General features: G+C 40.4%; 1 protein-coding gene and 1 long non-coding RNA gene across 12 annotated transcripts; one reads left to right on the top strand and one right to left on the bottom strand.

Moving 5' to 3' along the window:
* Window positions 1-12,418: 12,418 nt before the first annotated feature.
* LOC146753912 (uncharacterized) lies at window positions 12,419-64,396 on the bottom strand. 11 transcript variants are annotated; one of them, XR_014939644.1, is made up of 6 exons: window positions 64,068-64,391; window positions 50,978-51,060; window positions 50,811-50,887; window positions 48,418-48,544; window positions 18,549-18,908; window positions 12,429-13,370 (listed from the first exon to the last, which is right to left on the bottom strand). XR_014939644.1 is itself a non-coding variant. In XM_085529585.1 (5 exons), exons 2-5 carry the CDS (start codon window positions 51,004-51,006, stop codon window positions 18,854-18,856), a joined length of 288 nt encoding a protein of 95 aa, XP_085385711.1. In that variant the 5' UTR covers window positions 51,007-51,060; window positions 64,068-64,391; the 3' UTR covers window positions 17,642-18,853. The 11 variants fall into 11 exon arrangements, 4 of the variants coding, with proteins under 4 accessions (XP_085385711.1, XP_085385710.1, XP_085385708.1 ...); XM_085529585.1 differs by lacking the exon at window positions 12,429-13,370 and having other exon boundaries at window positions 17,642-18,908; XM_085529584.1 differs by lacking the exons at window positions 12,429-13,370; window positions 18,549-18,908 and adding an exon at window positions 35,417-40,620 and having other exon boundaries at window positions 64,068-64,392.
* LOC146753913 (uncharacterized) lies at window positions 20,651-24,161 on the top strand. The gene is made up of 3 exons (XR_014939651.1): window positions 20,651-20,709; window positions 20,788-20,873; window positions 21,735-24,161. It is a non-coding gene; the product is annotated as an uncharacterized LOC146753913 (long non-coding RNA).
* Window positions 64,397-72,089: the final 7,693 nt, after the last annotated feature.

Genomic DNA, 72,089 nt, shown 5'->3' with positions numbered 1-72,089 from the left:
TAAGGGAATGGGTGAGAAGCATCTTGAGGAAGAGCTGATTTCAGAAACTTCTGAAAACTCACATGATGGAAAAATTTCCCATAGTCTAACATCTATGCTGACAGGGTTCCAACTCCTCTGTCCAGCATGGGGAAGACACTATCTTTGCTCCTAAATGTAAGCTTTCGTGCTCACAGGAGCATCTTCCTGAAGGATTCAGAATGAATCATTCAAGCTAGGACTTAAAGCTCTTTTTTTAAGAAATTCAGCATTCAGTATCAGAAAAGAATTTTACTTGCTGCAGAGTTAAAATCCATTGAAATCTTCCAAATATGACTTTACAGTCAAAATGGTCAAAGACCCTGTAGTTCTCATAGTGCACAATGCAAAATCACTGTAAAACAAAATGTCAGTTAATTTCTCACATAGATCCTTCCAAAAATGGAAAAGAAGTATAGCATTAAGTCAGATATTGAAGTAGGCTTTTTTGAATAAACCATTAGAAAGTTATCAACCACATTTATATGCTCAAAAATGAAAGATATTGAGAGACAAATGGTAAATACTGGATAGCAAGGGAGGATATTTCTTTGAACCAGTGCTATGTTAGCATACAATAACTCAAAGAGTGTGAAAAAAAAGTTTTTGCAGCTCATAGGTAAGCCAGTCTGCTACCCCCGTGTTGTACTAATTCTGGCAGTTAGCCAGGGAACAGAGCTCAATTAAACACACTAGGCCAAAGAAAGCATAAATGCAGAATTCAGGCAAATTACCAGAAATTGCCTTCATTTAAATGTACCTCTCATTTGAAGTCTATAAATTGCACTGGAATGCCAAAAGTACACTTGAAAGACACGGCCAAGCATGCATGGGATTTAGTACATGTTAAGGGATAGCAAAATATGAAGCCACTTCACTCAGACACGGGCTGGATGTGTTTGAAATTCACCATATCGAAGCTAGCACTTGCTTTGCAGGGCTCATTAGAATAATCAAATAATACAATGGTTTCTTTCTAAATAAACAATTGGGGCTCATATGCTGCTATGACTTTTTTCAAATACTCAGGCTCAGATCTGATCAGCCCAGACAGACTGCCCTCTATGCTTGCTAGCGGGAAGGAGATTTTATCTCTTGTGTGCTTAGGCTCCCATAATTGCATCTCACTCCTGACTCCTTCAAAATAACAAATGTATCCTACCCACGGCTTGCAGCACACATGCAGAGGAAATAGCAGGGCGCAAGCTGACTGGCACAAAAATTCTAACCAGATGATGGAAAAATTGTTTGTCAAACAGACACTTGGGAGATTTTCTTCTTCTGAGAGAACTGTATATAATTCAGTAAATAGCCTCCCCTGGAATCAATTGACTCTATCTTAAGAAAGCTGTTACTTGTTATTCCAGTACAATTTTGCCAAGCACTGCTTTAACATACACAGGAAGATTCCAGGGTATAACATTCCCGCCTTTCTGGCAGGCAAATGAAGTATGTTTGAAAATAAAAAAGCAGACAAAGCTCCCAAAGCAATAAATGACATCTGTGGGTGGGGGGGAGCGAGAGGGGAGGCTCGTAAAACAGCATAATGTTTCCAACTTTGTAAATAAAAAAGGTGATTAAAATATTTCCAGAAACCTGATTCTTGTTCTTCCAAGATTTTCCCTGAACATGTGATGGTCTTTACTCATCTCTCCTTTTAAGTCTAGAACACTTAATTTAGCTCCCTGCATCCCTCAGAAGTGGAAGAAAATATCTTTATGCTAGATTTTCACATCAGTGAGTTGTTAGAGACTGTTGTTGTCCCCAAAGTGTTGAGAGTTGTTAGGGGATGGCTTGTGGTGGTGGTGTTTCCCTGTTTCCAGAGGCTTTCCTGACTCATTAATCCACTCTCTTGCAAAAATAACACTTAGGAACAGTAATTCACCAAATACTTCTGAACAGGGGGAAAAAAAAAGAAAAAGAAAAAAAAAAAAATCTCAAGATTAGAGAAGAGTCCTGTGAAGCAGAGTGAAGTCATTTGGAGAATAGAGATAACAAAGTGGGGAAAATATTGCTCCTCCTTTAAAATAATTCAGAGAAGGGATTTCTGTGAAGAGGTCCTGAGAGGCTACCTAGTCTAAGTGCTGCATGAAGCCAGGGTGGCAATGATGCCCATCAATGCAGCTTGTTCAGCCTGCTTTTAGAAACCTGCAATAATGGTATTTTCACATCACTTGGTACACTCCACTGCAGTGCTTCATGTGCTTAGAATTAGAATGCTTTTCCTCCACATCACTTAATATCATTTAATACACACTTCACGTATCTTAGCTACAGCACATATGAAAAAAAAAAAAAAAAAAAAAAAAGTATTAAAGTATTTTCTTCCTGGTTGTAACTTTGTTTTGCATATTTTAAGATTCTATTAACTAATGCAGTTTCTTCTCAGAGTAAATGCTCCCACTTGCTTCAGTTTTCCTTTTCAGTTTTTCAGTTCATATTTTGTTGACTTATGATCAATGTTCCTCAAATTCTCTCTTAGTGTTCCTTACTCTGCATGGATTGCAAAGCCCTCTCTTCACAGATTCATGGCATTGCTGTTTTACAATGACTTCAGCCCACATCTTCTTTTTTACTCCTTCACTGTTTGGCTAGTCCTTTCCAATCCTGCCTTTACACAGCTGCTTCATCATATCTCAGAAGGTATGCATTTGTCCTTACTAAAATATGTCTTCATATTTCCTGTTCTTCATTCCAGTGATTGAGACAAACTGGAAGTTTGCTGGCTTTAAACTGAGATTATACCATAGAGTATCATATGTAACATTCCCTGTGCACTGCTTCCTTGCCCTCCTTGTGGGTGGCTTCAGAATTTGTGTTTTGCCCAAATGGACAGAAGTGCCGTCAGATACAGTTGTACACAATCTGAACCAGAACCTTCTTTGGGAGACAAAATGCAAGATTGAAACTCAGAATAAAGAACGATATAAGTATTTATTTCATTGTTCATGTTTAGGTAGATGTTGTCAGAGCTTCTGTTTCTCAGAAAACATAAATGGGTACAAGTTGGACTGTAAAATTCATACAAGATAATTTCAGGAAGGTAGAGCTCTCCAGTTCTTGGTAACGTAATAAGCTGACAATTAAACTTCACCTGCTCAAACATTTTCACTTCTACAGCCTGGACCGAAGGAGAAGTGAGGGCACCTGTGTTAGAGGAGAATTCAGTGGTATATGTTGCTACAGTGCCTAATTCTTTGAACTTTTGTTACTGGTAGGCTGGTTTTGCCAACCTTATTTCAATTCTTCAAACAGTTCACAGCCAGAAAGACTTTTTCCCACTGTTTTTAAGGTTTTCTTCACTCTTCTTCGCCATGAAAGCACACTGCTTTGTGCTTGACAAATCTTAGTTAAAGCCTCAGTTTTATGTTGTATTAACTAGCCAACCGCTTCTAGGAAAGAAAAGATAACTGTGAAAATTTCAGGATGTTAGGTATGTTCTGACTTGCAGTGCACAAGCCAAATGGTTATCCGGCTTTTTGCCTTTGGACTGATTCCATTCTAGCCTTCTGCCAACTTTCATATTTACCAGTGAGAATCACAGGCTAGTTTGAATAGGTGCAATAGCTGGACATAAGAAACTTCCATTACAAGTATGATTACAGCACACGCCTGCACTTGTGAGGAAGGAAACCTTACTCTTATTCTGTAGGTACTTAAATCCAGGACAAACAAATTTCCTGGTATCACACAGAAATTTGCAGAATTAGAAAAATATAACCCCCTATCTCTCTAGCGTTCAAGCAATCCCAAGGATACAGCATAATTTTCCTTGCAGATGAGTGCAGTATGAATTATTGTATCTACTTTCACTACTTGTGCCTGACGTAAAGGATTTGTCTGATGAGACTAATTCCATGAGGAAAGAAGAAAAACAGACTTTGATGAAGGGGTTGTGTAACAGAGATTTAAAAAATCACAAGTGACAAGGAGGAAGAATCACAGGATTGTAGAACTGCAAAATCACAGAATCACAGAACTGCAGAATTGCAGGAGCTGGAAGGAACCTCAAGAGAGCAAGTAAGTCCAACTCCCCTGCTATGGCAGGTTCCCTTCAATAGGTCACACAGATAGGTGTCCAGAGACACCTTGAACAGAAAATAGCAAAGTGTTACTCATTAGTTCTCACCTTAAAAAAAAAACAACAAACAAAACAACAACAACATTTTAGACACAAACTTCAAAAGTAACAGGAGGAAATCTCCCCTCAGACAACCTGTATTTAAACTGTAGAAATCCTTGCCACAGGGTGATGTGGAAACCAAAATATTTATGTGGCTTGAGAAAGTAATCTGACAATGTAATGATGCTTCTGACAAGTGTAACAAAAACTTCCAGCTTAGGGACCATAGTATGCTTTCACTTACTTATTTTTCTATCACTGCCATTTTTTATTTTTTTATTTTATTTTTTTATTTTTTCATTTTTGATGAGCAAACCTCTTTTAAGGGATTAATGCCACCATTGTCTCAATCACTTCCCAAAAGACTTTGTTCCACAGCCTACAATACAACAACAACAACAAAATCACACAAGATGGATAAAAAATTCCACCCTAGTTTTGCCACCATATTTTTACTTTTATTTTTTTTCTCTTTCTCTTTTTTTCTCTTTTTCTTTTTTTCCTTTCAGAGACACGTCCTGAGACTCATTTTCATTTACAGTAGTCATGTGGTTTACATGGTTCTTCACTCTGAAGGCTGATCATCACAAGGGCCAAACTGTGCTTTCAGCTCCACTAACAGAAATCTGGGGGAATTTTACTGGCTTTTGTACCACTGCTCCACATTACAGAAGGGTGGATAATTCATCTACAAATATGCTCGTATTCTGGATCTAGACCCTTGCCTAATAACAGAAAGGGCTTAGGAAGAGCCTGGTGGTTTATCAGCAGAAGTAAAAAAAACTACTGTTCTTCCTCTTTATTGTAAGCAAGTCCTGTGAAGGAAAGCGAAAAAGAAAAATAAATTTATTCCTTGATGTAGTTTTGCAATCAAGTGTGAGAAGAATGTTATAGAAAGCTAATATTTATTTGAGGTTTGCTTTCTCTTTTGGTCAAAAGAGAAATTCTTCTAGATATTTATAAGATTTCTGATGTGTTCACATGCTTCTTACTGAGAAAAGCAGCCACAAGTTAACTGTTATTCATTATTTGCGCTATGAGTGTATCTGAAGTATAACTACATTGGAGTACCTGTTACAAGTGCTGTGTACTAAGCATTGTGCAAAGAGGAGCAAGAAGTATTTCCTTTGCTAAAAGGAACAAGAATATATTACCTTATGCACTGTAAGTATCCTCAGTGTAATACTTCATTCAAGCCGCTTTATGTCAGCTTTCTAGCATCATCTGTAAGATTTTCTGGCTTGTTCTATGTTACTTTATCTAAAGATACACTAAGACATGAGTGTCCAACCTCTTAGCTTGCTAGGGCCACACTGAGTGAAGACAAATTGTCTTAAGCAAAAGTAATGCCTATTTCCATGGAAGCCACAAAAGAGAGAATGAGCACAATAACACTGATTGCACATATTCTTAGTTACAAAAGGCTATTTTTCAGCATAGTCATCACCATTAGCTCTGCATTTTTGTCAACCGTTGACAAGAGCCTGCATGAGGTGACCCATTGTCACTATCACTGTCACTGTCACCACTGCTGAAATACACCATGCACTGCTACACTGTGCTCACATTTACTGTTTGGTTTGCAAACATTCAGTAAGCACTGATGAATTTCAACAGGTGCCATTTTTTCCACAAAGAGATTTTCAGCATGTATACCTTTGCTTCATATGCACTTCTGTGTCGGACACCATTCCATCAGACTGCCCCTCTGCTGCCGTCCATTGCATGGCAACAACATGTAAGGGAATATTGGTGGGAAGGTTCAACCTCTAATGCTGTACCACTAGCATCAGCTTCTGATACCATGTGCCTACAGCATAAATAGCAAGAATTACTTTTGCAGCAGACCTCATTAAATATATAATATAGTTAATATATGCAAGTGTCAAACAAAACTATAAAACTGGTAACCTTGTTTTTGTGAAACTAACAAATCAGACTGGTTTGATGGCTGTGGCTGCTGTTCTCAGTGAGCTAACTTGAGTTAACACTGCCCTCTTCCCTTTCCTTATGCTGGTTTCAGCCCAGATAGGGTTAATAGCACATCATTGTTTGTTTTTTGCTGAGTGATAGGTGCACACTGGCAGGTGCCATTATGGTGTGGGCAGGGGGTGGGACACATTGTGAGCTGTGCTATGTCACATGCAGCCTGCCTGTTAGGTATGTCCAACCCACAGCCCATGGGCCCCGTGTGGCCCAGTACAGCTTGCAGTTTGGCTCACCCCCTGCTACCAGGCCATCGTGATTGTGGACATCCACGCTATATATTGATAGTATTATGTTCAGCATGCACAGTGTTCCAGTGAAGTCACTGTTTTTCCTGAGAAGTTATTATTCAGAAACAATGACCAAGATAGGACAGAAGCTGCGGTAAACTTAGGGAACAGTAATTTTCTTTTTTCTTACTTCAGTATGATCTCTCAGTAACAGATTTCTTCCACTAGGTTCATTGACCAAGATAATACTTATCTCTGATGAATAAGGTAGTTTATTCCCTCCCATGCAGACACTGTTATGGTATTTTCGTTGTCAAAGTCAATTAAGTTATGGTTTCATACCACATTCAGACACTGTGAAAATGACCATGACTGGGAGCCTGGCAAGGGCAAGTGCTCTCCTAGGTCTTGGTAGCTCCAGTGTCACTGGTGCTGTCCTGTCTCTGTCCCTGAGTACTAATAACTTAGGAAGTTATTAGAACAACATTCCGTTTTTGAAAATATTCAACAGCCTTTAGAGCAATATTTTTTTTTTGTTTAGAGTAGAATATGTGAGAAAATCTGCCCATGTCCTCCAGTCAGCTGCTGTAGACTTCATGTTTGCACAAAGAACAACAAATATCTTCCAGAATTACACAAATCATTAATGCTGATAATGGTTGTCTTTGAGTTACAAGTTCTGCTCAGAACATCCCCACTGTTGCATCCTTTGGCTTGTTGCAAGTTCTTTGCTGCCGTCTCTTTGCATGTCTGTCTTTCATCTGATTGTCAGCCAAAATACTGACAGATTTAACAGATTTATTGCAACAGCTGCTACATTTGATATGGTTTTGCTAAAAAAAATCTCATCTGCCAGACTCCAGTGATTCCATATAATTTCTGCTTGCACTTGTTTGGAAAAGAGTACTGGACTCCCTCATGTTTGCAGACAAACACAAAGCAAATGAACCTGAAAAGACCACAAACAAAAAAACTACGAATGAACAAAAAAGACCACAAGGAGAATAAATAAGGTCTATCAACAACAACAAACAGAGCCAGACAACAAACAACAACAACAAAAGCTCTCTGCCTTACGACTTACAAAACATCAAGACTTTATCCCAGTGGTCTTTGCATGAAATATACACTTCAAGCTTTGAGCACAACTCTCTGCAATCAGGCTAATAAAATAAAATTTAAGAGGAAAATCTGATTAGAATAAAAATCCCTCTCTTTTTTAGTGCAATGTGTATTTTTTTAATCTAAGGCTGTAAGAGTGAGTAACATTGCAGACAGTACTACCTAAGCATAAATCATCCAGTTTCCAACTGACTTTACTTTTCAGAGGCATGGAAGTAGATGGCTGCATTGATTGCTCTTAGGAACTGCTGAATAACGAGTCAAATGAAAAATGAATTGTATAGGACCAGACAAAAATATCTGAGGATTGGAGAGTACATGTCAAAGGCCTACGTTCTGGTAAACCTTGCAATCAATATTAAATACTTTTAAATTAATTTTTCACATTCTACTTTCACTTTAAATACTGCTGACATTAAAAGCACAAAGATAGCCTAATTTTTCAAGATGGGCTAACTTCAAAAGACTTGCTAGGAGATGATGAAGGGATGGAGCAAACTTATGAGGAGCTGGCCATTGAATTCATCATTCAAATAAAATAACAGTTGGCTCAGCAGATCTTTTTTGAGAATGAATCTTTGTGCCCAAGTGCCTCAGATTTATCCCAGCAAGAGATGAAGAGCTACATGGGGCCCCTTCACAGCACTGCAGGTCATGCACGAGGTAATGAAAGGGCTCCCAGCAGCATCTGGTATCAGTTTCTCCTTTGCTGTGGCAAACTGCTGGTGTTATAATCAACTCTCCATGCCATTTGTTTTTTTCTTCCTTTGTAGTCCTTGCAAGAGGTTTCTCTCTCAGATTTTTGATTAACTGTTGGGTTATTTCTTTGTAGTTTTGCAGTAATTTCTGACAAATGGTCAAGCGCTTTGAAGTTCATTCTTCAAAAATCATTTATTGGGCAGGGGGAAACAAAGACAAAATTTATCTTGATTCTAGGACATATCATTCTGTCATAGAATGATAGAATGAAATCTTGCATACCCTGTATTTAATGCCATTTCATCGTTTTGACCTAATCCAGAATAAAGAGAACTCGTTCCATCTCACTGGAACCTGATAACTTATGTCTCTGCTGTCTGGTCAGTGAAAAATCACAGTGTCAGTTCCAACTGTCATCGTTTTGTCAATCAGGTCAGTGGCTTCATCTGGCTCCATCACTTAAACAAAGTGGATTCATCTTATAACAGTGCAACTTCTAGATTTTCAGAGGTCTCATAGGTTCTCTTTTCTTTTGTATGTAAACTTCTGAGCTCACTAGTAAATACAACTATCATAACACTTAGTAGAAGTTGTTTCTTCTAGTTGGCCCATGATCAGTACTGTGCTTTTTCACATATAAATGCTTCCAAGACAATGTAGGAATGCTGTGTCATATTCATTACATTGCCCTTCATTTGAGCAGCAAAGAACCATCCTGTACATGTACTTGTAACACATTTTAGATAGTGTCAATAACAGCCTTAATAATCTCTGAAGACCACTTATAGTAGCTTTTATTTAGAAGAGGTACTTGCCCTTGAACAGAGACTTGGCAAGCTTGAAATATCCCATCTTCTGCTTAAGGAATGTCAGCCAGCCCTTTTATACTAAGATCATCATCACATTTCCAGTGATAAAAAAGGAAGGGAAAAAAAAAAAAAATAAAAAGAAGTGACTATAGTGTCCTTTTCCCAGTAATAGAGCTGCTGAGCACCTGGAAGAATTACCACACAGCAGACTTCAATCAAATAGGAAGTTATTTTTCAGAAAATGCAGAGTCAAATGGCAGAGAATTAGAAGTTATAAACATAGAAAGTGTAAGAGTTGGTGGCCACTCAACAGCCCCCATTTCAGGAAGCTGCCCTCTGAATGTGTCTTGGAGACTTGGAAGCTACAAAAGAGTCACCCTGTTTCAATAACGTATGCTTTTTAGAAAATTGCTGGCTGGGCGAAGAGCAAGACGGTGCTCATCCTGACAGCAGCTGCTGTTAGTACCAGTGGATGTCCAAGCTTTTGGCTTGCTTGGGCTGCACTGAGGGAAGAGGAACTGTCTTGGGCCACATATATGTAGACTGCTCCAGAATTAATGCCTCCTATATCATAGAATCACAGAATAATAAAATGTTTAGGGTTGGAAGGGACCTTTCAGATCATGTAGCTCCAAGCCTCCACTATATACTTCCCAGTAGACATTACTGAAGAAAGTGACATCCAGTCTGGTCTTGAGCACCTGCAGGGAGGCGCCATCCACAACCTCACTGGGCAACCTATTCCAGTGTCTCACCACCCTCACAGTAAAGAATATCTTCCTAATATGTGGCATAAATCTACCCTCTTTAGTTTAAGCCATTTCTCCTCATCCTGTTGCTATATGCTCTTATAAAAAGTCCTCTCCCAGCTTTCTTGTAGGTTCCTTTCAGGTACTGGAATGCTGCTATAGTGTCCCTCCAGAGCCTTCTCTCTTCCAGGCTGAAGAAGCCTCAGCTCTCTCCACCTGTCCCAATAGGCTCCAGCCCTCTGAACATCTTCATGGTTCTCCTCTGACAGCACTCTAACAGTACAATGTCCTTCTTGTCTTGAGGGGCTTACAACTGTATGCAGTACTCCAAAAGGGGTATCATGAGAGCAGAGTAGAGGAGTGTAATCACCTCGTTCAATATGTTGGCCACAGTCCTTTTTATGCAACCTAGTATACGGTTAGCCTTCTGGGCTGCAAGTGCACACTACTGGCTCATGTTGAGTCTTTCCTCAACCAGCACTCCAAAATCCTTCTCCTTGGGACTGCTCTCAAGCAGTCTCACCCAGCCTATACTTTTACTTGGGACTTCCCTGAGCCAGGTGCAGGACCTAGCACATGGCCTTGCTGAACCTCATGAGGTTGGCAAAGACCCACCTCTCAAGCCTTTCCAGATACTTCTGAGTGATATCCCTTCCCTCTAGTGTGTCAGATGCACCTCTCAGCTTGGTATTGTCTGCAAACTTGCTGAGGGTGCACTGAATCCCACTGTCCATGTTGCCTACAAAGATGTTAAATGGCACTAGTCCCAGCACCAATTCCTGAAGAACACCACTCATCACCAGTCCCCATTTGGACATTGAGTCATTGACCTCAACTCTCTGAGCACAATCATCCAGCCAATTTCATATCCAGTGAGTGGTCTATCCATCGAATCCATTTTTCCTCCAATTTGGTGATCAGGATGTTGCACAGGGCAGTGACAAATGCTTTGAACAAATCCAGGTGGATGCCATCATTTGATTTTCCTTTATACACTGACGCTGCAGCTCCATCATAAGAGGCCACCAAGTTTGTCAGGCATAACTTACTCTTGGTGAATCCATGATGGTTTCCAAATATCACTTCATCTTTGTTATTCATGTGCCTTAGCAGGGCCTTCAGGAGAATTTGCTCCATGATCTTGCAAGGCACAGAGGTGAAACTGACTGGCCTATAGTTCCCTAGATCTTCTCTTTTTTTCCTTCTTTAAAATGAGGGCCGTATTTTCTCTTTTCCAGTCAGTGAAAACTTAACTACTTTTTTGATGGAATTTTACTCTTCCTGTGTTTCATCCTTGAAAAGCGTTGTTCAAAAATATACATACTTCCAAAAAGTGGTGACATGATTAAGCTGTGACTGTGAAGTGAGGGATATTTTTCTCTAGTAAGACTATAAGACTTATAAAAGTCTGGTGAAAAGACATGATGAAATTTTTAATTGCAATTCTGTATGTTCAGTTTCAAAATTCTCAAGTAACGTATTTATGTAGTCTGAAAATGGAGTTGGAAATAAACATAATTTTTTCAACAGTCTTGAAACCTATTATCAAATTTCTTTATCAAAACAAACAGCACGGCTGCATATATTTTTCTGTTTGCAGGACTGTGTTTAGCCAGTGCTCCAAAATCCGTAAGCATACTTGCCATCACTTGAGTTGGCACTGCACTGTGCTCTGTGCTCTGTTTCAGCACATACAGAATTAATAGTGCAGCAGGGTTCAGTTGGTGCTAACAGGCTGTGCTGGGCCAGGCCACTTCCTGGGGAAGAACAGTGACCATTATGACCTAGCAGCAGGAGTTAGGTTGCATTATGTGCAGTACTGGGCCTCATGCAGCCTGTGGGCAGTGGGTTGGACATGACTGAGTTAAATGTTCCCTCCTCCCAGGAAGGGCACTGGTGAATGAGTTTCTGGGGATGTCACAGCAGACACAGAAATCTTCTCCAAGCAGGAACTTGGATGTCCCCTCACAGCACAGATATCAAGAGGAATTGTTTCACAGAAAGGACCGCTATTTTTGCAGGACCTCTGTCTACAAGACCAATTTTTGAGTGTTCACAGCTACCTGGAATGCTGTAAGCTTTTCATCTCGAAACACCAAGGATTTATAGAATCATTGAAGGTGGAAAAGATCGCTGAGGTTGTAGTCCAGTCATCCACCCATCACTACCATAACCACTAAAACATGTCCTTCTTTTCTAAGAGCTTAATTAATTTATAGTATTGTTGTGAGAGGTTTCAGCAGGAATGCAGGGCCTGGAGAGCCAGAATTAGTTGCCTGCTTCCCCCATGGCTAAACTCACACAGATATCCATTTGTGTAGAAATGACAAGATAAAGCAAATGCATTCATTTGTTCTAATAAATCAAAATCAACATATTTACTTAAAAGTACAGAATAATATTAAGCAGACTTGCAGGTCTCTTTCCTTCCAGTCATGTTTATTTTGGGCTCTGTAGGACCTCGTGAGATTCAATAAATCCAAGTGCAAGGTCTTGCACCTGGGTCAAGGCAACAATAACTAACAATATAAGCTGGAGGATAAATGGATTGAGCACAGCCCTGTTGAGAAAGACCTGGAGGTACTGGTGAACGGTAAGCTGGACACGAGACAGCAATATACCTTTGCAGCCCAGAATGCCAACCATATTCTGGGCTGCATCAAAAGAAGTGTGGCCAGCAGGTCAAGGGAGGTGATCTCATCCCTCTACTCTGTGCTGGTGAGGCCTCACCTGGAGTGCTGTGTTCAGATGCAGAGTCCTCAGTGTAGAAGGGGCATGGACCTGTTGGAGCCTGTACAGACAGTTGCCACAAATATGATCCAAGGGGTGGAGCATGTCTCCTATGAAGACAGACTGAAAGAGCTGGAGCTGTTCAGCCTAGAGAAGGCTGTGTGGTGACCTGACAGTGACCTTTCAGTAACTAAAGTAGAGCTTCAATAAAGAAGGGGACAGACTCTTCAGCAGGGTCTGAGTTGATAGGACAAGGAGAAATTGTTACAAACTTAGAGGGTAGATTTAGGTTGGATATAAGGAAAAAAAGTCTTTTACAGTGAGGGTGGTGAGGCACTGGAACAGGCTCTCATACTACAAGAGAATGAGAGAAAGTAAATGCACAGTTTTGTTCTAACAAAATCAAACATATTTATTATAGAAGTATAGAGCAATATTGAGCATTCTTAGGGGTCTGTTTCCTTCTGGCCTTGTTTTTTTCTGGAGTTGGATAGCTACCAGTTCCTTTCCTGTCCTCGAGCAGTGCCCTCCCTATGCACAGTGATGGTGTTTCTGGCCAGATCCCCTTCAGTTTACAGCTGCTCTGGAGCTACTCAGGAGCTATGTGCATACTGGTATGCAGAGAAAGGGATCCGTTTTCGTCCCCATCTATTTTGCCATCTCAAACCTCCTGGGAACATCCTCGTGCTGGTAACAGTAGGTATGTTTCCATCAAGGCAGGGTTTGCCTTCAGTTAGCAAAGCAGAGTGCAGCGTTTGCAGGAGCAGTTCTGGCAGCGTCTAGCAGCGTTGGGCAGCTGAGAGTATATGGCTCCTCTTCTGGAAATGACAGGTGTCACGGAGTTATCTCTAGATCTTTGTCCCTGACAGGGGGAACAGCCCCATAGAGGAAAAAGACAAAGGACCTGGGAAAAAGAAAAAAAGAAAAGAAAAGAAGAAAAAAAAAGTGTTAACCTTTTACTGCCGGTCCAGCCCCTCCCCGAGACTAATGAGTCAGAGCACTCCCGGGTCGGAGGCGATTGGGGAGAAGTGTAGAGAAATAGTAGGTGGACCTAAAAAACAGAGCAACGGCAGCGATCTGACGAGGAATGTTAATTTACTAAATCCAGTAAAGCCAAGCAAAATGAGAGACAGGGTGTCTCAAGCCAAGGCTGTAGGGTGCAGAGGGAACTACATGCTTTGCCACTGCACAGCCGAGAGGGTCTGCGAGACAGAGAGGCTGGTGTCCTGCCAGGAGTTCCACCTTCCTTCTTCTGGGCACAAAGTCCTCTGGGGAATGCCACTACTTCCCTACCCTCTCAGAACCAAAACGCCCAAAAAAGGCAGCCCACAGAACCAGAACATTAACTCTTTAACTTCTACTGCTTAAGATGAACTTACGATGTGGAATACCAACCACAAAAATCACAAAACCACAACAGGGCAGAGAGCATGATGAAAAGGGCCTTGGGGGCCTGAGATCTCTGCAGATGGACCGGGCCTCTTCCTGAGAAACTCAGGCACCATCTGGATTGCCTGACTTCCATTGCTTGCCTCTCTACAAAACCTCTTGACTCTTCTCCACAAGGAAACTGCTGCTGAGCACTGGGATCCACGGAAGTGCTGTTCTTGTGGAGCACTTCCATGGATCCCAGTGGATCCAAATGCTCAAATGAAGACCAAAGCTGGTCCAGGGGACAGAGTGGTAGTAGTTATGGCTTGCCATGCCAGTGTCTGGCTTCTCCGTGTCCTGGGGATCCATATCCCACAGAAGGGTGGCCCAGGAGGGGCGTCCGGAATGGCCAAAGCTGCCCTCAAACAGGAGGGGCAAGCAGAAGAGGAGAAGTAGGGAAAGCCTCAGGCTGAGCATTGCACCTTCAGCAACTTGCTCTCTGTCACTCTGACCGGAGCTCAGTCAAGCTACCAGCAGCACCAGTGTCTGTGCAGCAGATGAATGGTGGCACCAGCACCACTTGCTGAAAGACCATGGAGCCTTTGCAACATCACAGCAATGGGGAGAATTTTTAGCAGGGAAGCAGGGCCTGGCAAGACAGATTTCATGGCTTGTTTCTCCCATGGCTGTACCCCCACAGGGATGGAGTTACAGCATCATTGGACAAAGGAAAAGAAACTGATGTTATCCACCTGGATTTGTTCAAAGAGTTTGGTACTGTCCTGTGTTACATCTTGGTCACCAAACTGGATTTGATGGATAGATGACTTGTTGGATAAGGAATTGGCTGGATGGTCACACTCAGAGTTGCGGTCAGTGGCTCAGTGTCCAAGTGGAAACTGCTGATGAGTGGTGTTCCTCAGGGATCAGTGCTGGAACTGGTGCCATTTAATGTCTTTGTGAGATGACATGGACAGTGGGATTGAGTGCACCCTCAGCAAGTTACAGGTGACACCAAGCTGAGTGGTGCAGTTGACACACTTAGAAGGAGGAGGTATCGCTCAGGTGGACCTGGACAGGCCTGAGTGGTGAGTGTGTGCCAGCCTCATGAAGTTCAGCAAGGCCAAGGCCAAGGTCCTGCACCTGACTGATGCTCTGTGTGTCCCTGCTCATTGCATGGGTCTTGGAATATGTGACCTTTTAAAGTCCCTTCCAACTCTGAGGATTCTCTAGGGAGAAATTCTTTGCTGCAAGAGTGCTTAGACACTGGAACAGGTTTCCCAGGAAGGCTGTGGTTGCCCCTTCTCTGGAGACATTCAAGGCCAGGCTGGATGGGGCCTTAAACAACCTGGTTTAGTGGGAGGTGCTCCTGCCTATAGCTGGAGGGTTGGAACTAGGTGATCATAAACGTCCCATCCAGCCCAAACCATTCTGTGATCTGCCCATCCACTGGGGCCCAGGCCAGAGCCCTGGATGCTGTGAACCAAAGTGCTCAGTAAGGAGTATCTGCCAGCACAGGGGTGTTGCTTCAGTGCCCTCTGACCTACGCTTGCTTTCAGTGCTGCGTCCATGGGCTATGGCACGATGGTATTATTTTTAATTTTTTTTTTTTTCTTTTACAGTAGGTGACAATCTGCAAGACCATTCATACTTTCTGAGAGGCATTCCTTTTATTTATTTTCAGTCTTTATCTTCTTCAGTTTCAGTAGAACAAAACTGTGTTGTTTCCCTTTGTTGAATAATCAATTGACCAATGTATAATCATGAAATGCCTTCCTTGAGAACAAAAGGTAGCATGTTTCCCACTGATATAATAGCTATTTTAGCACCTGTAAATCTGTTTTCCATTTAATAGAAAATTTTATTCCATGCTGATAACAGGATCTGAAAATGGGCTATGACAGCATGTTGTGATTTTACAGTATCCAGAGGTAAAACTTGAGCTAATTACGAGCACATGGCTTTCAAGAGTCATACTTTAATATTCAACTCTATAAATCTAAGTGAAATACAAACCTGTGTCTACAGCATTTGCTAATCATTAGGTTATTATTTGCTTTTGCTTCTTTATTTATACAGGATGGGAATGTTTGAAGCTGTTTTTTGTTGTTGTTTTGTATTTTTAAATAAATGTCTGCAAAAAATAGGAAGTGCTTTCTTTCCCTGCTGTAACTTCACAGGAGGTGTTTCTGCTCAACTGCTGGAGCTAAAAAACTTGTTGGCCTCCTAAACAAAGGCCTCTGTAGAAAAGTTTTTCAGCACTGCAGTTTAAATGGTGTCTAGTTTCAGCCCAGAATACCAAGGTCATAATTTTAGGCCATAGATGGCTCTCCCAGATGTCTTTGGTCAAGTTAATCACAGTTTGCCTGAAGGTTGTGCTTTCAGGTAATCCATCAAGGCATAATTGTAAATCAAAACCTTCTTCCAGCTCAATAAGGAGCATATTTTTAGCTTGTGTTAAGACTGACATTGGACAGGAACTTAAACTGGGATAGAATATTAAGCAATATTTCTGGTTACTCTCATTTCTCATAAATACTTTTAGAACAGTGTGTTTTGATAATTGCTATCAAAAAGTTTCTCACAGAATTTTTTAAAAATCCTCTTTTACACTTGAGTAGGAATTACTGTATGGTCTTTTTAAGCTTGTAGCCAGATCTAATATGCATTGCTTAAGCCACCCCCTGCTTTACTCCACTCCAGACAGAAATGTCATTTCTTGGCCTGATTCTTCCCTCATAATGGCTCTCAGACATGTGGTGTTTTGATTAACGGAGCATGCGAGATTTGTGGCTGTATATAGGAGACAAAATCCTGAAGAGGGATGGAGCGTGTCTCTGAATGACATGGGGGAGTCGTCAGCTTCTCCATCCCCCACCCCAGCTTCTGTTCAGGGCAGTTTACAAAGCAAAGGGCAGAGGGAGTGTAGGGGACATGTTAAAACATGTAAATCACGGTGCTAGAAGAGAAACCTTCCCCGAGTTTTTCCAGTGAGAAAAGCATAGTATTTTGTCCTATAAGAAAACACATTATAGTTCTCAACTGATACTTCCTATATCTGGAACCTGTCCTGTTGATGTCTTTTGGCCTGAAAAGAGAAAATTGCTTTGCCTACACACAAACACGGACAGTATGAAAATTAATAATAGCAGGCATTCAGTAAGGACAATCAGAGCAACACCCCTCAGTGGTTTAGGTCTGAGGTGAGAAATAGTGTGTCTGTTTAAAGCTATGGAGGGCATGTTTTGAGTCAGTGGATAGCAATTACACAGACTGAAGTTTGACCGGGACGCTGAGATAGGCAGGTTTGTGACAAGTGCCGTGACCGCCTCATTGCCTTGATGTGGTGTGAACCTGGAGTTGGGCCTTGCTTCCGAAGGCAGTAGGGCTCTGTGGTTCAACCTGTTCCACTTACAGTTGAATAGCAAGTGAGTTCATGGAATTGATGGTATAACTCTATAGATACATGTGTATTTACACTGAGCACCTTTAACATATTATTATTATGACTACAACAGGGAGAACTGCAGCTCCAGGACTTCAAGTTCACTTTGAACTATATTCACAGCACACACTGTAAACAGTTTTCCGGCCAAAGCCGTAAACTGTGTCAGAGGGATAGACTTAATACACCTCTATGCAAAAGACATGCATCTGTCCTTTGGATTTTTCAGCTCTAACATGGAGGGATAGAGGCTTAGCTGGTGTAACAGCAGCTAAGGAAGCACCTCATTCCTATCAGCTGGCCCCAGGAGAAGGACCAGAGCTGAGAATAGAAGATGAAAGGTAAACTCTGTAAAAATATTTTCTGAAACCTCTTGCAAATTAGATTTAATAACACTACAACATCGAGAAGGATCCACACTTCCATCAAATGCCAGAATCTTACTGCTAGGGATTAGAGTGACAGTTCTTTAGAAAGAGAGAGATACAGAAATGCAAACTTCAGCTAAATGAAGTTATTTCTTGTAAGACTAATTAATGCTGATATTTGTTTAATCTCCGAATTCCATCACGTGCCACATGAGTGCTGTGCTTTTATAGACTGGGGCAGTGCAAAAAACATTCCGTATCCAAGAAGATCTTGCCAAAATCCCTGGCAATGCATCTTTTCTTTTTCCCCGACTTGTAATCCTTGTTTTGCTCTTGGTGCTCATGGTAACGGTAACAGCTGTCGAACATGGCTTCAGGCTGTCGGACTCCCTTGGGAGAATTTATGTGTTTTTCTACTTCCTTTCCTTATTAGGAGGCAGGAATCTGTGACACCTATTAGAACAAGCATGCATAAAGGGTAATGACTATGCAATTTATTAGTGGTCTGTTCTTCTTCAAGCAAACCATCGACCTCAAGCACACAGTGTGTGCCAGGGACTGGGGCTAAGTACAGTCCTGCTGTGCAGCAGGTGGGCAGTGGCAGGGCTATGCTACAGGGAGAATTTTGGCAGGGGAGGTTAAATGCTGATTTGTTTAAACAAACTTCTTAATTAAATATGAGTGAAGATATTTGGGTTGATGAGTTTCTAAGTGTTTCTCTTCCTAAGTGTTTAGTTTGAAACCCCAAGTGATGAAGACAAGTCCTGTGATTTTTGTGCCTGTTTAATTGTCACACTTAGCCATGGTGTCCTTGGTATTACTGAGCCCCATAAGCACTCCCCACAAGTTGTTGTGCCTTTAGAAGTCTGTGTCATAAAGGTAAGTGAAATGATGATACCTCAGCATGGTTCTGTACGCAGTAGAGTCATTGCAAGGTAGATAGGCTAGTATGTTAATCTCATTTTCTCATCTACTAAACCTTTTTTGATAAACAAAAGGTAGGATTCCTGATTTGGAAACTAGTCACAAGGACTCTGACCAGTCTTTTAAGAGCGGAGAAGCTGGAAGACTTGACCTCATTTTTGAAAATAAGCATCCTTGATTTATATTCTATGTGCTGGAAGACTTGAATGCGAAGTGTTGGCTTTGTTTAAGTTTGGGAATATTCATTTGTGAGTCCACCTCCCTTCTTGCAGGTCACATTCAGTCCTCACTTAAAGGCACTTCCCAGTCCTGTGGTGCCTGGAGGTAGTTCAGCCTGAAAAATATGAGAATCTTGATTTTACTTAAATGTGGCTTGAGTATTTGTAAATATACTGCAATGTTTGCACAAATGCTCAAACATCTTGACTCCACCAGGTAATACACAAACGTTAGGACACTGGGACATTGCTCAGGTTTTATGTGGTTAGAATGATATCCCAGCAAAATATACTACTTATTAAAATATTTTATATCCCTTGAATATTTAATCAGTGCATAATTAGTCAGCAGCTAGAATAATTAGCATGTAGGTGACAGAATCTCAAGCTAAGCAAAAGGCCTTCTTGCTCACTGTGTCATCCGTCTGATTTGCTGCCATGACGTCCAGATACAGGCAAAATGGGAACAGTGATGAGAAAAGCACCAGTGAATTTAGATTCTTTAATTTATTGATTGATTAGCAGTCCTTTAGATAATATTATAATGAAAATATACTGATGCAACACAGAAGATCTAGATTAAAACCAAGCAAAATCTATCAACTTTTGCATTAAAATGAACACAAAGAATTGGGAAGGACAGAAGGTTGTGGGAAAAAGTGCTGATGAAACTCTAGCACATGTAGTACAGAGCTTTGCCATTTTTAGCAAATTGTTGGCACCGCTGTGACATTCATCAGGAGCTACAAGATAGCTCTTTGTTCAGGCCTCCCACCAGTTAAATCTTGGTCTTTGAGCTATGAGCTAAATCTGCAGGCAGCAGGGGAAATGTAGTTGTTTGATGTATCTAATTAAAAGTTTGGATGTCTTAACGTATGTAAAGCAGCCAGATGCCATAGAGATGAATAAAAATGCATGCAGTGCAATAACAAGAATAACAGTTCTTCCTGGTAACTGGATGGAGAGAAATGATGTAGTCCAACTGTGGTTTAACCCGTAGGAATGTTGCATGCTCATGGTCGTTATCATATTATCTCTGACTGCTGCTGCCAAGCACTGCCCATTGTTTTTTCAGGAGCAGTAAGGCTCTGGGTGTGTCTATGTCCAATGCTTTCAGGCAGGGTGTGTGCGTTGGGATACTTGAGTTCAGACACTACATCCCTCACATCAGGGAAAACCTATATTGTCCTGTCCTTCTATTCCACCCTTCCACATTGTGCTATAATGCAAAACATATCATGCTGTGGTATTCAGGCTGCTTGCTAGGTGTTGCCAGATGAGACTGTTTTATTCTCTGATGTAGCACATTGGAAGTTACGCTGTATGTATTTTCTTTTCACTATGGCTATTAAATCTCAGTTTGAAAATTACTGTAACACCTGTGCACACTTGAGAGGTAAGTGATGGTAGAAGGAAAGGAAGACAGTGACCAACCATCAGTTTTCACCAGAACAAATGAGGGCAAGGTAGAAAGTCCTCGTTCCCTGCCAGAGAGTGTTTTTCTTTGGATGGCTTTCCTCCTGCATGGAGCTGGGTGTTGCTTTAGCCACCAAGATGTTGTCACCTCTATCCTCTTTGCAAGCATCCCTCACCAATCCACCCAGCACTGTAAATCAGGTTCCTCAAATAAGCACTTTTCACCAGATTACCAGATTTACCAGATCACTGTTGGATCCACACATGGCTGGCAGGTAAACAGTGACAACAAAACCCTTCTGTGTGAAATGCGTCTTTTTTGTAGCCCGGAAAGACTGTTTTCATCCCTCTTTCAATCAGAAGCACACAATCTGTGATAGCACCTGCCTGAATGATTAGAGGAGGCTTATGTATTTATTGTGGTGCTTACCTTGATTTATAGGTTCTAACCAAGGCAAAAGGAAGACAGTCCACAAGATCGCCCTCCTTTCAGCCTGAAAGGTACAGTAGTGTCATATCCTTGGTCACCAAACTGTCAGTACAGTAATAAGTTTTGACTGTTTCTTGTTTTATCTGAAGTGCAGGTATGGAGGTGTGAAGGTTTGTATTCCAGTTCCAGATCCCTAAAGTCATTCAGTGTCTCAAGTGAGCTCTCATCTTAAAGAGTAAGATCATCTTTAAAAATGCATTTGGTATCTGTCTCCTAACAAATTCTGTATACACACTATATATACAATAGTAAAATATGTGTTTATATAAAATATTACATTTTGCATTGATATTTATATTCAAGCAAGCACAATTTTAAATATAAAGACTATGCATGTAATGTATGTGTACAGTACGTTGACAAGATTTATGTAAACATTATACTAGCAGGATAAATGTACAGATGTTCTCAGTATACGTAAGACATTCTAAGATTAGCAGTTAACAGTGTCATTGCTATTGTACTTAGCTGGTAAAAGGTAAGAGCAAGAGAGCTAACAGCCCTCCGCAGTCTCAGCCTGTGACAAAGGGAAATAAAAAAGGACTGGATGTCAACTTCCCTCTCTTCCTATGAGAAATCCAGGCTTTGATATGGGGGCCACATCAGTCTTTACTGACTTCAAATATCATTTCAACTCAGTTTTGCCCCCAAATGAATCTGCATCTCTTGCACTTAGTTTTTCTTTTGTAGTTAGATATTTTCAAAGGTGCATCCAAGGCAGTTTGTTTCTCACCCTGCCCAGCCTACTCTGCATGGATGCACAAGCCAAGTAATTATGAGGGACACAAGCTGAAAATCTGGTCACCTATCTGGAGAGCTGTCTCAGAAAAAAAAACAAACCCAAATGCAAAGTATCAGAATCAACTGACTTTTTGCAAAAATCTGTAGTGTAAGTAGTGTCAATTTCTAAATACTAAAATAACAACTAGCTCAGCTAATCTCTCATTAGTCTGTTTTCCAAGCTGCAGCCCAGCTCCTGTCCAAACTGTTCAAAATATCTCTTCAACGAGTTTTCTGGAATTCTGGTCCACTCTAGATTTGAATGCTCCCATGGACTGCAGCCCCTATGAAGAATTACTCCGAAGAATGATGCAGCTCCCCTAAAAAGGAAGCTGTGGGAAACAGAGAGAGGGGGGCATCATTCCTGTTTGAGTACAAAGACTCACCTTCCACTGGGCAAAAATATCTCAAAACAAAGAATATTTTTGACCCCTAATGAACACAAGAAATGCTGTTTGCTTTTGGCTGATGATCCCTCTTTTCCCTATGTAACTAAATGCAATCAAGGTATTTACATCCTCTTATATTTTTTACTGTTGTTGTCCTTTTGTTTCTTTTTCATTTGTTTGTTTGTTTGTTTGTTTTCAGAACAATTACTTCTTCACCTAATGAAAGTTCTTGTAGTCATTTAGCAGTTCTTACATTAGCCAGAAATATGTTTATGCACTGCCTATGGTGGTAACAAGGCAGATCTGCTAGCCAAAGGCCTCTGTGAATCAAGAGGGTACTGAATTTTTGTGTTCAGTTGTTTTACCAGTTATTTTAGTTACTCTAAAAATGCCATATTAGTGGGAAATTTAATTCCTTGTTGTCAGCCTTTTGCACAACATGTTTAATATTTACTTTGATAATTGTCAAGTGATGATTAAAAAAGGTAGCTTCACAAGCAACCCTGGCTCCATCTACTGCCTTTCAGTGGCAGCACGTGTGGGATGGAGAGGATCATAAGGCAGAGAAAACAATTGGATAAACAGTTCAGGTGCTAAGTGGCTTCATTAAGCAGCAGGATATTTTAAGACCATTGATAATATTTAATCAAGTAGACCTGACCTTGTTTCATCAGGTAGACATGACTAAAACTTAAGTCATTTATAGCTTTCATTTAATTTAGACATCTTCCCCTGGTGACTGAAATGATGTAGGGTCTGGTTCTCATTTATGTGTAGTCTCTATGTGATTACTAACTTTCTAGCCATAAACAGCCATTGGGCTTATTGCAGTCATCAGAGGACATGTGACCTTTTTGGAGGGATATGAATTCTATAAACAGAAGACCGTTAGAGAGTCTGTATGTCTGCTCCACAACAAAGGATGAGGAAACTGAAAAATGCTGGCTCTTTCTTATTACTGCCTTTTGAGAAGTAGCACCAAAATGTGAAACACAGTGCAGAGCAGAAGGCATCTTTAGCAAAACACATTCAATATTCAGAACTATTGAAGGAATATTTTCTCTTCAAAACTACAAATCTTTTCTTGAATTTTTCAGGATTTTTTTTTTTTTAATTAAAAAAATAAAAAGAAGAAAAAAGTGTTTCAGTTTTCCAGAAGAAAATAGCTTGTTCCTTTTTAACAACAACAACAACAACAACAAAAAGTAAACGCTTGTTATAAATATTTCAGTTTAGCAAAATTTTCTGACCAGCAGATACTGCAATGGCTACTGTTACATTGTCCATTCCCATACTGAAAAGAAAGAAAGAAACAAAAAAATTAATCACACATGGACTCTTTTATGGAAGTATATGTTTCAAAACAGCCCTCATTTGAAAAACTAAAACTTCTTACATTGTTAGCAGTGCAATAACTTCTTGCAAACATTTGAAGGCTGGTCATGAAAAGTCATTTTTTCCAAATGATTTCTCCTGAATACTTTAATACACATAGGACACGGCTTAATTACTTTCAGCATTTACACATTATAATGGAATGACTGAAAAAGCTGTGTACTGCCTTGCGTAAAGAATATACTTTAAAACTCTTAAGGAGTCCCTACCACATTTAACCTTTCGACAATCTTTAAGTGCTGTTTTTAAGGTTTCAAATGTGTGTGAAGCAGTGCCTGAACAAATCCAAAGTACTTACTGAGGCTACAGCTGTATGATTTGAAAACTTGTAATTTTATCATGGTAAATTGAGGGGGAAAAAAAAAAGAAATCTTTTAGTTGAATCATTTTTATTTATTCCCAGTCTGCACTGATGTCATCTCCCTGTATTTCCCACTATGTTGTCCAGTCCCTGTAATGGGGTATAGAAGAGGAGCTGGGGAAATGCAGGGGGAAAAGGAACTGACAAGCATAGTGAGAAAAGCAAATTAGAATCCTCTTTGTGCTCTTCTAAAGAAAAGTCTTTCCAACTTTTCTGCAGTTAACCTTAAAAACATTAGAAAACTTTTGCATCTGTTTTTACTGAATAGCAGTAAGTCTTAAAGACGGCCTGAACTCTAGTGAGAACTGATAAGCCTCTGAAATATTTTCCTGCTTCTTCTCCTAGAGGCTAGGGAGGCATTTCTCTAGCATTATTCTTGTGGAGCAGAGATAAGCTGGAATGCCAGAGCTAGTCTGGTGTATTTATCAGTTAGAGAAAACCTTGGCTCAAGTGAAACACTAGTTCAGAAGCTCATCAATCACTTTTTTAGTTTCCAAGAGATAAGCCAGGGAATGTTTGTTAAGAACACTTATTGCCCCAGCAAAATGTAGTTAGAGACATAGTGCCATGTATGAACAGGCAGCTTCTATATAGATGTGCTGAGGTTGTCCTCCACACATATATTGTTTCTGAAGCTGAAGACAGCTCTGAATTAAGGTGAAGGTCTGCATTTATCACTGTTTCTCAACTTAATGATCAGCTGTGGTAGCATCCCAAAGTGCTCATTTCATCAATCTTGGAGGGGCCCGTATCCTCCTTTGTTTCCCTTACCTCTGGGAAGATAGGAGAGACTTAGGATTTATTGTGATTCTATCTGGCAGGTTCACTGCTGGTCAGCACCATGGTTCACACTCATCTGAAAATAACTGAACCACAGGATTTATTTCCTTACAGCAGCTGTTGCTTCCATTTCTGCAGAGTCCTAGGGGTTCTGAACAACTTCAAAACCACTCCACATACCCTGGATCCAAAACTCACTGGGTGCAGCATTGGTGTCTTCCCGATTGTAGAATTAGTAGCTCAAATCTCTCAGTACAATTTAGCTCCTCACACCATGCCACAGAGACCAAATGATCAGCATTTTTTCTTTTCTCTGACTGCAGTAGTTTGGAGATGCTGCATATAATACACTGCAGGAAGTTGTACCCATGCAGTTTCATGGCAACATTTCTGGTGAAGTGGAGAAATGCTGTCGTCACATGCTACAGCAGGCTTATTAATGGCAGAAAATGTCTTGAAGGAACAGCTATGGAAATAGTATGATTTTGTTTGCTCTGCATGTGCCTTTCACCTGTTGATCCATTAGCTCAGTTTTACAGGTGAGTAGTTTGTTTCAGGTTCCAGTGTGTTCTGTGAAACAGCAAATCCAACTGTGAACAGGACTGTTTCCCAGCAGATTACATACATTTTATTTTTCCAGTCTTTCCTTCCTTGCCAGCTGTTCAGGGCTGAATTCCATGGAGAACAGGTTTTCATACACAAATATGATGTGCAGTGAGGGGGTTGTGCAATTCCATTATATTTTCTTCAAATAATAATAGTAAATTTTTAGAAGGATAATGTCCCTCTTGTCTATCTAAGGGCTAAAGAGGCTTCCCCAAATTACCAGGGGAGGAGAGAGCCAAGGTCTCCATTGATAGAGTACAATGGGACTGTTCTTAAAATGCTTCTAAGGGCAGTTAGAAGAATCAGCTCTTAACCAGAGCGATGAAAGGAATGAAGATGGGAAATGGAAAACCTGAAGGGTCATGAATGAAAACTGACCATTTTAGGGAACCAGCCTCATCAGGTTCTAACCGGTGAGTAACCAGCTGGGCTGTCATGACTTGAAATATTTAAATCTTGGTGACAGACAAGATGTAGTGCTCTGTGTGTGTTTGTATTTCATGGTGCTGTCAAGGAGAAACTGTTTGGTTTCATGAGAGGAATGAGCAGAAAAAGTGGAAATGGAGGGAAAGCAGAAATTGAATTAATTGTACCTTTCTTATAAAGTTGTATTTTAGGTGTGAGTGAGAGGATCCTGCTGGCTTCATTTAATCCAGCCATTCTCCTCAAAGATGCCTGCCAGACTTCATAAACCCTTGCAGTTCTGATGGGGAGGAAAATCCAGCTCTGAGATGAGCTCTGAGATGGGTCCCAGCTTAATCACTAGAGTAAGGTGACTGAAAATACAAAGACAGGACCAAATTACTTAACCCTGATTAGATGCTTGAATCTGTACATGTTCAGTTCCACCCTGAAGTACACACCAAAGCCACTCTGACTCCTTTTTCCTCTTCCTCTTTTCCTTATCCCCTCTCTTTTTTCCTCTCCATTTTTCCACTCTTTCCCTCTCCTTTTCCTCTTTTTCCATGCCTTGCCTTGCTTTGCCTTCCCAGAGTCAGTCATTATTCTCTTGATGTTCATTTCATGCTTCACAAACAAGTGCTGGTGTTGCATTTTGTAAAATGGAGCTATTTTAGCAAGGAGCACTGCTGTGTTCTTAAAACCAGAATGCACTGTCTTTCACTTTAAAGAATTCAAACTGTGGTAAAGCTATCTGAGGAAGCAGGCAAAAGTTGTTAGCATTTTCCCTTGGGTGTCAAGTAATTATTTCATGCATTTGCAGTATAAAATACCACTCTTTCTCTCTTCTTTCTTTCTTTCTTTCTTTCTTTCTTTCTTTCTTTCTTTCTTTCTTTCTTTCTTTCTTTCTTTCTTTCTTTCTTTCTTTCTTTCTTTCTTTCTTTCTTTCTTTCTTTCTTTCTTTCTTTCTTTCTTTCTTTCTTTCTTTCTTTCTTTCTTTCTTTCTTTCTTTCTTTCTTTCTTTCTTTCCTTTCTTTCTTTCCTTTCTTTTCTTTCTTTTCTTTCTTTTCTTTCTTTTCTTTCTTTTTTTTTTCCAAAAAATGGAAACTGAAATTGTACTAAGAGTTGTAGGTCAGTCACCAATCTTTGTTTGTACAGAAAAATGTTGGACAGATCAGAGCACACTCATGGCCTGATAAGGAATATTTTGTATGTTTTTACTAAGCAATATTAATATCACTTTGCATGTGATAATAATAATTAATCACACAGGGAAAAGATACAGGGAGAATAGCATTCCTTCTTTTTGAACTGTGATGTATTTTTCCTAAATCTATTCCTTTGTAATTCCATATTTGAAATGAAATTGTTGTAAAAGAAAGCAAAATATTGGTCAGGAATATATTTTAACAATCAAAGAAAATACTTTTTGAATTCTGAGAACGATTCTTTTATCTCAAGCACAGCATGAAACCACACCGTGAAACCTCTCTGTAGCTTTTGGGAACGGAAAACCATGCTTGTGCTACTGATGATAATCATGGTAGTACATGTGCCGTGATCCATATCCAGTATTTCCAGATACTGAGTAGGCCATGCTGAAATTCTCTGCAGCTGTAAGTTTAGCATGTCCCCAGAGTGAATCAAAATTATTGCACACTTATATCAGACAGAAAACAGAGTGCCCTTGTCCTAGACATTTCTCTAGACACAGAATAGGAGGAAGCATTTGCCTCTAGGTGATTAAAACCAAAATAAAAAAGAACATTAAGGAGTGAAGGGAGAGTACACGTGGACTATGTACTGAGGGAAGGACACAAAAGAATTACAGGAAACAGCCAAGAAAAATGAAGAAAATGTCCATGTAACATAAATAATTGTTAGCCCTACATAAATTCCTTGCTGCAATGGGTATTCCACACAAAATTTTCAAAATGCTGAGCAGTTACAGAACACAAGTAGCCCTGTGCAATGTAGCAACCCTGAGAGCAGAATGCCTCTTGTTTTCTGGGACCACGGTAAGTTAAAGAGGACTGGAACTAGCCATATACTATTTTCCTTTCTCTTGCCTAAATGCTATTAGGCTTAAGATGGAGCAAGACTGTCAGGTAATGTTTTTTGCAGATGGAGAAGATCAGTGCATATTTGAAGATCTGGCACAGATGTCTGAAAATAGTAGCCAAAGCAGTATGTGCTTGATGTTTTGTTTTATTTTATTTTGTTTTGTTTTCCTTAATACTTTGCCTCCCTTTCTAACTGTGTTATGAAATGTTTGTAGATTTGCAACTCTTAAAATACTCAGTGAGTACATCACAGTGTGCTTCTTGTTTGTGTAAGGGCTCCAGAGCAAAAGGAAACTTGCCAGAGATTTAGTCTTCAGCTCCCAAATGGTGTAGTACAGACAACATTGGTATAGATGGCTTAAAATCATACAGTCTAGAGAGGCCACTGACAAAATGCTTTGTGCTGATCCAGGTGCAATCAGACAAACTCTTGTCTTACACTAGAGCAATATTATGGTAGATTTTTGGCACCTGGGATAAAAGGCAACATGAAAGAGGACAGAAACATCAGCAGCCCACTGAAGATGTAGGGCAGGGGTGTAACAACAGCCAGAAGACCAATGCAGTTGTACAGGGATGAGTCACCATATACCACAACTAACAACATATCATAGATAATATGAAAGAACTGGTACGTAAGAACTGATTCTCAAAGTTTTCATATGGATTCTTAAAATAGATGCCTAACACACTGCTTCTTTGCATTTCAGCAGCTTCCTTGTTTTTCATATCTGAACCTAGGAGATTACTTTCTCCATGTTCTATTAAACATGATACTGAACTGAAATACTGTTGGTCCCTTTACAGAGCTTGTACCCATTAGCAGGGGGTTAAGGAAGGATATAAATTATTTATTCATCCTATATCACCTAGATTTTGACCACAAATTCCTCCTCAGCCAGGAATGAACTGTGCATCTTTAGATTTTTTGCTTACCCCAGGCTTTGAATTCCTGAGTCTAAACCTGATTTGCTGATAGAAAGGTGTGGCCAAACTTCAGTGATTAGCCAATGCCTATAGACGGACTCTGTCATCAACAGCATGGCATTCCTTGGGGAAAGTCTTGGAAAAGAAGAAAGAAGAAACAGCTAGAGACAAAGCTCCTACTGTTTGTGGAGAAACCTGCTGAAACATCATGGTGAAAAACGATTATGAAGCAGATATTCATCCATCTCACAGGTGAATTAAGCATGTAGTCAGTGCCAATGGCATCCAAAACAAGATCTGATGAAGAGTCCCCTGATATGTCAAAAGTTACCAGAAGCCATGTATGAAACTAATATACTTCACTACAGCTAACAGTAACAGTAAAATATTATTTTGTAAGTGACAGAATGAAGGCAAGTGTGCTGTTTGTGTATTATCAGCTTTTGATGAAAATCCTACCAAAAAAAAAAAAAAAAAAGAAAAGAAAAAAAGAAAGAAACAGAGAAGTTAGTCCAAATGTTCCAGGGGTTTAGGTAGGGAAACCAAATCCTACTTTGAGCTTCAGGGGGATTGCACAGGCCAGAAGCAGATGGTTTGGAAATATGCACTTCAGCTGCACTCTCAGTTACATGACTGCAGCTACATCACTGCTGCTGCACAGAAAATCAAGCCCCAGACAGCTTCCACCTACTTCTGTTTTGGGTAGATACTGGTCTTCCTCGTTTAACCATAGGAGAGTGCCATATGATGTGAACTAGTTCAGGTAACAACAAACAACCTTGCTGTAACAAGATTTCTAGGTGAGGTTTTTATGTGTGAAAATATTTTGGCAGTTAGTGGTGCAAATGATAACTCAGAGTCCTTCCTGGAAGGTTTCTCTCAATGTGTGCTGCAAAGACAGATTAAATTTGTGGATCAAGTAGAAATCAGACTAATTAAAAGAAACAACAGGGGAAAAAGATCCTGCGCAACAGAGAGCTGTCAGTGTCCTGTATACTTCAGAGAGCAGCTGTTCCCTTTTTGCTGTAAGAACAATCCCTACAATTATCAGCATAACATGCAAGGTTTATTTCCTCAGGCAAAACAGGACTGCATGTCACGGTTTAGGTTTTAATCTGTTTATAGGTTTAAACATGTAAGCAAATAGGATTATTCTCATGAGTAAATACTACAGGCATGATTTTCAAGATTCCTACTCAGCAAGCCATTCTTCCTTATGATAGTATACATGCAGGGTCATGCAAGTGCCAAGTTGGATGGAAATGTATGCTTTTAGACTTCATTTAATTACAGCCTGACTGAATCAGAACACTAGAAAAACATCTCTTGTCCAGATAACCTAAATGAGTCTCTTATTTAAGAAAATGCCAGTGACAGCATTGGCAGTTCTTCACTATAAGAGTGGTAAGGTGCTGGCACAGGCTGCCTGAAGAGGCTGTGGATGCCCCATCCATGAAGGTGTTCAAGGACAGGTTGGATGGGGCCCTGGGCAGCCTGGTCTGATATTTAATGTGGAGGCCAGCAGCTCTGCCTTTGGTGGGGAGGTTGGAGCTTGATTATCCTTGAAGTCCCTTCCAGCCCAAGCCATTCTACAATTCCATGATTCTATGATTCCATGACAGCAGTATTTTGTTAAATATAGTAATATTCCTCAGGATTCTTCCAGGATTCTTCCATCTGTTACAGAAAAAGTCACCCACTTCTGCCTTTCAGACAGCTTTAATGAACCAATGCAGCTCAGTCATATGCTTAATAAATATATTTTATTTACTAGAACACATAAAACTCAGCTAAACATAAATACCTGTTCATTGTGAACTGAGCCACGATATACACTTGTAGGTATATGTTAATAGACAATTTTTATTTTTTTTATTTTTTTTTTATTTTTTCACAAAGGAACAGAAGAGGAGGGAAAAAGAAGCATAAAAACATGTTAATTCCAATGGAAACAGATATAGGTGTGGACTACTATTGTAAACTCAAAGGTCTGCTTCATTAGACAACACACAAGTAGCAGCCAAAGTGGAGTACCTCAAGTGGCACATGTTGTGTACATTTCTTAAACTTCTTACAAAAGACGGTGGTCTATTTCTGCACTTCTCTCGTCTTATTTCACTTCATAGTATTGCTTACAATTGTTTATTCAGAAGTGAAGCCTTCAAGGAAACAAATCTGCAATAAATTTAGTGTTTCAACAATAAAATCTTCATCTCCAGGAGATGAGGAACAACCAACACTATGTTTTACCTATTTCTCTATAGATAATATTTTCTACTGGAATGCAATCTCTAAGCTCTAAAATAAAAGTTTTACTTTCCTCTCTAGTTATCACAGATTAAGAATTTATTTACTCCACTTGAGCAATGTTAATTTCTAATAAAACATTTGTTTTCTGAGAAAAATGACAAATTTCACAACAAAAGCAAAACCTCCAACAGAACATTAGGCTAGGGAAAGTTAAGCAACTCCTGGCTGGACCAGAAGCTTTTTAGTGAGGGGGCAGAGGCTTCAAGTTTTAGCTGGCAGGTTGGAGAAAAAAAATCATTTTTATGATTTTTCCAGGGAAGAATTGATGAAAGTAATTAGTGAGGCTGTGCTTTCCCCTTAAAAGAAAACCTTTTTGCTTCATGCTGAGGAAATACTCAAACAGTGGCCTGGGATTTTAACAAGAAACAAAAAATCCCAACCCTAAACCTGAAGGCAGAACATACTAGCAGACATCCCCATTTCCTGTCTCAAGCAACATATAAAAACAAAACAGATATTCATCCCTGCCAGCAACTGACCCCAGCAGTTGGATGTCCTCAGCAACAGAGCTGGGAATCAGTCAGGATGTGGAAGCTCTGGATCCAACTTCTGGCTCTTGAGGGGTTATGCTGCTCATGTGCCTTCATTTCTTCTTTTTTGTCCCCTCAGCTTCTGCCTGCCCGGCCTCCATGGGGCCAGAACTGAAGCTGTGCTGCATGTGCAGTTGTGCATTTAGTACTAAGGTACATCCATAGCCTTCTCCTCCCACTCCTTGCTTCTGTTTTGCCATTTCCTAAAGCTCTGCCTGCAGGCCATGGCCTGCTCCTCCTTGCACAAGAAAATAACCTAACCTATAGGCTGGATGATATCACAGGACCCCAAGCAATTATGCCAACCAGCACAGCATAGCAGTCCTTAGCAGCAGTCTTGTGATCATCTTACAGCAGAAAATGCAGTTCATGTTGTGACCTTGCAATCACTACAAAAGTAATTAATGCTACCATTACAGTAACGAAAACTCTTAGTAACAAAGCCCAACAATAATGCAATTTAACTTAAAACTTCAGTGACAGTTCAGACAGAATTTCATAAGAATCTTTACTGGGAATCAGCTTGATCATCTGTTGAAATGGAAAACAAAATGAAACAAAACAAAATAAAAAATACAACAAACAAGCAAACAGTCAAAACCAAGCAGCACTTGCTGTACAAACTTGTCAGCTTGGAAAGGGTGAGAAACAGCCTAAAGTGGATGCACTGTAATGTTAAGCCTGCATCAGGGTAGACCAGAGTAGACCAGGGAACCTACAGCTTCTTGGTTTCTGTCTTCCAAGCTAGCAAGAAATGTTCCTCTGTCCTTCTGTGGCTTTCTTTTGAGGGTTTTGGCTATGCACAGCATGATGAATTCTGAGGCCATTAGGACAAATTCCTGCATTCCGCTTCACTTGAGTGAGGATTGTATTTTCCATACAAGGCTTTATAACAATTAAGTATCATCCGGGATCTTAGTCTTTTCTTTATAGATAGACACTCATTTCCAACAAAAGTAAACACTGTAGTTTAACATTTTCTTGAGCTAACCGTACTCCAGCTGTCCTAAACAGAGGCCTAAAAAATGTTGTTCAAAATTATATTTTTAAAATGGTTTTTGTGAGATTCATATCTGAAAACAAGACTGAAATTCAGGCCTCATGTAACAGACTTAATCTCGGTGTAATACTTCTCTCAGTGTTACAGATTTATCCCAATTCCTTCTGTAATATTAATTACTTGGCCAAGTCAGAAGATGGACATAATTGCTTTGGAATTGGTCTTAAGTCATAATCTTGAAACTGAAGTATCTTTAGTACCAGATAATTGTAGTTTGACCCAATCAAATCCCAGGTTCAGGCTACAATGACAACTCAGTGAAATGTCTGGAGTAACTTATTTTAATGTGGGCAAGCAGCAGATTCCCCCTCCCTTAGCCATCTTGCAATTTCATTCTCATGTGTTTTTCCATTCTAGCAGAAATTTTTCCCAGAAAAATCAACATCATAGCAGACATGAGCATTTCAGCTTGAATTGTTTGGCAAAGTGATAAGCAATAGGAAGCAGTACTTTTTGTTGGGAAAAAGTCTTGCACAGCAGTCTTTGTAGCACTCATTACTTCAATCTGTTTGTCTAGCTATGGAATTGCCAATGAATTTATTACTTGGACATTTAGGGTGCTGACTACATGTCATTATCAAAACTTCTCCAGCCTTTCTTCAAGCATTTAGCAAAATAAAAACAAAACGAAGGTTCCTTTCCCTTGTGCTTGTTATGTACAGGATTGGCACCACAGATAAATAACTTCATTAAAGGAGGGAGTGTCGGAATTCCCTGGAGGTCCTCCTGGTTGATTTGCAAAGTTTTTCCTTCTAAATACAGATGTGTATTCAGTTTTCTTAAGTTTTTACAGTGACTTTTTAACAGAGTTAGAAATCTGTATGCATAATAGAGTTGTAGTTATGCATGCTAAGACTAGAATAGTTGAGACTCTTTGCAACTGTATTCTGGATTCTCTGGCTACATTTCTTCAGCTCATGCACTGGTGAAGGAATGTGTTACTCGCAAACTAATTAGTGTGCCTGAATTTATACATCTTATTAATGTTTTTGTCTCATGCCAAATGCATTCAGTGTTTTACAGCGCATGAAAGTGGGCATTGCCTGCCCTAAATAAAGGTTGACATACACAACAGATGCATTAGCTGGAACAGGGCTGCTTTAATGATCAATGGAAAAAGTTCTTGGAGGAGAAGAAAAGCTTCACCACCTGCCAGACATAATTAGATGAGAAACACAAGAAGGGCAACTGTGGGTCTAGATCTTAGCAGGCAAGAAGCACTCACAGGTAGGTATCCAGTAGAGCTGGCTACACTTACATCCACACTAGATCAACAGTGGTGAATTCAGACAGGACCTAGGGCAGGAGGGAGACAATAAAATGACAGGGTGGTGGCAAATCAGTCCCAAGTGAGAAAACTGAGGATTTGGCCTCAAAGAAGAAATCCAAAGTGTGACAAGTAATACGAAGGCTGAGCAGTGGCTAGGGCCATACAGAACTCCTGGGGAACTTCTGCATGTGGCAGCTGAATAACTGCTTAAGGTACAGAATAATTCCAACAAAAGAATCCAAGGGAGACAGTAGGCAGGAACATATTTATTTCAAAAGTTAGATGCAGATTTCTAGCCTGGATGGCGTCAGGCTTTGGGTCAGCCTTCTTTTGAAAAGAGTAAGGATTAGATGGGTACAAAGCAGTGGGATGAAACCTGGCTGAGTGTGAGGTGATAAACTGTAGGCCTCAGGGAAGAAGGGCCAGCATTACTGGAGTCCTTCCCAGTACCATATTGCTGTTTTCTAACCTGATGCTTCCAGAGATGAGTAGAATCACTAAACTATCAACTCATGTTCCTTTGAAGGACAAGGGATATTGTACACAAGATACACAAGTTTTACTTTATGTACTATCCATGCTATATGGGATATACTATGTCTAAACTCCTCCAGTTTTTGAGCAAGTATGCAAAGGACACAACTCTGTGATGCCTCTCCTCACAGCTAATTTCTAAGCTCATTTTTCCCTTTAACACCTAGCATATTTTCTGAAATCTTGTGCTCTTGTAGCTCAGAAGGTCAGTGGTATCCTGTGCTGCATCAGAAGAGGGGTGGCAAGCAGGGACAGGAAGATGATTGTACCTCTCTGCTCTGCCCCTGAGAGGCTCCATCTGGAGTACTGCGTCCAGGTCTGGGGCCCAGAATACAAGAAGGATGTGGAGCTGCTGGAGAGGGTGCAGAGGAGGGCCACAAAGATGATCAGAGGACTGGAGCACCTCCCCTACAAAGACAGGCTGAGGGATCTGGGCTTGTTCAGCCTGAAGTCGTACTCCAGTCTTCCAGTATTTAAAAGGGAATTATAAACAGGAGGGGAATCCCTTTTTACTCGGATATGTAGTGATAGGACAAGGGGGAATGGTTGAGGTTAAGCTCAAGGAGGGAAGGTTTAAGTTGGATGTCAAAAGGAAGCTCTTTACAGAGAGTAGTGAGGTTCTGGAAATGCTACCCAGACGGATTGTGGATGCCCTGTCTCTGGTGGTGTTCAAGACCAGGTTGGATAAAGCCCTGGGCAATCTGTTCGAGTACCATATCTGGAAATGGCTCTGCCTGTGACAAGGTGGTTGGAACTTGATGTTCCCTGGGGTCCCTTCCAACCCAGGCCATTCTACAACTCTACAATTCTAACTCTGATTGCCATAATCTCTGCATGAACCAAAGAAGGCAAGATGTTGAGGAAAGTGTTGGATACCCTCTCATTTTACCATGCCCGTTCTCCCACCAGCATGAAATGAAACTAAGGAATAAGATAGATACCTTCTTCTTTCCCTTTTACTTCTACCGATGCTAAGCAACTAATTCCTCACAGAGCATATGAATTTGATTTCCCTCTCGGAAGATGTGACACAATTTTGTATGTCTCACCATATTACTCATGGAAAGTCAGTCACAATTTCTCCTTCTGTTAGTGTTTAGAAAATAATCTTCTTTTTCCAGGTATTTTTCTTAATATTTCACTTGCTGTAATTAAACTTTTATTTCAGTGTCTTACTGGTAAAATGATGCTCAGTACGCAGCAGAATGCTCTATGCTGGAAGCACTCTAGGCCCCTGAGAAACCTTCTCACAGTTGTCATAATGTTAATGTAGCATATATCAACAAAGAATGAGGAAAATCAAATCTACAGCAATTCCTGAATAGTGGTTAAACTATTGTTTAATGTACACATGTATTATATATTATTATGTATATATAATGTATATAAATATCTATAATATCATAAGCAACCCTTGCATTTACAAAACCACATCATTTAAAATCAATGGTCAAACAAAATGTAGAAGCTGTTATTTTTATTACTCTTTGCCAGTGAAGTCGGATCTACTTATTTTTGTCAGTAATTGCTAACAATTGGATCACTGTGTTTTAACTAGCAAAGGGTACATTAAGGCATCATTCTTGACTCTCACAATTTCTCTCCCTCGTACGTGTAACATACATGTAAGAGTATATATATAGGTGCATAAAAATGGTTTGTTTTTCAAACTTTTAAATGACTTTTAAAACTACACAGAAAATCATAATCAAGTTTGATTAACTGTATTTTTTAAAAGAGTAGGTGTTGTTACAGGGTTTAGTGACCTGTCCTGCAAAGATGCCAGCCCAGGCAAATCAGCATCATTTCACCTAAGGGAAACCAGAACAGCAGCAGGAGGAGTATTTGAAATAGGTGCAGGCACTCAGTGCCAGGCATTTTATATTTAAGAAAAGTCTGTTTTTTATGATTGTGGCTTGATTAGAAACATAACTAATTTTCTCAGTTGTCAATGAAATAATAAATGGTGTTGATTCGAAAAATGGTGGAAATAAATAGAATAAATGATTTGGGGATCAGGATCTTGGAGTTCTTCAAAGCTTAGTGTTGTTGCTTTTAATATGAGAAGGTCACAATATCACACTTAAAATAGGTGTGATTGGAAAGCAATTCAAATAGACATACAGTGTCTCCCAGAGTTAAACTGAGGGATGCCTTCCTTTGACTTAAGAATAAATAATTGCTGCCTGTTCCTGTAAAACTCATCATTGGCACACATTCACACAGGCATACATTCATTCTCACCTGCACCATAAGGCTGGCAAATGCTCATGAGAGAAGACCTGACAACCCATGTCCCTGGCAACAGGAGGTACTGTGAGAGAGGAGCCAGTTGCTGAATATGACCTTGGACACCAAGCTGTGGAGCATTTCTCAGATGAATCAGTCTTCCTTTTTAAAAAAGCATTGGGCAACACTTTGGGACTCAGAGACCCGCAGGGACACTGTTTGAACTGAGCTGAGGATGTGTGGGAGGGATGAAGGGGCAAGTTTTACAAAGGAAAAGACCACTAAAACAAAACAAAACAAAACAAAAACAAACAAACAACCACCACCAACAACAACAACAACAAAAAGCAAAGCAAAACCAACAACCTATCACCCTGCCACAAACTATGCTGGAGGATTTCAGGTCTTGAATTGCTGATGGCCCTCGCATTCTGTTCCAGTCATAAATATGTGAACAAGTTAAGCTTCTGTGGTTTTGTCTGATCCCAGCCATGTTTAGTCTTAATCTATCTCAATCACTAGCTATGTTGTAAAAATAACATTTTGTGGTTCCAAAACATCTTTAGCTAATCCTTGCTTAGTTTGGAATTGGAATTATATTTGGAAGGATGCACATGTCCATGTGGCTTTGATGGATACTCCCATTACTGTGCTCATCCATCAGGGAATTTTCTTGAACTGCAATGTATAATTCTCCAACATCAAGCCATCAAGCTACTGAAGACTGGATTCTAGACAGCATGTTTTTCTTTTTGTTTGTTTGTTTTGTTTTGTTTTGTTTTTTTCAAGGGAACCTAGATCACACAGTAGACAGGAAAAAAAAAAAAAAAAAGAAAACAAACAAAAAAAAAAGCCAAGTTGATGCATGGATGTTCTCTGATCTTTTCTATAATGCGAGTCAGAGGCATCATTGCGGCTTACCATGCAAGAAGCCAACAAAGGAAAAGTAAAAATTGTATAATATTTCAAAGTTCACACCCACAAAAGTCTCTGGAAAAGGTCTGACATTTCACTTGGAGTTGTAGCTCTCACTGAAGAACAAGAGTTTGGCTTCAATTACTGAATGTAAAGAATACAATTTTGGAGATTACTTTTCATTCCAAGGATAATTGAAATAAAGCCTTTCAAATAGTTCATTTCAGGACATCTTTTACACTCTTTTCTTAAGTGAAATATTCATTTTCATTTCTTATTCCCCTCACAAATTAAAGCAGCCTGAGAGACTGCAAGGATTGAGAAATCTGGTCTCAGATCCTCTTTTTATGCTTCTTAAGCAAATACTTCTTCCTTCCACTTCACCTTCTAGATATCCCACTGAAGCATTATAAACAACCAAGTTATTTCAGAACAATGTACAGAAAGCATTTTTGTTGGAAACAAGAGAGGAAACAAGGCTGTGAGGGGGCTGAAGTACAAGTCTTACAGGAAGTTGCTAAGGGAACTGAGGTTGTTTACTGAGTGCAGGCTCAGGTGAGACTATAATGCCCTCTACGACTCCTGAAACGAGGTTGCAGGCAAGGTAGGGATCAGTGTCTTCTCCCAGTTAACAGTAATAACGCATGAGAGAATGACCTCAGATTGCTCCAAGAGAGTTTCAGGTTGGATATTTAGAAGCATTTCTTCTCTGAAAGAGTGGTCAGGCACTGGAACAGGCTGCTGAGAGAGATGACACTGTCCCTGAAGGTGTTCAAGAAAAGTGGAGATGGCACATGGGCACACGATTAGGGAATGTGGGGCATGGTGATGATGGGTTGATGGTCTGACTAGATGATCCTAGAGGTCTTTTCCAACATTAAAGTTTCTATGACATATGATTCTATATATGTGGGAGCTATTGTAGCTATCACGCATACATCTGTCTGAAGACTGGAGGATAGCCAATGTCACTCCAATTTTCAAAAAGGGCAAGAAGGAAGACCCGGGTAATTACAGGACAGTCAGCCTCACATCTGAACCTGGAAAGGTGATAGAACAGCTTGTGCTAGAAAGGAGAACAGGCCACAGCAGACGTGGGGAAGGTCGAGGTACTCTCGATTCTCGATTCTGTGATTCTGTGAAATATACTGAATCCTGTGAAATATACTGAAACCGATCAACCAGACTACAGCAAATGTGTCTTTCCGTGGTACAGCATCAAAGTAAATGGACAGAACTCAAATGTAGTTTGTGCATGTAGCGTTTGTACTATTTGTACCAAGCGAGCCCCGTGAAAGTCCTTGGGTGGACTCTGACAAGCAAACAGCAGAGCTGTTAACGCCACAACTACCGGGAAGCAAATGTCCATCTAGCTTCATGCCTTGTGATGTCACCTGAGCGTCACAGTCACCCCGTGACCTCACAGTAGGGCAGGCGCCTAGAAGTGCCTGAAGCACCCAGCCCACCTTCAGTCAGTCCTGCTGGGGACTTTCGAGGCGTCAACGTCTTCCTGCTGGAACACGAGACGTCGAGACCTTGCCAGCCTTACGTGAGCCGTCAAGAGTCCTGCGAGCGGATTCCGAGTCACCGAGGATCCAGCTGAAGGAACTCCAGACGTCCTGCCAGAGGCACACGAGGTGTCCATCACTGGTGGGACACACACACCACACGAGAGGTGCCGGGGGCCGGAGGCAGCCTCCAGCGACTCATTCCTCCAAGCACCTCCGTGCCAGGGCAGCCGTGAGCATGAGCCAGGAGGCGGATGCCAGCGGGAGCCGGGAGGCACAGGCGCGGCCGGCTGAGGCCCGGGAGGAGGAGACGTGCCCCCTCTGCCTCGGCCCACCGCAAGCCCCGACCCGCGCCTTCCCCTGCGGGCACAGCTTCTGCGCCGCTTGCGCCGACCACTGGCCCGCCGACGGGGTCGAGTGCCCAGTGTGCCGCCAGCTCGTCGGCGCGCTCGTGAGCATCCCGCCACCGGCCCCACCTCCTCCAGCGGCCGCCACCGCCCGCCGGCCGCGGAGAAGGCTCCGGAGGAGCCGACGGCAGCGGGAAAGATCCCCGCGGGAAAGATCCCCGCACCGCTCCCGCAGCGTCTCGCCCCGCCGCGCGCAGCGCAGCCCCTCCAGACGCCCCTTGTGGCTCGTCCGCGGCCTCTACTGGCACCAACGGGATGCCGACGACGCCGAGGACTGGCCGAGGTTGGTCCGAGAGCGGCAGTGGGGCTCCGGGGACCGCGATCGCCGCGGGGATGCCGAGGACGACGAGGACTGGCTGAGGCTGGTCCGAGAGCGGGGGTGGGGCTCCGGGGACCACGAGCGGGGCCGCGACGGGCCCCGCGGCCGCGACGAGCCCTGCGGCTGAGCGAGCGGCCCGAGCTCACCTGGGGACAGCGCGGGGACGGGGAAGCGCTGGCGGGGGAGAAGGCCGAGGCGCCGCCGAGGCTCTTCCTCGTCAGCTCGACGGACATCACTTCCTTGCACCGTGTCAGGAGAAGGGCTCGGAGCAGCTCCATGTCATCGCTCCGTTCCCCCCCGCTCAGCCCCGGTGAGACCTTCACCCAGGTCTGGGCTCTCCAGTACAGCAGAGACCTGGGCACGCTGTCAAGAGCCCAATGAACAGCAGCCAAGCTCCTGAGAGGACGGCAACATCTCTCCTACGAGGACGGAGCCGGGACTGCTCCTCACACACCATTGACGCAGGATCACTTCCCTAGTCCTGCTCACCACACCATGACCCAATCAAGCCAGAATGCCATCTGCTGGCTCCTATTTGGCCAACGGTCCATCAGTACTCCATTCTCCCTTTCCATCAGGCAGAAATTAACAAAAATAAACAACTGGCCAAATTTTATTACATTCTGAGTGTCTGTTGACTCGTTCTTCTCCTTTTGGATTTTGAAAGAGGGAGGCTGGCGTACAGCCTAAATACCTTTCCCTAGCTTTTTCCCCCTTGCTACCAACCTACTTAGAATCCTACTGAAGCTAAGAACTTGCTGTTCACCGACCAGACCGATGACTTTCCCGGGCCGATTTCTGGCAGGGTCACGGTTGTCAGCCACGGATACTCAACTCAGGCAAGCTGCAAGCAATCCCAGCGACTCCCAGGCATGGTAGGGATAACTTCCTGATGCAGGTATTAGGCAGAAGGACCAGAGGAGGTGTGTTTCTGGACGTGGTGCTCACCAGTGCAGAGGAGCTCATTCAGGAGGTGAAGACTGGAGCTATCCCGGGCTGCAGAGACCACGCGCTGGGGTGCAGTTTGAGATCTTGAGGGCAACCGGCCCAGCAAAAAGCAAAGTCAGGACCCTGAACTTCAGGAGAGCAAACTGAAGGCTTTTTAAGGGATTACTGGGTGAGAGCCTCTAGGAAGCCATTCTTGCAGACAAAAGGGAATGCAGCAATAGTAAACATATTTACACATAAGTTTGTGCATATAAATTTGTGTAAACCAGATCAAAAGTACTTACGAAGTAGTCTGTAAAAATTTGACTCTGTATATTGAGATTCCATTGCCTTTGGTGTTTGTTTGTTTGTTATTTTTTTGTTTGTTTTTTTAAGGTAAAATTACTGTGTCCCACAAATAAAAATGTACAGGAATAATATGCTATAGCACCGCAATGGAACCCTATGCTGTGCTGTCCATGCAATTCACAGCAACTCAATATTAAATTTTTTAACACATGCAGTTACATGAAACACAAAAGTCTTGGGGAAAAATATCTTTGAAATTAGCTCTGGCCTGTGAACTGATTACCATTTCTGTTATTTCCACCAAACAAATGGAACTGACAAGCAATAAAATCAGTTACTGGCTGTAAGGGACTTTTAGTTTCTCTTCTAGCAAGTGACAGTTTGTTGGGAGTGGCAGAGTAGAAGAATGCAACCAGTAGATTCCAAAGTTGTTTGTAGTTTCTTGTATGATTCATGCCAAGTAAATGTAAATCACCCCCAAAGAATGGTGTTATAAGTGGTACACAGCAGTCAGTTCTATAACTAAGCTGTGATTTATGCAGCTATCCATCCATTGCATGCATAACACAGAGTGTAGCTACCTCCATGGTGCTGCCTGCTCAGCACAGGCAGTCACAGTATCAACATTGCCATCAGACAACATGTGCAACGTGGCAAAAAAAGCTGAGTGAATAGTAGCTAAAGGACACTAAAGTCAGCAGGAACTTTAAGACTTTGATTAAATCACAGACATCCTGAGATCCACAGATATCCAATGTAGATATGCGGTATTTTTTATTTTGTTCAGTCAGCTTTTTTTAAAGGACTGAGATAAGCCACTGGGAACTTCCATGTGAACAACACTTGAAGCCAAGTGCTGGTGCTCCTGTTTTGCCCATCCCAGCTAAATGCTCCTTGAAATAGCTCTGCTAAATCGGGGATACTATCTACTGTGACATCACCTTTATGCCAGAGAGTGGTATTTCTCAGGCATGCTGCTGCTGTCTACACATGGGAATGCAGCAAAGTTTAGTCTGAAGCAGGCTTATGTGTTTGCTGTTTTCAGTTTTTATGAGGTACAGGAAGTTGTGCATTCACTGTGTAAGAAGGATTTAGAAGAGGATTTTCATGCTCAAAACATGTGCATTCCTGGGCTGTAAAGGACACTTTCACAATGAACCAGAGGGATACAGAGCCCTTTTGTTTACCAAAGACTGGCATATCATTACATCTCAACCAACAGCCATCTTAGTCACAACATTCTGACTACTTCTAGCAACCAAATGTTTTTTCACTGCAAGGCTCAGACAGTAATTTTCTCTCAGGAATCTGCTAGTTTGTTGTCTTGTTAGACACCATTCATCTTTATCTCATAATTTTCACATGCAGGAGGGAACGCTTGGAAAACATTTAAACATTTGCAGCTGAAACAGTCACAGTGATATAATGACCATCCTTCAATGCCTTAATTAAGCTCAATTTAATCAGCTATTGAAATCCTATATGTAATCAGTGGCTAACCAGATCTCAGTGTTGTATTTGCACTGGGATAGTCCCACAGAGAAGGAAAACTGAGTGATTTGACAAACAAAGCAGCCAAAATTAATAACATTTCTACAGATTTTTTAAAAAATATATACAAAAAAGCTTGGAGCAGGAAGGGTGAATTAACACAGTGTTAGTTAATATATGTATGCAACAATGTATCTTATGATTTTTCTTTTCTGTCACTCAATTCAGAAATTTGAAAGTACACAGCTGAGCTGTGACATTTCTCAGAAGCCAGTTGAACCCTGTACTACTCATCCTCACTGCTATTTTGCCCAGACAGCAAGAAAACAGAGTTTCTCTCATGCCCACATGGTCATGCTTAGCTGCATGGAAGTTAACTGGCATTTCTTCAGTGGGTGGTACCCAAAGCAGAGGTTTGTTAGGTTTGTTCCCCTTTCACTGAAAGAGAGGTCAGGTGTTAAGAAACTGTCCCATGCTGACATGTAAGCTCAAGCACAGTGACACTAGCTTCAGCTACATTACTATATGGTATATTCTCTACATCTATGTATCTGTGTAGCATATGTGTAATTTAATTGTGTAATTGCACACACAGTGTATGTGTAATTTAATACTGAACAGCATGGCTAAATGCAAAGAGCCTTTTGGGATTACACCTGCTTGTACAGGAATATAAAGTTTTCTTTCCCAACCTGCAGTCTATCCACAGATTCCCACTGAGAATTTGTCCATGATTTTATACTTTGACCACAAAAATTGTCACTCTTTTAATGCCCTCTTGGAAAAAAATCAAAATGATATTGTGGAAAAGAATCTGGACATGGAAAACAACTTAGACATTAACCGTTCCAACTTTCCCACTAAGCCACCTTTTTCCTACATATTCATGTAACCTTTCTCCTACTTATGGCAGTTCTAAATGAAAACAAAAATGTTACATTTAGAAACTTGGTTCCCTAAAGTTGTGGATAAGCATTTCTTTTTCTTTTGGATGTCTGGTCACAAAATAACTCCATTAAGCAAGGTTTCTACTGAAGCAAATACCATAAAACATCCCCTACATTCTCAAAGTAGTATGTGTTAAGATTATTAGATGATTATGACTATGGTGAGATGAGCTTTTAAGAGAAATATTTGAGGGCTGCTTTACAGAAGACCTATTATATCCCTGCATTGCTGTACCAGCATTCCTGAACTTCTAGAGAAACCCAAGCCTTGGAGGGGAACCAGTTGTTTCTTATCAACAGGTATCTTTTATGTTATGGATCAGAGCATAGGAAATGACACTGTTTTGTGTTAAGGGGTAAGTTAGTTCAACAAGAATTTCATATACATGGCAATTATTGAATTTCTGAAGCCAATTTCTGAAAAGTTTATGCATCTCTAGATGAAATGACAGGCAGGATCTTCTAAAAAGCCCTCTCCATGTCTGAATCTGGCTCTGACATTCGTCACTGGGTTGGAGAGAGAGCAGCTGTGCTTGTGACAGTGCTCAGACAGGAGGTGTGCTGGTGTCCAGCAGGATTCAGTTCTCCTCGATGCCCCACAGCTCCCCTTGTCATACAGGTGGTTGTATCAGATGAGATTAGTAATGTAAATTCCATATATATGGACTACCAATTACAGGTGTTTTTGTTTGCTTGTTTGTTTTTTACACCACATGTTCATTGCACTGATTCACAGTATCTTGAGACATAAAAATGTTAAGATACATACAGATAATCTAGCTACAGATTATCCTTCCTTTCCAGTCTTTTGCTCCCTGCTCTCCATCCAGCTTACTTACCTGAACTTTGGTAAAATTCTTTTTCCTAAGGTACTCCCAATTTACCTTGGTGTATGGCAGATGAAATCAGGCCTTTCGGGTACACAGATGATGGTGCATCTGACTCCACAAGCATTTCCCTTTCAGTTTGATTCTCTACATTTCTAATAAAGGCACAGGCCACATTTCATTATTGCTGGTTACATCTGTACTCACACTGTTAGCAGATATCAAATATCAATGTTAATCACTTAAAGTTTAATGCACAAACTTAGTGTGGCCTCTGTGGGTGACAAGGCTATATTTTATGGCTTCCCCCTGGGGACCACTCAGGTTAGCCAAAAAAAAAATTAAAAAAAATGCTGCTGCTTGATCTTAATAGCTTGGACATTATTGTGGAGCCTGTAAAACCTCACTCCTGCTGTTATGTGGGTTCTTCAGCAACTGTGCAATCTGTAAGCTATACTGCAAAATGTTTTTCGTAGTCAAGGTAGTTTTAATCTGAAACAAATATTAAAGAGAAATAGTATAAAAGACGTCTGTCCACAGATATTCACTTGCATCATTGCAGCAGTAAAATTTCAGTGGATGTTCCTTTTCTTTTCCTTTCTTTTCTTTTCTTTTCTTTTCTTTTCTTTTCTTTTCTTTTCTTTTCTTTTCTTTTCTTTTCTTTTCTTTTCTTTTCTTTTCTTTTCTTTTCTTTTCTTTCCTTTCCTTTCCTTTCCTTTCCTTTCCTTTCCTTTCCTTTCCTTTCCTTTCCTTTCCTTTCCTTTCCTTTCCTTTCCTTTCCTTTCCTTTCCTTTCCTTTCCTTTCCTTTCCTTTCCTTTCCTTTCCTTTCCTTTCCTTTCCTTTCCTTTCCTTTCCTTTCCTTTCCTTTCCTTTCCTTTCCTTTCCTTTCCTTTCCTTTCCTTATTTCCTTTTCCTTTCCTTTTCCTTTTCCTTTTCCTTTTCCTTTTCCTTTTCCTTTTCCTTACTGGTTCCCTATATCTGTAAAACAAGGAAGCAAAAATGCAGATGCAAAATAGGTCCATTCACTTTCATTGTTAGAAAGCTGTTTGTTCCTGAACAGTTTAGAGCTGTAGCATGTCTGCAAAGGAGGTACACTTCAGTGCTAACTTTGCCCTTTAAGACATCACAGTTAAATACTATGTATGTAGTCCTGCTGATCCTTGTGCAACTAGTGCTTGGCATGAATTTGACCACTGATTATATTCACGAGTTTCTAAGTAGATTGCAAATAATTAATTTTAGCCTTAATTTTTAGTCCTTTCTGCTCTTTACAGAATACCACAGTAACTACAGAAATGCAACATGTTTTGGTTGTGTTTCTAGAGAGAAGAAGCTTTACTCAGGCCAACTTCCCCTGTGGTGAAAAAGAGGAATTTTTTTTTTCATCATAACTATATATTAAACACAAATTTGCAAATGCCGGAAAATTCTCTTGCTTGTACAGATGCAATCTACTAACAGACAAGAGAGGTGTGCAGCAAAGCAAAATCTAGCTGACAATATACCTGTCAACTTAATGTAAAAACATCAATAGATCTGTTCCACAACATGTGACAGATGCAAACAATAGAGAGTAGTAAAGACAGAAGGCTATAAAAAATAAACCAACAAATACACAGTTTTTGATAGTACCTCGCTGTCTATGTACGACTATATTCCATGTGTACATAATTTTTTTGTGGTATGGAGTGGGAAGAAAAGTCATGTTGTGCACGTGTATTAAAACTCATAAGAACAAATACATATACACATATGTATCTTCCAAAATTTCTCAGATTTTCATGAGAACAGATTGTGCTGCAGCATGACCAGCAGCATGTAGCAGAAGATAGGGTAAGAGCCATAGAAAGGTTCAGTCTCAATGCCCACTTAGTACAGTTACCTGTCTCGTTTTCTAGAACCAGACTTCATCTTTGTTATAGATGCAGGTGTGCTCATCCACATCTAATAGCAGGTTAGAAGTGGGTGATTGCTTAAGTAAAAGTGGCAAACTGACATATCCAAGCTCTTTTAAATACACTTCAGAGCATAAGCTTTCTGTATTAGAAACTGCTGACTTGTATGACTGAGCAAGTGTTTCTTCTAAATAGAAACAGGGTGGAACTCAATGCCTTGACATTAGTTAAAATCGCCAGAGCGACTGAAATCCTCAGAAAGGGATGAACTGACTGATTCCTCAATGTGATACTTAGCTATTAATTTAAGTATCATAACTTTTCATTAACACACTGCTGTAGAAAGCATTCACAGACAGAAGAGAGAAAAGTCAACCATCGCTAAACTTCATTACTCCACCTTAGAAAGACAAAGTTCTGGAGGACGCTGATCTTCTCCACTTTTCAGTCACAACTAAAATCACTGGAAACAGTGTGGAGTTGGTTTCTTGGAGAACAGGGTGAGCAAAGCAAAGAAGTGAGCAATATATTGGGCTGTTATTTCTTCATACTGTTTTCAGATGGTTTCTATTGAAAAGACAATACTGCAGTGACACTTAGGTAGACCAGTATGTATACTAGAGTGTAGTACTTGTGCTGCATTTAGTACAGAGAAAATGAAAACCCAGAATGAACTTTTGGCCCAAATAAATTCAGTTGAAGCTTTGGTATGGTCTTTAAAGGTCCAGTTTTTACCACAAGTATTCCACAGGGTCAGTGTAACCCATTCTTCTTTATGAACTTTATTTTTGAACACATTTTCTCTTGACTGGTTAGGGTGTGTTGAAAATATTGCCTTTCTAAGCTAAAGAAAAGCAAAAGAAGGAGGGGGAATAGAAACAGATAGAGTGATTTGTGTTCATGATAAAAGTGTTTTTCTGCAATAACACAGCATGAGGTCGAGCATTACACAGGTTATATTTGCCATGTTATATCTCCTGCCAGATGAATACAATCTGGGGCCTGTTACCCCCACTTGCAGTACTGTTTCATAGTTATGAAGTCATGACAGCTGTGATTGCCGGTATGGAGAATAAAGTCAGTGGAAAAAGTTTGGATAGTTTCCCACCACATGCTGGCCAAAAATAAGTTAGCTGGAATTAAAACAGAAATGCAGAAAGCTTATAGGGGGAGAAAGAGCAAGAGAACATGTTGAAGTTTTACGCTGAGACACAGGTGGAGGCACAACAACTCTGGGGCCAGACTCGGGCTGTATTCCCATCTCTGTGGGACCCTGGAGCTGATGAAAAGTCTGAGGTGCAACCATGAACCCAATTTGGCTAAATGTGTCCTACCTCATGGAAAATGGTACTTGCCATTTCCTGCTTCTCTAGAAATTCACAAGTCATTCGAATTAATTTCAGTCCCAGTCTAACAATAACTACACAAGTGCACAACCATGGTCCTTGCACCTGAGGAAACATTTTATATAATCTATAAACTCACAATATCCCTTTTGAGTATGGGATGCAGGTGCTAATCAATAATGTGTTGCCAACACTTAAACAAGGAAACTCCGCAGAAAGTCTGCATTTGCTGTGACAAACACTGCTCCCTTTCCCTGTGGGTCCAGAGCTGCATGCATTTGCAAAACAAGATCCATCTTCTGCTTTCCACATAAAAAATTTCCAAAAAAACACCTTGTCTTACATCATTCAAGCATAGCAACAATGCTTTTCAGATTTATATTAATGAAAAATATTTCTGTTCCATTTGTGAAAAAAAATGCCAGGTTGCTAAGAATAGTAAAACATTCAGCACATTTAGCTGAGTTTCTGAAGAGTGAAGGTTGTCTACATTTTTTGTTTGTTTGTTCTGTTTTTTTGTGGGGTTTTTTTTGTTCGTTTGTTTTTGTTGTTGTTTTGTTTTGTTTTTGTTTTTGTTTTAGGTAACTGATTCTTGCCACAATGAGATTTATCCAGAGGATAAGAAAAATGATACTCAGAATACCTGGGAGGAACCTAGCAAAGATGTCCCTTTTGTCAGGGATGACAATGAGAGGGTGATGTGTCTGATAAAGAGTGATGGAAGTTGACTGCAGATCTTTCAAGGGCTGTGAAGAATTATTCTGTCATATCTCTATCCTTGGTTCAAGTGGACATTATCATTTTAGTCCAGTAAGATTGTGCTGAATGTGACTGTGTCGACCAGGGCCCAGGACCCCAGAAAGCAGAGAGTGCAGTGACAAAAGAAAAAAGGCAACAGCTCCTGAATAAGTGGATCAGACAGTAAAGGACTAATGACTTCCAAATGACTGGAGAATCTCAGATCATATAATGAAGGTACAGTGTTTAGTAACTGCATGTAAACTTGGCCTGTATTTACATCCTATTTTTTAGGATTGTTTCCAGTGCTTTCTCTTGCCAGTGCCTACAGTGTCAAATACTCCCACTGAACTGTTTGCCTTGGTAAGAGAAAAAATCCTCAGGTTTTCTCATGGAATAAGAAGAAGACCAGAAAACCACCATAGATATTTCTGGTTTGTTGCAGAGATTACTCACTGTGAAGTCACGCCCATTGTTTGGAAAATTATGAATAGGAGCCCATGCAGGTGGGTCCTCTGTAGAATACTGTTATGAACAGCCATGACAAGCATCCTGAGAGTGGTGAAGGGCACAGGCATTTTCGCTGTTAAGAGAATGGAAAAGAACTAAGTCATGTCTAATGTACAGAGAATGGAGAAGTCCAATTCAAGCCTATTGTTTAGAATGTGACAATGACACTATGGAATAGGGTCCTCCAGAAAGTGTCAAGAGGCCCAGAAATGCATAGTTAGAGAACAAGCATGCTAACTGGTCAGAGAGTGATGAGAGGCACAAATGGTCATCATTCAGAGAACAACAAGAAGCACAGCCACAACTTCCATTCTTCATCCAATGGCAACAGTGTGGGCCACAGGCATGGCCATTATTCCAAGAATGTCATGAAACCAAGTTATGTTCTCCACTCAGGGAACAGTATGGAAAAAAAATCATGATTGCTGTTAAGAGAATGGACCAAGGTATGACCACCTTTCAGAGCATGGCAAGTGGCACAGATATGGAGACCATTCAGAGAGAGACACAGAGCAATGGCATAGCCATTGTTCAGAGAAGGGCAGGGGGCAGAGTCATTTCTGTTGCTCAGAGAACAGCAGGAGGTCAAGTCATGCCCATTATGAAAAAACAAGATTCTATGAAGAAAGTAGAGAGGAGTTGTGTAGGGCTGAGCTTTTATCTTCTGAGTGAAAGAAACAATTTCACTGTAAACCAAAGTTTGGCAGGGGATTTAGCTTACCAAATGACACAGCTGTGGTTGCCTGAAGTAACTGATATCAGAAACAAACAAAAACAACAACAACAACCAAAAAAAAAAAAAAAAAGAAATGCAGCCATGCAAGAAAAAGAAGTAAACAATGAATTTTCCTAAATTAGGCTTTACTGATGTCTCCTCGAGCAACATATCTAGAGTATTCATGTTCATCTCAGGCACAAGGTCACAGGATCATAAGGTTGTATAGACTGGAAAAGATCTAAGGAGATCATCCAACTCAGTCTCTTACTAAACCACAACCAGTTAAATGTAGGTTTTAAAAAGATCCTTGCACTTCCATTTCTATCTTTAACACCATTTACAACCACTAAACTTTTAAAAATGATGTGGGTTTTGCTCATGCTTAAAAATACCACATGCTTAAAAATGACTAAATGCAAGCACCACAATGCAAGAGGATGATGAAATTATCACATGGGGGCTATCAAGATGGTGAAGGGTGTGAGGGCAAGGGGTGTGAGGAGCAGCTGAGGTCCCTGGGTCCATTCAGCCCAGAGTAGGGCAGGCCGAGGGGAGGCCTGATGGCGCCTGCAGCTTCTCACAGGGAGCAGAGGGGCAGCGCTGACCTCTGCTCTATGTGACAGCGACAGGGCCCGAGGGAACGGCGTGGAGCTGAGTCAGGAGAGGGAGGGGCAGCTGGGGGTGAGGGACAGGGTCTGCACCAGAGGGCGGTGGGCACGGAACAGGCTGCCCGGGGGAGTGAGCACGGCCCCAAGTTGGCAGAGTTCGAGAAGTTTTGGACACCACTCTCAGACATCTGTTCGGGTTTTTGAGTTGCACTATGTGGATAACAGCAGTTGGACCTGATGTTCATTATGGGTGTCTTCCAACTCAGGATAAGCTATGATTCTGTGATTCCAGGAGACCAACTATTTCATTTCACTGAACAATGAGCATGCCTACAACCACAGAAAAAGGAAAATGTGTACTGTTCTGCCTGGCATAGGGGAAAGAATTTTGCTTCATTCTAACAAACCCACATAACTATACACATGTGCCTATAACAATTTTATTTCCAGTGACCTAATCTTACTGTACGGCTCAGAAACAGTCCATTGTTCAAAGCCTTCCAAATTTGTGATAAAGTTCACTAGTACACACCAGGGACTGCAACAGTGATGACTTCGCCTTTTTTCACTCCAGCTCACACAGGAAGAACTCATCTTTGCCTTATTTAGAAATAAGCCTTTTTTTGTTGTTTTCTACATTTTGAAACTGCTCTGTGTTAACACAGAGGGAGGCTGAGACTGTTTGACTTTTCTAATCTTTACTCGTTTATGATTTAAAAATATTTAAAGCTAGAAAACATAAGATTACAAAATCAAACATTATCAAAGCCATACACAAGGAGAAGATTAGAGAATTCTATTTCTATCTGATCCCTCTCAACAACTGCATCACTGCCATTGCGTCAATGCATGTGACTACTCTGCCAGCAAAAGCAAAGAAAACAAAGTTTAATGAGAAATTTGAAATACACATTAAAAGCTTCCTTTCCAGTACCACAGGAACAGACAGAGGCTTGTATAGATTGGACGTATGAGTAACAAAATGTGAACTGTTGCTTGTATTTTATACATACCTGAGTCAGTAGCAATGATGGAGAGCAAAACTGAACCCACTCTGTAGTTGCACTGGACTAAAGTCATAATGTGGATGCTTCAGAGACAAAAACAAACCACCAAAAGTTAGGAAGCTGACAGATATTTCATTGGTCATCTGACCAATGCATTATATGTACACTTATACCTTTTTCTTTCCTTAATCGTTTCCATCATATGTTTTCCTTTGTGTTATGTTTTTCACTCTATCTGAGATACAGACTTGTATTTCTGGAACAGAAGTGAAGCTCCTGAAGGCAAGACATTTTAACACCTCAGAAGATAGAACCCAGGCTATATTTGATCAATGCACAACACCTACATCAGCCTAAAAATTGAGAGTGAGATCATTTCCAGCCATGGCCAAAGCCCTTAACCCACAGGGGTGGCCGAAAGCTGGTCCTTACTACACGTAGCATGCCACAGGCAGATGATAAAGGAATCTGAGAATTCGAGCACAGAGTTTTCAGGTAACTAACACACCGCTACCCTTTTTTTTTTCAGAATGACCACCAACACATTTGCAAGCAGTTGGGTAGAAAAAGGAGGGCAATAAAATAGGAATAGTATTCAGAAGGAAGAATCATAGAATAATCTAGGTTGGAAAAGACCTTCAGGATCACCAAGCGCAACCAGCAACCTGGCTTACAAAGTCCCATCGCTAAACCTTAGTGCCAGGTTCACACATCTGGGGATCCAGTGATGACAACTCCACCACTACCCTGCGCAGTATCCAGTCTCTCCAGTCTTTTCAGTCTCTAGCCTACGTGCAACTTCAGACTGCTTCTTTACATCCTATCACTTATCACCTGGAAAAAGAGAATGACATCTTTCTGCAATCTCTTCTCAAGTAGTTGTAGACAGCAGTGAGGTCTCCTGCCAGCTTCTCCAAATGAAACAACAATTCCTTCGGTTGCTCTTCATAAGCCTTCTTTTCTAGCACTTTCAGCAGCCTTGCTGCTCTTCTTTGAATGTGCTTGAGCAACTCAATATTTTTGTTGTGAGGGGCCCACTGTACTCAAGGTGCAGTCTCACTAGAGCTGGATACAACTCTACAATTGCTTCTTAGTTCTGCTGTTTACAGTATTCTTGATGCAGAAGTGTATTGCCTTGGCAATACAGCTACAGACTAAGATGGTTTATTTGTTTTAATTATGTTGATTCTCAGTCCACTAGAACAGAATAAGCAAAAACAAAACAAAACAAAAAAACAACCCACTATCTCTACAGCACCTTCAGCTTCTTAGCATTAACCACAGACATTTGTTTTCAGAGAATTTTACATTTCAAAATTTGTCAGTAGTGTAAATATCTTTGATGTTGCTTCTCTAAGTCCATAACATTACAACAGGAGGAAGTTTAGCTGAAGTGATTAAGTTGCTTTCCCTTGTGGCAGAGTGGAGGGGGTTGGAGCTGAGTGAAGATGGGGAAGGCCTGTGAAGCCTGACCAGGCATAACTTCCTTCCCTTCCTGTTTTTTTCATCAATTTTGCTTTTAAGTATTATATTTACTGTGCACTGCACAGCTGTATGAATGCTTGAGTCTAGTATCACTCCTGCAGCTGATCAGTGTGTCCTTCCCACTGCTTGATCCTGGTTCAGATGCAGATGAAGTCAGTAGATGGATCCCCAGAGTAAAATAAACTTCATAGTTTTATTTCTGTGCCATTTTCTCCCTGTACACAAAGCCATTAGAGTCTGCAGCAAATGTGAATGACTGCACAAAGGAACAACACAAAGCAGCACTGGGCAAGAGATACGCTGGCTTCTTCTCATAAACATAAGTTCTCAGATATTCATGCTTATTCACCTTTCATGTTGTCTATAATCCACTGAAATAATAATCCTTGGAAAGCCAAATAAGTCAAAGGAAAGAATGCTGCAATTTTAGAATTATTACTGTTTTATTGGGTGGAGAAGAAATAACATGAACTATACTTATGTGTGTATATATATATTTGTTATTCAGTAGAAGCAGCTGCCAAATTGACTGGGTTTCTGTTTTGAGCAAGAAACACTGTCACTTACTTATTAATTGCTTGTAATACTTCTGGAAAGGGTAGGCAAATTCTGTGTGCATTTATTGCCCAGCCCCACAAGGGATGAGAGGATCAGAGGAAAGGGCAGCATTTGTTGTGGCAGTTTATACTTCCTTACACACATACATCCAAAAAAAGAAAAGAAAAGAAAAGAAAAGAAAAGAAAAGAAAAGAAAAGAAAAGAAAAGAAAAGAAAAGAAAAGAAAAGAAAAGAAAAGAAAAGAAAAGAAAAGAAAAGAAAAGAAAAGAAAAGAAAGGAAAAGAAAGGAAAAGAAAGGAAAAGAAAAGAAAAGAAAAGAAAAGAAAAGAAAAGAAAAGAAAAGAAAAGAAAAGAAAAGAAAAGAAAAGAAAAGAAAAGAAAAGAAAAGAAAAGAAAAGAAAAGAAAAGAAAAGAAAAGAAAAGAAAAGAAAAGAAAAGAAAAGAAAAGAAAAGAAATACACTGAAAATTGGCAGCCTAATGACAAGCAAAGCTGGAGCCTGGTTTCTCCTGCTTCATTTTTTTATCTGCATATGCCCATGAGAACAGGGTGGCCTAATGCACTGCTATCATCAGCGTGTTGCACATGTGACTCAACTCAAAAGTCATGAACTCTCTTTAAATATCATGCTTCCCTTCTGTACAAAATACTGGTGCACTGAAAAAAGACTGCAGTCTTTTCCTTTAAAACTTCTAGACAGCAGTGAAGGAAAAGATTCCTGCAGTGCACTGTGAACTGTTCCCTATACTCATTAGTGACTTCATCCTGTGAGCTGAGTACTCTGGCTCAGATCCAGGAAGGCACAAAGTATACATTTAATTTTCAGCATGTGTGTAGTGTCATTAACTGTAAGTGCATGCTTATGTGCTTTCCTCATTCCTGCTTTGGATCTGTTATTTAATATAAAAGATAGTGCTGGCATTTTGGGGTTGAGAATGTTTTGGAGGGGACCTAAATGAAACTGCTGAAACCCTCCCACCGCATGCAAGAGTAGCAAGAAAGTACAATTGAATGTTTCTGATTTACATGATATTCCTGCCTGAATTCTGCACTTTGAATTAGCTTTGAATGATAACTCCTACCTGTTTGAACACATGTTGAGTCACGCTATTAAAGTGGGCAGTGTGGGGAGATGGGAGGAGCAAGCTGGCATGCTTTCAGCACACAGTGAGTACAGTTCCCATCTCAGCCAGACTATGTAGTTCTCCTGCAGCTGTAAAGAAGTTATTTTTCCTCAAATTATAGCAGTAACGTAGTATTATAGCCTAGTCCAGTTTCAACTCTGGCCCTCCAGGCATGCATTCTTGCCAATGCAGCTCTCATCTACAAAAAGGGTCATAAAGATGATCCCAGTGACTGCAGACCTGTCAGCCTAATTTTGGTGCCAGGAAAGGTTATGAAGCACATCATCTTGAGAGAGATCACACAGAATATGTGGGGCAGCTGGGGGATCAGGTCTAGCCAAAATAGGTTCATGAAGGGCAGGTCATGCTTGACCAACCTGATCTCCTTTTATGATTGAGTGGCCTGACTGGTGGATGAGGTCTGTTGACGTAGTCTACCTAGACTTCAACAAAGCCCTTGACACTGTCTCCCACAACATCCTCTTGGAGAAACTGGCAGTTTGTAGCTTGGACAGGTACACTCTTTGCTGGTAAAGATCTGGCTGTATTGTCAGACCCAGAAAATAGCCAGGCCCATGGTGGTGAATTGAGTCACATCCAGACAGCATGTCATGAGTGGTGCTCCCTAGGGCTTGGTACTGTTGTCTGTCCTGTTCCATATCATTACTGATGACCTGAATGAGGGCATTGAGTTCACTCTTAGTAAATCTGCAGATGACACCAAGTTGGCAGGAAGTGTCAGTCTGCCTGGGGATAAGAAAGTCCTATAGGGGGGCATGCTGGATAGCTGGGCTGAGGCCAAAGGAATGAAGTTCAACAAGACCAAGTGCTGAGTCATGAACTTTGGCCACAACAACCCCAGGCATTGCTACAGGCTTGGAGAACAGTGGCTGGAAGACTGTGTAGAGGAATGGACCAGGGGTACTATTCGATACTTGGCTGATCATGAACTAGAAGTGTGCCTAGGTGGCCAAGATGGCCAATGACATCCTGGCTTGTATCAGAAATGTTGTGATCATCCCTCTGTACTCAGCCCTGGTGAAGCCACATCTCAAGTATTGTGTTCAGTTTTGGGTCCCTTGGTGCATGAAAGAAATTGAGGCCCTGGAGAATTTCCAAAGAAGAGCAACAAAGCTGGAGAGGGATCTGGAGCACAGGCCCTATGTGTAGTGGCCGAGGGAGCTGGAATTGTTTCATCTGGAGAAGAAAGTAACCTTATTGCCCTTCACAACTATCTGAAGGGAAATTGTGGTGAGGTGGAGGGTCAACCTCTTCTCCCACATAATATGCGATACGACAAAAAGGACTGGCCTTAAGTTGTGCAAGGGGAAATTGAGATTGAACGTTAGGGAATAGTTCTCCAAAAAACTGGTCAGGCACTGGAATGGGCTTCTCATGGAGGTGGTACAGTCACTGGATGTGTTCAAGAAATGTTTAGATGTTGTACCGAGAGACATGGTTTAGTAGAAAATACTGGTGACAGGTGAACAATCTGACTGGATGATCTTAGAGGTCTTTTCCAACTTCGGTGATTCTATGATTTTATGGCTCTACGGTTCTATGATCCCTTCAAAATTTAGCATGTATCTGTCAGGAAGGAAAAATATTCCTGAAGCGCTACTGCTCATTTTGAGATCTTTCTCTGCAGTGGTGCCATCCTCAAAGAAGAGATCTGTCTCTACAGGCTGCCTCATGGTGATTTGCATTTGGAGACATAAAAAGCAAACTCATATATGGTATGAATATGTTTCAAAGTTATCTCACTTGTACTGATGTGTAATTAGAAAACATTGAGCACTCCTAGGAAAGAATGGTGAGAGGCTCTGTGTGCCTAGTATATTTCTAAAGCTCTCTGGAGATAAAATAGGCACAGGCCTTCAGATTTATTAAAACATGAATCCTTTTTGAAGAGGTCAACTTTGAAAACACAAACAAGACATCCTGAAAACCAGAGATTATCCTTTCTGGCATATGTATATCAGAGTCAGTAATTTTTTATTATCTTACTATTCCCAGAAATGACATTAAGCTGAAACATAACTCCAGTTAGCATAAGCATCAAGTATACACTAGGGTCTTTTAATGTTAAACAATAAGCCAGCATTATTGCAGTGATTATTGATAATATGAGGGTTGTGCTGGTATTTAGTCATAACTACATAAAATTATTGTTTTTCTGCTGTAATCACTGGCTATGCAGTTTCAAGGGACCAATAATAAGTTTGTAAGTAATTAGTGACAAAGATTTCTTTTGTTGTGTATAAATGGAGCAAAAGCCCCAGGCTGATTTTACCAGCATGTTCATATGATATCACTTCCTGAAATTACATGAAAGGTGTTTTTGTTGTTGTTGTTGTTTGTTTGTTTGTTTTTTAAAGCATATAAGCAAGACAGAGGCTGTATGAATCCTATGGAAAGAAAAATTACCTCATGAAATATACTTGTTTTCTACCTCAACGAGAAAATTGCCAGAACTCAACAAAGAACTGCTAGACCTGTCTTGCTGCGAGACTGCAGAGCATTTCTTTTTCACTCAGTAACTTGCTCAGAGAACCACAATTCAGTGCCATTATTTTCTGTCACTCAATCGATTTGGCAAGTCTTTGGTTTCTCATTTTCCATGCTACAACTTTACATAGGTTGAAGCCAATTATGCTCAGCCTCTGCTCTAAATTACCAGTGGGCAAATCTTAATTGATTTGGCTGATTTTGTAGGCCATTCTACTAAGTTTACATAGAATTTACTGCAGAAAAAACAGAAGCAGAATTTGGCCAATTTTGTATTTGTAGCAAAATGGAATTAAACATGAAATATATGCTTAGCCTAGTAAGTATTTCTGCTCTAAAACAAAGATAGCAAAGATAGCTATGCATCTCCTTAAAATCAAAACTGCCTTTCTAATAGATCCTGTTCTGATTTTTTTCTGGCTTGCCTTGACACAGTGGTGTATCAGGGTATTTTTCTGAAAATGAAGATGAGTTTAGATTTGTGTTTGAACTTAGAAGTATCTTTCTTTCTTTCCTCTTCCTCTTCTTCTTCTTCTTTCTGATAGAAGTTTTTATTATTTTTAATTTAGCCAACAAGCTTATATCTTCTTTGGGATTCTGGATAGAAATGCCGCTAGATCCCTCTTTGCATGGAAAACTGATTTTGGCCTTGCATTTTGTTAAGGAGTAGAGCCACATTTACGATGAGCCCTCAGGAGGAGTAACTGAACTGACAAAAGGATCTGCAGATCACCCTGATCCAAACCTAAAATCAAAGCGATGCTACAGTGTCATGGTTTTGTAATTTTGTAATTTTGCTATCAGTATTCCACATCATAACATCATGTAAAGTATGGATACTTCTATTGAATGTGCAGTCCACAGAAGAAGACTACATATCCAAAAGAACAACAGGGTTAATAATAAGTCACGGGACCAGGACGCTATATAATCTTGTTCCCAGGCTGGAGTGCCCTCCTTCTTCTCTCGAACTTCTCGGAGAGTGGGAAGCATTCCAGCCATGTCGCCTAGAGTTCACAGTAGGCCTCTCGGTTTTTGGGGACTCTCTCTCTCTGTTTGTTTGATTTGTTAGCCTCAATTATATTATATTGTGTTATCTTGTATTTCGATATCATATTTAGTAAAATAAGTTTTTTCCTCCTTAGATTGCCGCTGTTTTTATCCCATTGCCCTTTTCCCCCTCCTTTCCGGGCCCCGGGGAGGGGGGGGGGGGGGGCACAGGGTGGCTTCCCATGTCATGGGCATAGGTAAATCTTAGTAACCCGTGACATACAGCCAACTAATTTTTTACTTAATTTTTTTCAGTGTTGTCCGGATTTGACAACAGCAGAGGTCCTAAAATGCTATGAAGAAGAATAAAGTCTAGTTAAACACAGATTTCATTAAAATTTCTGCATAAGAATACAATCTTTATATAAATGCTGCTGACATAAGTATGTTAGACCAAAGATATGGAAACTCACAACATCTAGAAGTGATAAATCACTAGTAACAGTATTCTATGATTTCTTCTCATTGTTCATAAATACATGATTTTGAGGTCTTTACCAGTAATACATGGTGATATTTTTCTTGTTTCTAGGAGGAAGCTAAAGTTAAAAGTCACCATGACACTTCTGAGTCACTGAGTTCTTCTGAACAGGGATTCTAAATGAAGCACTTTTTGCAGTGTTTCTGATGAAGATCAAAATGGTCTACATGCTTGCTCAGAGGAGGTCACTTTACATGATTCAATTGTGAATTGAAATAGCATAAGGATAATATTACTCATTAAGGCACTGTGCACTATGGATCTTTGGGCTAGCAAGGGCCTATGGGCTGAATCCGGGAATCTTTGTCCCAGAGCTTTGACTTAACTGAGTATCTTTTACTGCAGTGCTTTCTTGCAAGATTTCATGCTCATATCCAGTTGCTTCTGAATCTTTCGGTTTATTATCAATAATCCATCATTCCCAATGTGGGTAGTTTTATTCTAGCACTGTCCGAGCTGTACTTTCTGTTTCTGAACAGAAAAGATAGTACAGTATAACTGTACAAAATAATATAAATATTGATGATCTTGTAAATAGAAATAGAAATTTTTATGTGCTCCTGAGCACTCAACTGCAGCTGCATGCACAGGTCTACATCAAACATTAGAAGAAATTAAATAGAAAATGACGTTAGGCATTGTTACCAGTGTGGGTAGAACTAAACCACAACATGCCCAACACACAGGCAATTACCATGCTTGCAAAGAAGATGCAAAGACATATTTTGAATAAAGAAGCAGCTCTGCTAATTTGCTGACATAAAGCGTATCTATTCGTAAGGGCTTCGACCAGCAAAGTGCTGCCAATTGAAGCTTACACTCAGATGTCACACCTCACCATGTCCTGACTAACAGATTTCATGCCTGTGATGAGTTGTCCATACTAATTACAGAAGGAAAGTTTTCACACTTTTATGTAGACAACCTGATGACTGTTGAAGAGTGCAGAACCTGCAAATGCGGAGTGATCACAAAAAGCAGTAAACACTCTACTGTGCTCATGAGTGCTTTCTTTACTCCTGTAAGAAGCCCCTGCCCATCTGACTTTTAAAACAGGGGTAGATCGCTGAAGCATAACCACTTCAGTTCTGGGCATGGTGGGAGGTTTTGTGCAGCATTACAGTGGGGTCTCCTATGGGCTTTCAGGCAGGTGATGACCCCAGCCATGAGCATTGCCATCGGCTGACATCTGGAATATGGGAGCAGACCACCTTGCCAGCCTGCCCACACCCCGGGGAAGGCACTGCAGGGGGAAATCCAAAAGGATTTGGGAAGCAATAGCTCACTCCAGATCTCAGAAACCAGAGCCAGCATACCCCACTCCTTGCTTGTGCTGCGGAGGAAGAAGCGCCTGCAAGTCTATTGAATTACTATCCTAAACTTGCTTTGGTTTCTAGCTTCCTAAAATCTAACTCACACCCATCCCAAACAAACAAACAAAAAAAGCAAAACAAACAAAAAAATCTCAAACAGGCATCCCAGTGGGAAGATTTGCCTTCAGTTTCTTACAATTCCAAATTTGAAAGGCTTTAGAGAAAAGGTGTCAGACATACTGAAAAGAAGAAGAAAGCAAATCAAAGATAATGGACACCTCTGTATGGAACGTAGCACTGAATGCTAGTTAAATGCTAGATTATTTGACTAATCTTAAATACCAAATATATTTAATATTTTCTTTACATACATTAAAGAGAGTAAAGCTAGAGTCTGATATCTATGGTGAGGAAGAAAACCAGAGATGCAGATCTTTATCAAGGGAAAAAAAAAAAAAAAAGAAAAAAAAAGAAAGAAAACGAAAGAAAATAAAACCAACTTAAACTCTTCTTCATATGAATTTAAAATATTAAAATACAAGACATAATAACATGAACTTGGAGTTCTTTTCTAGCCTTGATGACACTATGGTTCTATAGCTTACAAAGTGCTACTGTGGAAAGAACAGTCGCTGAAATGTTCTGCTATTGGCCCTAGTGACTTCAGTTTACAGATGGTAGCTGTAAAACAGTGTGAGTGCCACTCTGGGTTGTGGTTTATATGTCCCACAGGCTCTGTTCAGAGAGGCTTGCTCCTGGGCTGGGCCTTTCAGGAGGCAGTCAGAAGGGCTGAGCTGATGGTCGTACCCTGTGGGGTGCCTGGGGTCAAGGACCATGGGCTGCTTGGAAGATACAAGTGGGAGAAGCAGCCTCTACTGTCTGGTCTGTCTTGGCTTCTTGCTGGCCTCTCTTGGCTTCAGGCAAAACCTGGGCAATGTGAGAGGCCCTGGGGAGTGGAGTGTGAGGACAGGAAGCTGGGAACCCATGCAGGTGAGCAGTGAGACTTCTCACTTGGGATTTGTTTCACTGAGGTAAGTCTTTGCACAGCTTTGTGCCTCTTCAAAAAGAGGGATTTTAGAAGTGTGGCTTATCCTCTATCACATGACTCCTTGACTATGTTTATCACACTAGGGTAGTGTGATACACTACACTGTCTTGTAGTGACTGCTCAGGAAGACTGAATCACGAAGAGGTGTAAAAGAATGTTTCTGCTGTCTTGCTAACAAGTAAAGAGTGTGAAATTATTTTTGCATTGGAAAAACATATGTAGAAATCCAAAGGGGCAAGAACATCACATACCAAGAGGGCTCAGTCTCATTTCTAACTTTGGAAGCTGTTGGTTTCATGAGTGAAAATAAAGCCCGAAAATTCCATCTAATTTGTCCCATTCTGATGACATCAGCTTCTGGAAAGACAACTGCTGATGCAAATATATTGGTGTTGACTACCTTATCCTTCCCAAACTAGCCCGTGAGTAAGTGAAGGAATAGAATGACAAAAGGCAGGTTGGAGGGAAATCCTAATTTGGATGAGCTGTTATCACCAGTGTCACTAAGTGGAATGTGTATTAATCGCTCTGGTGTAGCAAAACAATCCTCTTGATCTTGCCTCAGTGGTACCTAGTGTTCATGAATCATACAGCCCAAACTAACAACAACAACAACAAAGGCATATGAAGGAGGGGTGATCTAACTGAAGCTGGAATAGCTAAAAGACTGTGTTCAAGTACACCCTCAAAACTCTTCTGAGCATTAAGAGACCTACTTAGCGCTACCACAGGTGAATGCCACAGATTCCTGTGAAGAAATGTGGAAAACTTGCCAGGTCTTTTCTCTTTAAATTACATTTCAGGGAAGGGGGGGAAATACGAATCATCAAGGGAGTAATGTGAAAGAAAAGACCCTGAACCAATGTGGTATTTTCACCCTTTTGCATAACATCTGTGCTCCAGATATCCATTGGTACAAGTGATTAGCTGCAGATGCAATTGCAGAACATAGTAAACATATATTACTTGATTTGGGGAATTTTGGCAAGAGAGCCTAGCAGACTCCAAAGCTGTCATGATTTAGTGAAAATCCGTTTTCAGTCACAACTAGTTTCATTTGAAATTAGTGTGTTTTTCTTTAAAGTTTATTGGGTTTAGCTGTTGATTCAAAGAAATTTACATTTCTGCAGGTATTTGTGCACTCAGCTTAAATCAATATTTCTTCCTTCCTGTGAGAAAATGTGGCCCATGTGTGTCATTCTATGAGTGGCAAAAAGTTGAACTGTTTTCAGTCTGTCCCAAAATAAAGGTATTCTCAACAAGACCCTTGCTTCTCTGTGGTAGTTTACAAAATGTGAGGAAACAAATGGCAGCAGCTCAGTTGTTTAAGAAAAAGTTGTACTTTTCTCATGTTAAGGGGAAACAGTTTTTAGATTAAATGTCAGAGGTATAAATGAATCTCAGTGACAGAAGGCTTTAAAACTTGAACAGTTTGAAAATGGCCTCAGTGAACATTTTATTTATGATCTTTCCTAGTTGTGAGAGTTAGCTCCTTCTTGTTGAAGTCAGCAAAATTTATAACCAGATTATAATATATATATTTTAAAATGGGATCAAATAAAATGTCACAACCAGTATTAAACTGTGGGGGTACATATAACTGTGAGCAAGTCACCAAAGAGCTTATCAGATCCTTTGGTAGACCTTATCACTGTGAAACCTGGAAGACCAGAGTGTGAGACCAAGAGCAAGCAGTGTCTGTTTGCATCTAAGGGTAGACGGGAGGTTCCATTGATATGCATTGCTAATCCTGTTATTCTTAAGAAACCTTTCATCCTTTATCACTGTTGTTTGGGAGAAGCTGGGACCAATTAACTGATTAGAGGAACTGTTTGAGGAACAGGAATGTCTTGCTTGTAAGTAAATGGTGTATAAGATGCATGCTGAACACAACAAGGACACTATTCTGATGCTACAAGAAACTAAGAGAGCTCTCTAACTCGACTGAGCACCGACTTTAAACCCTTGAAATTTCTTTTAGAAAGAGGATCAATTGAGTACTTAAGCAACACAATTGCTAAAGGTTGGAGAATCCTATGATTATTCTGTTCTTTTAATTTCACTTCTTTCTTATAACAGTGTCCCTCGCTACATTTGAAGACGTGCATCCCTGTTTGCTCAGCTCAGCATCTAGAGTTCATGCACCTGAACACTATTCACAGGGATTGTCTATCATTTCTGTTCATGGTGTGATTTGAATGAGCAGCAGACAACATTTCACTCCTACTCTCTTAAAATGACAACTTGCTGTTATATTTTGCTGTTTCAAGCAACAACCTGAGCATCTGGAGAAACTTCTGCATACAGTTCATAGGACCATATGCTTCTTTGCCCATTTTTTCAGACTTGTGTCTGTTTGTTGCCATCTGGCCTGCAGTATGTAGCAGGAACACACAAAGTAAAATCAACAGTGGATATGATACTAGCATATGCAGCTCCTCACATTTCATGAATGCTTGAAAATTCCAGTGGTTTTCCCATATTCATAGCTGTCATCTGAGGTAAAGTAGCAAAACAGATTTTTGAATGTGCCAATGAATAGCTACCATTAATGCACCTCTGTCCCTGAAGCAAATGAATTATTGCTCAGTGATTAAGCAGAACATGTGAATGCATTATGTTTTAAAATCTAATAGGTAGCTAATAAGAAATACAAGTTATGTGGACAATGCCACAGCGTACTGTGACATTTATCTTACAGTAGTTTTGAGAATCATTGAGATCCATCAATCTGCTGTAGAACTTTTAGTACTCCAAGGCATACAAGCTGCTTTGGAAATCTCTGCCCCCTAAGGCTTTCCAGTTCTTACATTCTTCTCACCATGTCCTTAGGCTTGCAAATGAACCAAATGTCTTGGGAATACACTTGGATGTCCTGAACATGTTTTTCAGCAAAGCCAGACTGTTTGGACTCCTGTCCCAGGAAATTCTAGTTCATTTGACCCATTTTTTTTTTGTCTTTCTGAAGTCTAACTGAAAAAGAAAAATAAATTCCAACTCTAAGAGATAAATGCAATCACTTGAAAACATGTCCATCAGTGTTCCATGTCACTGCTACTAATTTTTACATGGAATCCTCTTAATCGGAAAGTGTGCATAAGGCACTGTACCGCTTCTGGCAGAAACACAGAACTTCAGCTAGAAAATTACTGCACTGAATCATTCAAAAGCTGGATGGGTCTCTATGCAAGAACCTATGCAGACAATTCTAGCACTAGAATCAAATGGAGCAAGAGAGCAAGATACAACCTCTACACTTGTATGTCAAAAAAATGCGGTTATCTGAGCATTTTAAACATATCATCTTACTTTGGAATTCATCCCCAGCTGGTATCTGGTTGACAACTTAAGCCTACTGCTGCAATGAATTCTGCAAAGCATGCTTTTTAACCTGAGAATGAGTACTGTATATGTCAAGGTGGCCAAAGACCCTCTTCAGGTCCTAGCTGAAGAAATTACATCCAACAGGCTTTATAATTGTTGGCCTTCCTCTTGACCAGTAAGATTAGGTGTGTGCACAGAGAACAAAGTAATGCAAAGGGAGGAATGGACTATATGCCAAGGATGGCCAAGAATACATATTTTTAACATCTGCTTTTTTGGAACCAGATCTCTGTGTTACTGCTTGGTAGATCTTGGCAGAGAAGTAGCTCTGAAACATACTCTCACTGAAGCATGAAAAATGGATGTGTCTTACCAGCTGAGAGGTCTTCAGAGAAGGTGGTGGAGGGAAATGTGTATGGTATGCCTTCTCACAGACTCCATCTTCTCATCACTCTTTCAAGTCTCTTGGGCCACAGTCCAGTGCATATCTGTCTGCTGCTTAACAAACTCAAGCTGTGGTTTTAAAGGCTGATAAATAATTATGCTAATTAACAGGTTGGAGGAAAATGTGATGCAGTTTCTGTGGAATGTTCTGAGAGGCTGGAAACACTTAACTGCAAAAACGACATGTGGTGAAATAACCAATAATTTGCTTAAGAAACCCACATCTGGTATGCCTGCTAGAAACAGGGGTTAATAGCCTGTCAGGGGCAGGCAGTGGCAGTGAGTAGCCCTAGAATAAACAAAAAAGCCTTAACGACAGGAAATGGGCTTGTTCTCCTAGCATAAGCATTTACATTGGCTGCTAACCAGCAAGAGATGTAAAAGGAGTTGTTTAGTTTACACTTTCGGAACAAAACCAACAAAATAAATAAATAAATAAATAAATAAATAAATAAATAAATAAATAAAAAATTAAAAGAGAGAGAGAGAGAGAGAGAGATGGAAACAAACAGTCTTTTGCATTTTGTGTATCTGTGAAAACAAATAAAAGCTATTGAGCGTAGCTAAAAATGGTCATAATGTCTCCACACTCCTGGAAGGAGCCACAGACAGCACAGTATTCCAGTCATAAAAGGGGAGAAGGATTACTTAATTTATTTGTGTGTCATTGAAATAGCGGTCAGAAAACTTACTGCATGATTTTTTAGTCTCTGTCCATGCAGAAAAGGGAAAGGGAGGTAGGAAAACAGAAGGCACATGAGGAAATTCAGTTAAATGAAATAAATTGGTATCCTGATTTTATACATATGGACCCCAATTTTTGTTTTGAAATTGGAAAGTCCAAATGCGACTTGCTGTAAGAAGATACTCCCCTTTGACACCACAGTAATAAAGAGAAGATCTGGATCACAATGCTGGGAACCTACCCTTGCACTGGTTTGGCGTTGCTGCAGAAAGAAAGCCACGTTTTAAGATGGGATGAAATGTAAATAATGTACTCATTTGATGGGATTCAGATGAAGTGCTCTGTGTGTGGCAAGCTGAATTTTTATTTATAGCAGTTAAAGAAACACACAAGTTGATCTGGATACACTAAAGACCATGAACCAACTATCATTGGTTCCCAATTCTGTTTTAAATAAACATACAATATTCTACTTTACATGCTGGTTTTCTGCTGAAGTGATGCAACCTTTGCAAAGATTGCTGCTACATCTGAGTTGTTTTTTACAGAAGAAAACATTACACCTCAACAGATGTTGGCAGCGCTCTATTGCATGCTGTACTAATTGACTTTTCAAGCTAAATTTTCTTTCATAGTCACTCTCAAAGATGTATATTATCCCTTGTCAAAATAAAGAGTTGTGGTCTCTTAGCAGCTTGGAGGAATATGGGAAGTGTGTGTTATCATCATAACATCTAAGTTACTCTCTCTTTCAACACACTAGTGCATATTATAGCCTTGCAGACTTTCACAATCTCATATTTTAGTGTCATGTCTTGTTTTGTTATTAAATCATGCTTTTTTCTAGCGAGCCTAGCACCTAGCACCAACATGACCTTGCAGCTTTGCAATCTTTCTCATGGCAGCAAGATCTCCAGGACACAGGTTGATGCCTGAGATGGGAAGCAGCAGCCATTAAAGGACTCAAGAGCCTTGTCTGTCAATGAAAACAGCTAGCAGTGCTCTGCTCAGTTGGATCCAGATGGGACTATCCATCCTCTACTGGGGAAGATTCCTGGTCCAAGACTGCAGCCTCACACATGAAAGAAGCATCAGTAGCAGTAGGTTTTGATGCTTTCTGTGAGCACCCAGGGCATCTGCCGGCAGGAATTTCCCTACACAGCAGCAGAACACCACGCAATTGTTTCTGGAAAACAAGAAATACCAGGGAGAGGCCATCTCAAACAGTGGTGCTTCCACTTTTTCGGTACACTGTGTTCATAGTCCTGAGCATACAGAACTGAGGCATGCGTTTATACCTGTCTTGGTTGTGCTTTGGACTTTCATGTGAGTAGCATGAATCTAGAACAACTGTAGCATTCCAGGAAGAAAACAAGGGTCAGAAACCATAAAATATTGCAGGTGCTCTACTCCTGCATTTTGTTTTCTGTGTTCTGGTTTAGCTGTGGAAGTGAGATAGTCCATTTTTAAGCCAAGATTATGGCTTGCTCACAAATATATGAAAGTAAGAACTTCTAGTTGCTACCACTGGGAATTCCTGTTCACTGAAAACTGATTTGAACCTAAAGAGCTAGCAGCAATGTGAAAGAACAGGTTAAAAAGTAAAACAAGTTTTAGAGAAGATAATTAAATCTTAACTGGATTCTCTGGATTTCTTTTTTTTTTATTATTATTTTTAATTTTTTTATTTTTTTATTTTTTTTATTCCTCTTAAATTGTGGATTCTATTTCACCTTTTTTTGGTTAATTCCTAACAGTGAAATTCCCAGTCAAAGTAAATCCACTATTCTTTGACTTGTAAAAAAAAATCTGTATGATGCAGAGAGCAGGAAAATTTTGTAAAATAAACATGGCAATGGAGGCCAGTTATTAAAAATTTAGTGACTTTTTTTTTTTCTTTCACTGAAAGCATGACTCAGGGAATATAGCTATTGGTCACAGAAGTGAACTCATTCATCAAACAGCTGCATTTGTCTTTGTTTTTCAAAGTATTTCTGTAAGCATGTCACAGTGGTACTTTATTGAAATTTGTGGTAAGATTTGCCTTATTTTGTGCTTTATATATGTATGAATTTTGAGTAATGGGCCTGCAAAGCTGTTCAGAATCTTCTACAAGTAGTCCCAGTGCTACCAAACAGGAAAAAGAGCAGTTCTTGTATTCCACTGAAATCCTCTGAGCATAAAACTGGAAGAAGACTCTGGCAACAGGACTAGAGAAGCCAGGGCAGTGTTTCATTTCTTCTGTGAATGAAGCAGGAGATTTTTAAATTAAGCTTTCACATAGTGCAGGAAGAGAGCAGCAGGCAAGAACTCTCCCATCAAAACTTGGCACCCCAAAACTAGCACCCCAAAACTAGCCAGATATCCAACCAGGCCCCTAACATTTGAATGCACATCACAGCATCCAGTGGTCCTGCAAAGGATTTGATTTTAGGTATCTAATCAGGTATCTAAACTGCAGATCTGAAGTGTAATTAATGTTCTCCTCTACCTCCACAGATTACCTGGATTACAATGAATATTTCAATCTGCCACTAAGTGTGGTGTGTTTATATCTATTCCAGTTCATTCAAAGCTGCAAGGATTTTTAAAAATGTTGCCCATTAGAAAAAGTAAAACATCTTGCTCAGCACTGAACATTTAATTTTGCAACTGATTTATGCAGGACTTGAGTAAACAGAAACTCAATAAGGTATGCACTGTGTTGCACAGACTAATCTGTACTTCACAATGAATAGTGATGGAGTATTTTATGAAGCTAATAACAATATCTCATATTGCTTTGGGAAGGTCTCTCATTCAGGAAAGAAAATTCTGTGTTTGAAAGAAAGGAAGAGTAGTACTATAGTGGTAGTGAGGGGAAGCCATTCAAAGAACAGATGCTTTTGTCCTAGGAGATGGTGTGGAAGGTAACCAAACATAGTTGGCTTTAGACTGCATCTTCTTGACATAGACCCCACCTTCTGCTCTTAAAAGAGATTCTTTTAAGGTGGGAAGTGTGAGGTCAAACACTCTTCCAATATTTTTACAATTACCATCTATGAACACTTGAACAATTACATCTATGAACATCTATGAACATTTTCTTCCATACTGATATACAATCTTTTTAAATGGTCTTGGCATGCTTTTGGCCTTAAGAACTTCCTGTGATAATCAGTACCAGAGCTGAATTATGTGTTGCTGTCAAAAGATATTTATTTAACCAATATCGTTTCCCCCACTTTTTTTTTTTTTTTTTTTTTTTTTTAAGATCATTAAATTATACTTTATTTTTAATCTCCCCTAATATTATTTATGGCTATGAAGGTCGTATGAAAGTATAAATGAAAACTCATTTTTGAAGGGATGAAGTCTGAGTCAAGGTGTTTTCATGGGAATATCACTGTGAGGATTTTTGATTACGCTTTCTTGCGAAGTCATCTCACTTCATATGAATAACTTACTAAGTAGGCAACTACATTTGTTTTACAACTATTATTATGAGCACTGGTTAAATCAAAGAGTTTTATGCTAGAAGGAGCAAAATGGTTCATGCCTGTGCCTTTACATTTACGTAGTGAGCAGCCCTGGTTATCAGATAAGTGAGATTACATGTTTCTGAATAATCCTCTTGTTCCTACTGATCATTAAACAGCATCATTCAACTAGTTTAACTGAAAGCTTGATGATTTAATGATCGGAATACTCCAGATTTATGAGACTGGTGAGAACTGGACCCTAAAAATGCTGCATCTTTTTATAAAAGGAGTATGGCTGACATGCCAGTTGCTGTATTAATGGAAATGCTATATATTTTTTGTATTTTTGTGGGACAACAATTTGAGCTGCTTTCTTGCTTTTGCTGATTATTGAACTTAAAATTGAAAAAGACATTCACAACACCCAATTCCTGTTAAAATTAGCGTGAATGGCACATACACATAACAACAACTTTCCTTGCACTGGCAATTTAGCTTTTGTGTAAATTGGGTTTCCTTTATGAAAATGGGTATTTAGATGTCTAATATTTTCAATAGTCTTGTCATGGTTTTGTAATTTTATAATTTTGCTATCAGTATTCCACATCATAAGTCTATTTTCAATTTTTGTTTTGTTTTGTTTCATTAATATTGGGTTGTATCATATAACATCTCATCATCTCATCTCGACACACAAAGTTAGTATCTTCACATATGGGCAAGATGAAGCATTCTTTAGAACAGTCTACCTTTTTAATTTCTGTAAGATTTGTTTTCAATTTTTATCAGTGTTAAAATCAGTTCTATTTAATGCTTATTTGAGGTCACTTAAAGAAGAGGCATTATTACTGGATTTCTTTTTATATTACTCAACCTGTCAGGCACATTTTGAAATAGAATATGGTTGTGAAATTATCAGAAATAGAAGTGATAGCTGCTCAGAAATCATCCCCCAAGATGTTTACATCAGTCAGTGAGTCTCTTAACTTGTCACACTTGGAACTTCCCACCTTAGTTTTAATAAATCTGGGCAGATCATAGCACACTGACACTGCACTCTTACTCTGCTCAGGAAGGGCTGTGGGGGTCAGTCCATCAACTGCACTGTTCCTGGCCAGTTATCAGCTGGCTCATTGAAAGTGCTCTAAAACCCTCTGAATCAGAACAAAAAGTGCCACTGTAGAAGCCAAGACCAGGCAATTAAAAAGCTGTGTGTTGTTCCCTGTGGTTGGGTAAGTATGAGGTGTAAACCCGCTCCCCTGAGGATTGTTCTCACACCTGCAAAGCCTGCTTTTTTTCTTAACCATCTACATTTTGCAATGCTGGAGCCACGTTACTGAAACCACAGTAAAGATGTGAATGTAGTTAAGAATGCATTTTGTTTCATTTTCCTCCTGGAACTTGATCAAGTCATGAAAATGTAGGTTTTGTGGGGGAGGGAGAGAAAGGGAATAAATCCCTGCCCAGGCCTAATCTTTTCGTTAGTCCCTTGAAGCTCAGAGCAAGAGCAGCTGTTGAAAAGTGCAACTGTCTTTTCCATGCATTATTAAATATAGCTAAATATCAAGTCCTATCATCAAGGGGTCAGTTAAATGTAATTTCTTTCCTCTCTGCATAGGAGCAGAGGGAGCCTAAGTCCTCTCTCCTTTGGTTTTTTCATCCTTAAAAGAAACAAAAGGACACTGTACAGTATTTTCTAATTTGATAGTATCTTTATGGGATTTTAATATCCTTGCTCTTGCCAGCTTCAAGCCAGACGAGCAACAACTGGAGCTACAGTTATGAGCTGCAGCTGTCTGGGGCCTACAGAGATCTATCTCCAGCCTGGAAATTTCCAGTGCAAATGCAGGGCAGGCCCTTGCATTGTTAGCAGAAGTTCAGCCTTCTACAGGCAAAAAACCTGGGCTATCCCCAGGGAAGTGCTGGCAAAAACAAAATTGGTAGAGCAAGAAGTCTAGTGCAGAAAATGGGAGAGCCTGAGAGACCTTTCAGTATCTAACTGGTGACAGTAAAAAGGAAGAGGATGTACTTTAGCAGGGTCTGTGGTGACAAGACAAAGGGAGATAGTTTCAAACTAAAAGAAAACATTTAGATTGGATATAAGGAAGAAGTTTTTACAATAAGTGCATTGAGGCACTGGAACAAGTTGCCCCAAGATGTGGTGGATGCCCCATCCTTGGAGACATTCAAGATCAGGCTGGACAAGGTTCTGAACAAACTGATCTAGACACAGGCATCCCTGTTCACTGCAGGGGATTTGGACTAGATGGCCTTTAGGGTTCCTTTCAAACTCAAATGATTCTTTGATGATTCTGAGAGGACACATACAACAAGCATGAAAATTTGGAGGGCTCCTATGATGACCAGAGCTGTTTCCTTCTTCCCGAAATCAGAGACATGTTGACAACACAACTGGGCCTTCAGAATAGATCTTCAAAATCTTTCTGTATAGCTTATAACTATTACATAGAATCACTATTCTTGATTTCCTCTCATCACCTTTTCATGTGATAGCCATACCGTTTTCACATATTCACAAACTTGTGCAGATAGAAACTCTGTTTTTTCTTGCTGTTCTAGAAAACATCCCATCATCTTCATGCTCAGTTCTCTAAAGATTTTTTTTTTTTAACTCTCAACTGGGATGTTAACTTGATAGAGTTTTATGATTCTGTACAGGCCATATTCAGCTTATACTGTGTGCTGGAAATGTTAGTGAGATTTGATGCTGAGACTAGCACAAGAGGGAGGGGGGGAAGAGAAATACAGACTGTTTAGTAGATTGCTAAAATGTTTTCCCACCCTTAGGACTAGACAACAGCTTCCAAGTCTTGATAGCACAGTGACCTGTTATGCTTAACCTACAGCTGATACCTCAGTACACTATTGTGCAGACAGTGCAGGGGAGCTCAGTAAAGCGGGTTGTGCCACCTGCCACATAAGTCCTCCCTTGCCTCGGTTGATAATATCTGTGCACATACTCCTTCCTGTGAAGGATCTAAATCCTTCTGAAGAATTTGTATCCTTGTCTGATGAAGACTTTCTTATCACAGAGTAATAAGTTTAAGAAGAATTCAGTCAACTCAGACACAAAGAGAAATTTTCAGCATGAGGGGGAAGAAGTATCAGAATTCACAACACTTCCTTAAGCCAGACACTTTCTACAGAACATAATTGCAGCCACTCAAGGGGACATCAGAGAAATTTGTTGGTTTTACAGTAACTCTTAAAGGCACAAATAAATTATAATTCCATAATACAACTCTGCGGTAGCTGCTAAAATGGAAAGAAGGATATTGAAAACAAAAGCGTGTAATTCCATAAGCAAAATATCTCAGTCAATAGTATTCTGATTTTAAATCTTGACTTATTCAATGAGGGGTAATATCTTCATCAAACAAGGTGACAAAGCACATGAGGACAGGAAAACAGATGGGAGGCATGTTTTGTGAAAATAAGTTGAGACAGCTGCTGAATTTTAAGGACTTGTCTGTACTGAGCAAAAAGGTGCAGCAGAGAATTGTGTAATTTCAAATGTGATGCAATTGTTGCAGCACTTGTAGGACAGATGATCAGGGCCCACAGTCTTTTGCCTGGAAGAGTTGGACCAAGATGCTACTGTCAGCTCTGTGCCTTGTCCCTGACCTTTCTGTGCCTTTGTCCCTGATCAAGCCAAGCAGATTTCTCTCTCATTTATCTCTTTACTCATGACCCTAACCTCCTCTGGTTCACAGGCTCTTGATTTCTCTCTCTGTACCATGTGTGCAGTGGTTTTATGTAATGTGTCCAGCTGTTTTGGGCATTC

This window comes from Coturnix japonica, chromosome Z, assembly GCF_054131305.1.
Source record: "Coturnix japonica strain WE chromosome Z, WE-NBRP24, whole genome shotgun sequence".
NCBI classification, from domain to species: domain Eukaryota; kingdom Metazoa; phylum Chordata; class Aves; order Galliformes; family Phasianidae; genus Coturnix; species Coturnix japonica.
Note: the sequence above shows the minus strand (reverse complement) of the source record. Positions and strands in the feature narration are given on the sequence as shown.

Bases quoted from the DNA above. Each gene is read 5' to 3' on its own strand.
- LOC146753912 (XM_085529584.1), bottom strand. From the start codon at position 39,758: ATGGAGCTGCTCCGAGCCCTTCTCCTGACACGGTGCAAGGAAGTGATG.